Here is a 72,089-nt window from a genome sequence, read left to right on the forward strand (position 1 = left end):
ATCTTACTATAAAGTGATTCGGGTTTTAAAATATTTTAGTATGCTATTGCAACTTTTTCATGCATTTAAATAATATACTGAACTTCGTAGATTTAGAAATATAAATGACAGAGTTACTCATTTATGTTCAACATTACAAAAAGTAAAGAGGTCCCAAAGTTAACACCCATCTCACCATTAAAAGATGAGATGGAAAAGAGTGGAATCATCAATAGTAATTGTTCTCAAACTGTTTAAGGGACAAGGAAGGAGCCCTTGTGCTGTACATTCATTCACAGAAACACTAAAGAAAGAAGCATGTATACATCTTCAAAGAAATAGCACTTCTGCAACATGGAACTGTAGAACCACTCAGCCACGAAGAAAGGCAAAGCTACAACTCATCAAGAAAAAGGGCTTGGCTATTCTGTACTGCACAATATATATCAAAAGCAACAAGCCATTCACGGAACTGTAGTCTTTCACTAAAAATAAGCTTTTATGAGAAGTAAATTTTTTCAAGGGAGATTTTTGAAATTAGATGATCAATACTACTTAATGTCTCAGAAACCTCATGTAACCAGTAAAATGAGCAAGATTGTCAGTCATGCCTGTTCATACACACTACATGCTGGCAGTACTGGAATCAAAGTAAACAGGCTGTCAAAGTGTCCAGTTTACTGACAATAATTTACATCAATTTAGGTCAATTTCAGATATGAATGGGGAAATAAGACAGCCCTTAACAGAAACTGTTCACTTCTGTTCAGCTTTCAGAGCAGGAAAGCTTTCATTGTTATGAAAGGGATACAAAGCAACTTCAAATTAACATTGGCTGTTGAAGAATATCTTGCACATTTAGCTCTTTGAAAGCGTGATATACAAACTAATGTAACAAAACTACTCATGTCCTGAGATTAAAATCTCTGATTGGTAGATCTGAAATTAAAATATGGGGAATTTGACTTCATCTGACATGAGTATCTGCTCTTACAGTAACCATATGTGTATCATTAGAGATTGAAGATTAAGCAATCAGCAATAAATTCTGCTCATGGAACTGGCTCTTGACTTCTACATATCAGTACCAGGTAGTAATCCTGTCAAATGCCACCTTTTTCTTTATAAAAAAAATCTACATATGGTAACATTTAAACTAATGGACATACTTTTGATACTAAGACAAAATTGTAAGCACAATAAAAATTAAGATATTTAATACATTTGCTTCAATATTAAATTGTTCAGCTCCTAAATGGATTCATGTGCATACACCAGCTCTTACACAGAAATAGCAATGATTATCAAATAGATTTTTCAACCTTCTATAAACAGTGCATAATTCTGTTGCCCTGATAAACCTATAAACACTGGTTGATGCATCCAAGAACACCTCTTAAAGACAGATGTGTACATGTTTACAGCTATTATCAGAACCTCCTCTGCAAATCACTTTTTTATTTTTTAAAGTGAAGTTAGTGCCAGTAAAAGGTGCCGAACTGATAGTTTTAGAAATGGATGCGACATCCACAAAGATGACACAGGCAGTTAAAGATGTCCTATACCTCTGCAAAATAACTAAATTTCACCTGTGCAGACAATTGATATTATGGTTAAAATTGTATCTATGCAGCTTCCAAGCTCTGCAGAAAACAACCAGAGTTTCTGTTGGTCACAACTGATAGTCATCCAGAAAGAACTGGACAGAGCTCATTTCATACTCACCGCTGAACCAGCAATAGCCTTAATTTAAGGAGGCAGAATCTACATTTGCTGCTTAAAATAGCAAAAGTTGTCATATCCTATTAGTGATCTGAACGGTTCAGTTCCCAATACACTTTAGTCAAAAATCCCTATGGCCAACAGACTGAAATTCAGATAACTACAGTTCTGTCTTGTGAGAAATGGACTAAAAAGGCACCCAAGTTCAAGCTCGCTCTAGCAAAGTACATGAGTTGTGCTTGTATTAGAAATGTGAACACCACCAAGCCTCTACACCTGCTACGGACTACATGACGGACTGTTAACATCCAAAAAAGACAAGGTTTATACAACCACCGGGAAATGCATTTGACCATTTACAGCAAAATATATCATGTATTTTGTACAATAATGACAACCGTCATATATGGCCTTATCTACCTACAAATGAATTCCGCTTGCAGGTACACATTTTGTTAAGAGTCATAAAAATATATATTATCTCTTTCCTTTAACATTTAGGTATATAAATATTTTACTGAAGAACATGCATCATTTAGATAAACAATTGCAAGAATGTCCTCTAAAAACACAGGGTTCTTTGACATTTAGCAGTATAAAATGATTACATATAAAGGTAGCTATTAAAGACAAGACATAAACCATTACAGCAGTGAACACTCCATTGTGTGCTAATCCAAAGTTAAGCACCTTTTGTAACAGGTTATATAATATATACATACACACACTAATGAATGCATCATAAATGGAGAAAAATGGAATCATTCCATCTGCATATTCTTCTGTCCTGTTTGGATTCCAAACTTACTGTTCATTTCTCTGTTCGTTTTCCATTCAGCTCTTGGTCAATTCTGCTTAAAGAGAGCAGTAAAATTGTTAATTTAACTCATTTTAAGCCCAAATGATTATTTTTAACAGGAAGAGCTGAAAGCTTTCACACAAAATTTTTAGTAAATATTAAGATCTTTACTGAATGCAGTCATAACAGTGCTTTAAAAAGATATCTTATTTTTCTACCTCCCCCTTGAAATGAATTAAGTATGATAAGAAGCCATTTAAGCAAGCATAGCATTTGAAAAGTGCCAGTGAAATCTGACTGCACAACAAGAAAAGCAGGTTCTGGGTTGTCGTTAACAAATGAATGCAAGCAGGAATAAGTTTAAGTAACATGACAGCTAATACTGTCATGCACTACTACTTTGATGAGTTCATATACTGCAGCATAAGCACAGAAGTACCTTTACTCTTACAGTAATTAAGCCAAGAACAGAACTAGTTGAATCAACAGAAGTTCTAAATTGCTCCTATACTGCAGTATCTTTTCTCATAATTTCCAGGACTCCTACAAATGATCTGGAAAATATCATCATCACACTACTCTTTTTTAAACCATCACCTTTGGAACTGACAAACAAAGTCTTACTTTGCAAAAACTACTGGATTTTTAAGTAGTCCTGCATGAGATGTGTCTTGTAGGTGCCCAATTGCGTGCCCTACATCTTCAGTTTCTCAAACAATAACCAGTCAGTTCCTTCAAAGTAGTAAAACCAACAACTGCTCTCTCTAAGCCACGAACCTCCAAGAAGTGGACGCACAATGCTACACTGGTTGTACACTCTGAACCTAGTACATATTCTGTATTCATAGTTCATATTCAACATATTTTGGAACAGTATCATCTACAAATCAGTCTTAGTCAAGTACATGTGTACTTGCATGGCACACACTGCAAACGGTCCCTATCCTCACTACGGTATTACAGGAAAGCAATTTTTGACATAAAGGATCATTCACAGAAACGTGTTAAAGAAAATATGGTAAGCCAAAACAAACAAGGGCTACACATAAATATACTGCTAACAGTATACAATCATAAAATATAAAATATTCTCGCTTCTGTGGTGACTGATATACATAGGCAAAGAATTTCCACTATCATCCTTGACAAACTGAATAACTGAACTTCTTATCCCTTGTTCTGATAAATAAGGCCTACAATGGTAGTCAAATCCTATCCAAGTCTCACCACCAGGTAGTGCGTATGAGCTTTCAAAAAAAATATTTTATCTTCCTATTTAAAATTGTTAAAGTAAAAGAAACATAAATGGTGGTATTATTGACAAGGACACTAAAGACTTGGCTGCACTCTTTTTACATTAGTATTGGAATGTCCCACTCCTTTAGCTTCTTTCTTTTACCCCATCTCTCGGTCTTCCTCTCTGCCTGTTACCTCATTTGCAGACAATAAGACTCCATCAGTCATTATGCACACATAGCAGGACTTGCCAAAAAAATAAAATTAGTATCAAAACATTTCAGTACAATTGTTAGTGTGAAAACACACATATAATCAAAAGAAATCATTTACTTCTGTAATGGTTTGAATGGTTATAGCAGGGCCCTGAAGTTTAGCAAAATGAAAACCCAGTGTCTATTAGCAAGGAATTCAGGCACTGCAAATACAAACAGCACTAAAAATATTAACTCATTTAGGCTGTATCTGTGCAAATTAATAGAAGTCAGCAAATACCAAACAAAAGCAAAATAGAGGATTCAAGTTTAGGACTTTCCCCAACATGGCCTTTACTGTTGACTGCACCTAAACCCAACTCTTCATTCAGACATCATTTCTTTTTATGAAACAATGAAGCTTAATCAATTCACATCCAAGCATGACTTTCCCCTTGTGGAGATATAGTTGTAAATCTGCACTTCCCTTCAAAATGAGCAATTCCTGGGATACTAGGTACTATTTACTAGTATCTAGCTAAACAGCCAGGGTGTTATACTGCATTTACAGTTAGTATAGCTACTTCCATGCATAAAACTTACTAGTGCATGTTTATATTTACAAATGCTTATTCCTTTAAGCAAGCCAATCAACTGGGAGTTAGTTGCAGTGCAAATGTTCTTATCTAGATGCAGCCCTCATCAAAACATGAATATACCTTTTCTGTTTCTTTCTAATTTTTTCTTCTTCATACCTTGGTGAGGAAAAGTTTGATTTCAGTAAGTGAAGGATACGAAGGCCAAACTCAACAGAAATGGTAAACTGCTATTACTGTCAATATATTTTGTAAAAAGATACCAAGTTTGAAACTGATATAGTTCATATATTGTACTCCCAACCTCTACATAAGCCTTAAAAAGAAGCATTAAGATATAGTTACTGAGTCATAAGATATGCATCCAATGCAACCTCTTGTACAATATCTATCATTGAAATTTGAAGTCAGTATTCATAACAACAATAAAGCCCTAAGTCTACCAAAGTAGTTCAGGGATTAACTCCATTAAGTCAACCAGCTCAGTCTTTCCAGCAGAAGTAAAATTCATCAAAACAGACAGGAGTCTTTCCAGACTTGGAATAAAAGTCTGGATTTTGGTAACACCTCCTTCAAAACTCTTCTTTTAAAAGGGAAAAATCAAGACAAAACTACAACTTTGACATGTCTTCTTCCACACAGAAAAGCACATCCTTCCCTATTAAAAAAGCTCATTTTTCTAGCCAATACCAGTTGTAACACTGCAGTAGATACTGCCGAAATTGCTACCCTCAAAGATGCACACTTCTCCCTAGAATGGCACTATGCCATCCTTCCCACTTTGCCACCACACTTGTAGAATATGGTTCACAACATACGGTTTACAGGTTCTCTATTTTATAGCTCTTAATAGGAGGTTCAAGCCCCACCCCCTTAAATTGTTAATATTTCCAAATAGTTTTTAAGTTTATGATCACTATTCCATTACAGGATGCATCCGCACATACTGTTAAAAAAAGCCATCACTATGTGTGAGGGCATATAAACAATTGTACTGACAGTAAAGTTACACTATATGGCAAAGGCCTGGGGTAAAATGGCAGTGAGGAAAGGGGAGAAAAAACAAGCACATGATGCTGCCTTTCTCTCCTCCATAGCACTTTTAGACTACTACAGTTAAGAATTCTTCCATTGCAAATAGGTCAGCATTTCATTTAAAGGAATAAGTACTAATTCACTGCTTAGCTTGCTGTGCATTTTGGCATAAAATGGAAGATATCTGTAATCTAGTACCAACATGCCCAGAATCTCTCACAAGCCACTTGAGCATACAATTGGAAGAAAACTGCAGGGACGGCCTCATCCCCATGGTTCATATGCCATAATTTGGTACCTACTTGAGTCAGTTTATATGAATGTTACTATATATTCTGACCATATATGCTGCTGCATACAAAAATGTATAACAGCAACATGGTCACACAGATGTTTATCCTGCAGATGGCAATGTTATAAATTAACAGAGACTTTATTAAATACAGAGCTTTATGTTGAAAACCACATACATATACATCGTGCTACTAAAACATGATCAATTTAGAACATATTTGAATAATAAAACGTACTGTTTTATGCACTCTGGGATGCCAACATATTCCATGGGGACGAGTTCAGCAAGTTCTGCCAACGTAAAGACATATTTAATTTTTTGGCTGAATTTTGAGCTGTGGAGAAAAAACACACAGGGTACAGTTACAACTTGCAAAATGTTCAGTAATATTAAAATAGTTTTTGAAGTTTAAATATTTTCCAGGGTATTACCTAATAAAAGGTTTAGTGATGGCCAGAAGTGTTCTGATAAACCAAGAAGGATGTACTATTATTAATGATTTCAGATTTTTCCTTAATCTGAAGGAGTCAAACACACACAGAACAAAACAGAAACAGGAGAAAGTTAGAGAATTTTAAGAGAATATTTCTTTGAACCTTTTGACACAGTTGTAGTCAAGTATAATACCTTTAGTACTTACATAACATGTTAATGCATGAAGKTTTAACAATATTCTCCATGGTAACAGTATTCAGCAACCTAACAATCTACTATTTTTATTTAAAAATCAGGTACATCAGTGGCACTGTTTCTACTCTGCCTCAATTTAAGAGATCCTCAATATACCAAACAATTCATTTAGGTAAATCTTAGCTAGCAGGTAGCACCACATTACATAGCAGTTTTCCTACAATACATATTATTAGATTAATACTTTTAAGAAAATACTGTAACAGAACTACTTACCTTCTGTCAATTTGCTGGTAACATTTCCTGAGCCAGCCTAAACTTGGCATTTTTCTCCGTGTTGTTGCACCATTCAAGTAAACTATCATATAGTTCTCTGCTACTAATAGCTCTAAAGTGCCAATTACATACCTGCAAAGGTAAGCACAGAGAAAACCTTCAAATAAAGATCTAGAAATAATAAGTGTAATTCCTACTGCTGCTGAAATATGTTTTTAAAAAATTGTCACAGGTGGACATCTAGGGCTTATTGTTTTGCTTTGTTTTCCCTGGAAGTAAATGTACCTGCTTTGTTACTTCTTACCTTTCCCTCATCTCAAGTGTAAAGGACTTCATTTAAAAGAAGAGAGAGGCGTAACCTCCCTAATAATAAAATACTGTATCTCACAATGGGAAATTAAGATGGTATCTGGAGGCAGGTGACAACTTACTTAAATAGATTGTCCATTAGATATCTGTAGTTAGGCTGGCTGCTTTCTGGCATAAAGCAAACCGCAAACACAACAATGGCATTTAGCCCATCACCGTAATAACCTAAAACAAAGTACAGAGTACCAATAAATTACAAGAATGATAGTAAGTTGACTGTATTCACACAAAGACAGGTCAACCCTGCTTGATAAGCTTTTCATTGTACTTAAAAGCTTTACAAGATTCTGCGGTTAAATTCATACAGTTACAAGAATATTTAAGTTCATTCATCTACTCTTAAGGACACAACTGAGATTACACTAAATCAACTGCTTCACTTACACGTAAGATTTCAGTATATTTAAGTGTTCTAGCTGATGGGCTTTTCTTCTAACATAAACTTCACATACACTGCTGAGAAGAGTAAATAAACCAACTCACTCAAATCTGCAGGCACTGCTTTCAACACTCAAAACTGTCCCAGTAGCACAGACAGTCGTATCTTATTACATATATTCAGCTTAAGAAACATTCAGAATATTTGGGCAACCCTGTCATGTTTTAAAATTGCATTTTTTTCATTATGTTTTATATTTTTTAAAGCCATATCAGTACCATCATCAAAACACATGTGCATTTTGAAACTTCAGTTTAACAAGAACAAGTCAACTGTTTGCCTTAATGATGCAACATATGAATCATCTATCAAAGTCCTTTGGCTTCACGTTCTTCTTAGCCCACACCAACCCCACTCAGAACAGTAGCATGTCACTAATTACAACTTCTTACCACCGTGACTGATAACTTTTTTATACGGTTCAATCGCCTTCATGTCCACCCTATGGTCCTGTTCTCCAATCCTAAACATACGCCAGCGTCGACCATCATCTTTCTCCTCCGCCGCAGTGTATTCCGTAAGTGATCCTTTTCTAATTACATCAGTAGTTTTTGGCTTTGGAAGATCATCTACCAAATTTGAAATATGTTCAAGATCCATTATGAATACTATGCATAATGACACCCAACTACAACAYAGGTTAACCACTTTGTTATCTCATCTATTTTAATATTCTTTTTCCACTCAAACATATTAGCTGACTTCAGTCTTTTAGCCATTACAAAAACACACTATCATGGATGCCAAATACTTTTATAAAAATATTCTGTTTTATATTAGCCATTACAGAATACAGCACCATGGATGCCAAATACTTTTATAAAAATATTCTGTGTTAGCATTAATCTGCATCATTTTTATACATAAAGGAAGCCATTTAATTGCAGGCTTTCAGAACACCAACATTTCGCCAAAATAAACGAAGTGGTTAACTTCAGTGATTATTACAAAGGTTGCTTGATCACAGATTGACACAAAAGCATAATTTAATATCAACACTATCTTGCAAGCAAACATGCAGACATCTATTTGAAATTACATCTAATTAATGTGTGTGTGCAATCATTATATATGAAATTTATGCTGATAGCAATCTGTGAAAGAATTTGCGCCAATTAAATTATGATTCTTGACTTTGTTGCATAGACCTTACCCAAAGCGAGAAAAACCTACTGCAAGTTAGTTGTCTGTTCCCAAGACAAAGCTGTTAATTGAAACTATCCTTCCAGGAAAATGAAGACAGCAGCATTAAAGGAAGAAAAGACAGAAACCCTTTTCAGCCACTTTTAAAACAAGACACATATCTGGAACATTTCCTTAGCATCATTGCAGTGTTAGCCCTAAACACCAATTCATTCTTCTTCCTTAAAGTGATAAAAACAGACAAACACAGTGTCTGCTATTAAAATTTGTCCTGCAACATCTCCTTAGCTATTAAAAAAACATTTTTGTTTCAAAAAGCCTTTTTCTCCAGTAACAGGGTATCTTGGAATGAAAATCAGGATCTGTTTCACATGCAACAATGTAAAAGAAAACTTATTTGCTTGGAAATTGATTCCCTTATTTCCAGCATAAGGAAAATAGAGCTTGCAGGTTCACTTATTGTAGATGCATTCTTAAGGCATGAATCTCACTCAAACATTCTAAGACATCAGTTGTAAGGGCTTAAAATACAATTAAGCTCCACATTTGAAACTCAAGTGGACTTCGAGGTAACAAAGGTCTCTGTACAAATTAAAATTTGGTAGCATCTCAGGTTTTCATCTCTAAAGATCAAAAGAGATGAAGGTCTTATCTATATCCATTTTTAGGATAGTTTTTGTGGCACTTGCAGTACAGGTACTGCTATATTAGCGTTCTRTTATTCACTTCAGAACTGATGCAAAACAGGGATTCTGCTGCTGCTTCCAATCAAGGTAGAACTTGCAAACTTTAAGGTTACCAACCTTTGCCCTATCAATGTATCACATCTTTTTTTAAATAACATTCAATATTCCACAGAGTTTTAAAATTTACAGATTGTGAAAAGATAAACTACAGTGTAAACACTCTGTAAATAGTGTCTCCATTTAAAAATGGATCTGTAATTCTCAATTTGTTTCTTAGAAAAAAATACTGTAGTGGAGGGTTTTTCATAACTTTTAAGTTGTACAGATGTTCCTGACATTCACTTAGGTTTATTTGGCATTATGTTTGTCTGTTTACTAGTCAGTCATGGTTATACTTGCTTTTTACAAATTCATTGTGCCTATTTGCAATGCCTAATCTAATATTTCCTTTTATATTTTTACAATTATAATGCTAGGTCTTAACTACTCCCTACCTGAAAAAATGCACTTAAGGATAGAAATGTTCAATGGAATTAGACAAAACGCAACAAAACACTTACCTTCCCATTCAAATTCATTACTGTTCTCTGAGGGAGTGTCCAAGTCATCCAAATCAATCTCTCCACTCTCATCCAAATCATCAGACAACACAGATTCCTCACTGCGGTCCAAAGTTAAGCTAATATCAGGTGCCACTAGTTTCTTCCTCACTTTGTTCCCATTTGCTTCTGCATTTAAAAAGCAGGCTATTTACTTCTAAAGTTTAAGCAAGTTTAGACAAGCAAATTTACAAGAAAGAGCAGATTTTTTGTAAAAAAAAGTACATAAGAAATTACCCATCACTTGAACAATGCATCTTGAGAACAGTAATAAAAACAAATATAGGGTGACGAGAACAGCACTTGAGTTTTAAGTTCTCAAGTCCTTATTGCATCCGCGCTATGATCTCAGTTGTAGACCACCATATTCCTTACAAGAAAAATGCCAGGTGCTACCACCACCTGATAATCCATGCTAGCTATGTCCACATGCACCACAAGCCTTTCCAGATGTTATGCTAAGTAAGTGTTAGAGACAGTGCAGGAGACTAAGGATTTAGCCTTTGTTTTGGTTACATATTGTTAACATCAAAACCACCTTGGGAACGGGGAGTATAAGCCACAACAAAGGCTGATGGACAACAAAAAGGATAAAAAGCCAAAGAAACTAGGCCAACACACAGCATGTTTTGAGACACATTGCAAATACTTGCGTGTTTTAGACAGCAGTTGAAAGCAGGGAAGAAAATAAAATGACTGATCCAGCACTGGAAATGTCAAAGCTAAAGCAGACAGACAAGATGAAATAAATAAACAARGAGCGGCAGAAAAGGCACCAGAATTTCCTCTCTGACCTTCAAGAGGTAGAAGAGTCTTAAAAGGATTCTTAGAATCATGAAACTTGGTGTGAGCCTAAGTTAGGCCTTCACTGTCACTCAAAATCAAATGAATCAGTATTTTTCAAAAAGGTCAGTAAAGGAGAGTACAAGTTTTTAATCTAGTATTAACTGCATAGCACAGTTTAGAGGGAAGATAATTATTCTCAAGATATTTTAATTCCAAAAAACATGTTTTAAGTAACAGGTTTATGATACTCATTACACACAACTGTTACTTAGACTGCTGTTCCCTCAAGCTTTGCAAGAGTTTTAAGGCAGTTACATAASCAAGTAGAGGTCTGTTTGACTAGGGTGAAGTGTTCTTACCAGTTTCACCTTCTCTTCCAGCCTCAGCCAAAACATCTGAGTCAACAGGATCATCCTCTGGCAGGGGCCTGGTGCAAGTAAGTAAAAAATATTAGATCCAAAGGGTCTCTTTTGTAACCAGGTAACTGCTACAAAATCCACTGTTGCATAGTATTTAACTAAATATACTTTTAGTCTAAGCTCAGGCTGTCAGCAAACTGAGCATTGAAGTAGGAGGCAAAGTCAGCACTCAGGTGACCATCTGTTGATATGGTGAAAACTAGAACACTGGTTGCTGTTCTACTGTCTGTCACCCTTCAGAAAATTTGCCATATTCTTGCCTTGAAAAAGACTGATATTAAAGTGACAGAACTACTGTGATGTATTATAAAATACCTCACAAGTCAGCTGCTTTATTGCCTTTTGAGGCACAAACATTCTCACCTGTTGAAAATGTCACCTAACCAAGTATTTGCAGTTACAAAAGGTTACCATAGTAGAAAAAARCAAAAACAATCTTTATTTACAGTTTCCACCTTGGTAACATTCAAKACTAACAGCAGCATTTCTACATTACCGGGATTACACCTGAAGAGATCTCTCTCCAGCCCACTGAGAACCACACCACAAAAATCTTTGAGACTACGTTACTGGAAATCACTTCAAAATTAGTATTAAGCATTGATTCATGCAAACAGARAAACCTTTTTTTTCCCCTGTATATTATAGAGTTGAATTAATTATTTTAACCTTGGAAAATCTTCATCTTGCCATTCTTCCTTAAACTCCACACCTTCCATTCTTCTTGAGTTACTAACAGGGACTCCTGCCCAGCCTGAAGCTCTTGTCTCCAAGACAGCAGGTTATAAAGGAGCTGCAGAAACAGACAACAGAAGACAAGAGTTTAACACAGGTGGGATTCCAGTATGTGTAGTGTGTCCTTTCACTTACCTCTGCGAGGAGATGTTATGCAGGTGGGGGAAGCATCTCTGCCCCATCCCATCCCCTCTTTCCCCTCCCCAGAAAACAAAACAACAAAACCCCAGAACACACAGACAGAACAGCTCTCTGCTGTACAGTGATTTAGGTCAGAAGGCATCTCTGGAGCTCATTCAGTCCAATGACTTGCTCAGGCAGGGCCTATTTCTAAGTTAAAATCAAGACCTTAAGCAACCTGATCTATTATTTGTGCTACAGTAATTCCCTCTAAAGAGACTATACGAAGCCTGAGAATTCAAGATTCTATGAGAGATAGTGAAAAGAAACAAACAAAAAATTAATCAGAAGAAAAACAAAACCAGAAACCAGATGGTCAGGTCTAAAATACAGCCCAGCTCCTAAAAGAGCAATTTAAAGGTAACTCCCTGTTACAGAACTGGTTTGTTCAGAGAACTCACCCCAGGACATGCAACTCAAGCCGCAGTTTTCCAGGCTCACCCATCACCAGCAACACGGAAGCCCCAMTACTGGGGCAAAACAAACCATTCTGGTGGCACGCAAGTTAACGTCTCATCCAGCACAAAGTTTTGACAGCACTGGCTCTAAAATTAACGGGAACAAATAAGCTTATTAATAAAGGAACTAATCAAATGGACAGTTACCAACATAGAAAACTACACAGTATTTTCAATTGCAAAGAAGCAACACAGACTACTAGTAGATACAAAGCCTGAATACAATCACATCACTAGTCAAGTCAGAGACAGCTTATATTTCAAATACGTAAAGACAAAGTCACCTTTACTGTTCTGTAGGACCCTCTCCTTCACAGCAACTCCTAGAAAACTCATAGAGCTTTTTTTTTTTTCTTTCCTGATCTGATTTAAATCAGACTCATTAAAAGAAGTCCTGCAGCTTCTAAGGCAACACCACACACAAGCTGGTTAATAGACACCTTTAAAGACTGATTTTTTGTAAAATTGCCATACAAGACAAGGTGTCAGCAGAGCACACTTACACTCTTTGCTGTCATCTCCCTCCTTCTCCCAACAGGAAACTAAAATAATGTTTCTAGAAAACCACCACTCTACACAGCTGGAAGGTCTCACTTTCCATGTGGAGCTGCTCAGCCGCATGTGGCTCAGTTATGGGCAGGATGGGCACCGAGCCACACACACGGGTTCTCCGAGARGCTGCCCTCCACTAACTGTCCTGCCAGCTCACCCTCTTTGCCCCTTTTTAAAAAATATGCTGCTTAGAATAATTTCCTCGTGGCTTGAATCGTGCTGTTTCTCAGGAAACACATCCTCTGTCATCAAGTTGCTGACACTTTAAAGCACAGCCTCCAGCATACTAACATGCTGGGGTTTATTGCAAACTATGAACTTTTCATGTTTGCTTTAAGGTAAGATCCTATTTTTACCAACAGTAACAGGTGAATTTGCATAGAGCTATTTCTGAATTTTTGTTTGGGTCACTTTGATGAAACGTGAGAAGCCTCCTGAAAATATCAGATACAATCACATTCACACAATAATGCAGTCACAAACAATATGGAATAGAGCATCTGACAAAGTSCACCAAATCCAACAAACAGACCTTAAACCTGGAAGAAAGCCCAGGCTGACTGTGGCATCTCAAGGGACAAATCACTCCTGGAGACCCTGGGCAACAGACACAGAGCCAAGCGCTGCTGCTCTGCGGGGGCCACAGGACATGGCCTCGAGTGCATCCGCTTCCCACCACGGCTTAGCTCCAGCGGCAGAGCCCGAGGCAGGAGGTGCTCCAAGGCCTGGGCAAGGAGCTCAGCACCGCTCTGCCGAGGAGAGCGCCGGCCATCAGCCAAGGACCTCCAACTGCAGCCCASGAACACCCCCTACCTCCATGTACTTCACTGCATCGAGATAAACTCAGTGTTCAAAGGCACAGAGCTTACAAGTTCTTTTCACAAGTTAACAGCACTTCAAAATACTCATACAAAACATTTCCCATGTCACTTGCAGAATTGTCAGCAGCAGCATCTCAGAAAGGCACATTAAAAACAGTTATTTGGTCAARACTGCATTGCACAATTGCAAACAATTTACAACAAGAGTACTAAATCTTATGTAAAAGAGGCATGAATTTTAGATGATTTCTACTCACTGCCCTACTAAACATTGATATCAAGTATTAGTTTTGGATTTTTTTGACTCGGGTAAAGTCTCACATGTAAAAGCACTATCCCTTACCAACTAGAAAAATGATAAGGAAGGATATTCTTCAATTTCAGGAAAGTCAGAAACCTGGTAAACTTTCAAGTTTGCTACTGAATCATCTTGCCCTATTAATAAAAGGGCTTACAGAGCAGGAAAATGGATCTTAGCACTTCTGCTTGCACAAACTAAGGACAACTTCAGAGCAGTTCCTAAGGCTTCCGCAGAGCGCTGACTTCCTGTGTTTTCACCAAGCCCAACTCCCTCATTAACTCAGCAGTAACAGAAAGATCTGGAAGACTAAACTTAAAGTATGTTACACGCTGCAATAGCAAGTCTTTATTARCTACACAGAAAAAAAACAAAGTACTTCTACCTGGTCCTACTGCGCCTCAGGACCAGCTCCGAAGAGCCCGGCTTTCTCTGACCAGCTCACTTCCTCCTTTTTACTCTCCCTTGCCCCTCTCTCCTCATTTTATGAGTGGAAATGGTATTTGAAGAATCAGAGCTGCAAAGGTCAGACACTTCCACATGTTGGGGAACACCTGGACGCAGTTCTAGAGATCAGCATTAACAGGGACATCCTGCGCTTCCGTCCTGTGTCTCCAGAGACAAGTCACAACACTAGGAATGGGCGGAAAACGGGCCTAGTGCGGAACACACCACTAAAATCCACTGCTCTCCTGCTAGAGCTGAGGGAAGTGCACCCCTTCCCTGCACAACCGTGYGTGGGGTACTCGTCTGAAAAGGCCACCACCTGCACCGAAGTGAAACCCCGTCGCTCTGGTCCCTTTTCCAGGCGCAAGCCGGAGCCAGCGGCCTCCCTGCTCTCCCGTGAACACTGCTGGGAAAGGGGCAGAGCAGGAGCCACCACCGCGCCCTGCGGAGCTCCCGGCGCCGGCCGCGCCGACGAACAGGCGACCACAGGGCCGCCCCTGCCGCGACCCCCTCGAGGCGAGCGGCTCTCCGAGGCCGCCGGGGAGCGGGCGGCGCGAGACGAGCCCGAGGCCGGGAGGGCGCAGCGGGGAGCGGGCGCAGCGGGGAGCGGCCTCAGCCGGGCAGCGGCCTCAGCCAGGCCGCGCCGCCAACCCGGCCGCGCAGGGAGCCGCCCGCCCGCCCGCCGCGCCGGGAGGTGCCGGGAGGTACCTGGAGTCTCCCGGGGACTCCCGGGGGCACCGGCGGCTCCCGAGGGGCCGCGGCCGCCGCGCCAAGGCCCGCGACGCAGCGCTCCGCCCTCACCCGGAAGTGGATAGGTCGCCGAGTCACGTGAGGCYGCGCCGCGCACGCGCGGAATATAACGGCTCCTGCCCCGCCCATCCGGGCAGCTGGCGCCTGCGCAGTGACGTGGCCCGCGCGTGCCCGAGGCGACCGTTGGCGCCCCCGTGAGGCGGCGGCGGCGCCATGTTGGRGGCGACAGCGGCGCGGGCGCGGCGGGCGGTGCGGGGCAGTGCGGGGCGGGCGGAGGCGGCAGGCGGGAAGGGCTGGTCCCRTTTTACATCCTGGGGAGGTGACGCGGGCGGGGCTGCCTGCTGGGGGCTGCACCGAGTGCTGCGAGCCAGCCAGAAACGGGGTTCGCATAGCACGGTGCCTTCGCCGGCCGTGCTCAAGTGAAATCACAAGCCGGGGTGAATACTAGCTGACTGTACAGCCGTGCTCTTGCTGGAAAATAAACACACTTTCCTTCTCTCTAGGGTGGACAAGAAACTTGGAGGAAGTGTAACAAATGTGGAGGAAAAAAGAAAAGAACTAAAAAATGATTTGAGTGCAAGAAATCCCCGAATGAAGATAAAATACAAGCATAACTGGGAAGAGAGCAATTATCGAGGTAATCAGAACAGTAAAAATACATTTATCAGTATCRTATGAACCAAACAGACTGAGGTCTGTGGGCATCACTGTCAAGTTAGTTCTTCAGAGAGTTGTTAGAAACAAAATAAAAGCTAGCTGTTGGTAGGAGAAATATAGTAACAGTGAGGGTAAACACCAACAGGGAGGCAATAATACATCTCCCATCTTTGCCACCATTTTCTTGTTTGTTTGTTTCTGGAAGTCAGAATGCCACAGAAGTGACCAAAGAGCATTATTATGTGTAATTTCAGTCTGCTCCCACTTGCACACCAAACTTAGCATGGGCAGCATGCCTACTTYGGGGGGTCCCTGGGTCTGCTTGTTAGTTGTGTGACCAATGTGCAATGGACTCATCCTGAAGACTGTGTGATCAGAACCATCAGTCTCACGAATCAGCTGTGCCTGGAACAGTTGCAATTACTCAGACTGCACTGGGTCCAATTGAGCTCCACAGGTCAACAGTCTCTGTGTTTCCTGGGGAGGGGAGTCTTTACACTACCTGAAATAAAAGTTCTCTTGCATGGGTTGTTAAGTTAGCATGGAGTAAAACTAACTCCGGGCTCCAGATCATTTTGTGGGGATCAGGAGTGTGCAATTTCCCATCTCTTACACGAGGTGGCACAGTGTAGCTGGACATCTATTGATGTTCCTACATAACGTAGAAAACAAGCAAGCAAGGGGTCGGAGCTCACTACTGGAGGATGTTGAATAATTCTATTTTTAAACATTAGACAATTGCAAATATAAGCACCTTCCTACATGAAAGCTTCACCAAAGAAAACAGGCTTGTAAGAATGCTCTGTAATATGAACTTTGTCCTGTACATCACAAAAACACCAACTGTCAAACAACTGAATTCTAGCACACATGAAAAATTAGCAAAATAATAATTAAAAAACAAAACAAAACAAGATACTAAGAAGGTCTCAGATAGTTTATGCAACAATTCAGAAATGTTGGAGTTTTAAAAAAATTGTTTGAAAATCCATGTCTGCCTGAGGACTGGACATTGGGACTGCAGAGGTATGTAATTCCCTCCATGTCGTGTTCCCTAAACAGAAAGCAAGTGTACTCGGTAAGTCTCATCTTTCTGATGATAAGGTCCTTGGGCTGTATTTTACCTCAGCTTTTGTATTTTACCTACATAATTTGTCTGCCGTCTTAAACATTTTTGTGATTCAGAATGACAAGAGTTGCACAGGATAAAGTGGTAAGTTTCATATAGGGGACTGCGAAGATGATGTTTTGAATCACGSTATTCCTGTAGGGTACATGATCATCCCTTTAAAGCCATGTGAAAGTTAAAGCAGTTTTCAGGTTGATGTTACTAGCTAAAGGTGATAGTTGCGTCTCGTTGTACTGCGAGTGGAGCGTGACCCCCTCGCCACAGCCCTCCTTGGCGCAGTTTCCTTTATCCCAGCCCTGCCTGTTCCTCAGCTAGAACCCACCCAGCTGTAGCGGGTTCATTCCTCTTCAGGCTTAAACTTCACATGTCTCCAAGCGCCGGACGGCATCTCTGTCATTTTTGCCTTGTGTGTCTGGGCACATGCCTTTTAGCTGATGGGAGGTCAAGGCAGAAAGCAAGTTGCAAGGAGGGTGTTGTGTGTGGATTCAGCTAAGGAAGTATGAGAGTATAAAGAACATATCCCTTAAAAAACCACCAAAGCTCCTTACCTTTGCCATCCCAAGGATATAGATATTACTGCATTCAAAAGAGCATGAATTTGTTGGGTACCAACAGCAATACCAGTATGAGAAAGAGCAAGTGCCAAGTTGCTAGCCTTGTGTCTACATTTGTGGGAGAGAATAATGGTTATCTTGTTTACAGAAGTTGTCGGTACTCTTCATTAGTGTTTAAATAAGCTTTCTGGAAGTGAAAGGTACTAAGACCATTACTCTTAATATCATCTTTGCAAATGACTGCATTTTCAAGAAAAATAGTTATTAATCCCAATTCTCACTTAAGCTGAAAATTCAAGTGCTGAAAACTGAGTGCTCATAGATGCTATGGGAATAATGTGGGAAATAAATGCAGTAGAAATCTCTTGCTTTTGCCTTTTCCAGATAAAAATCATTAGATAATTCTAGYGCACCAGTATACTTTCAGGCAAGCATTTGACATGTTACCATTAACTTGCATTTTTAAATTTGTACTAAACTTGTTCCTATCACCAAAAAAAAAAGATGCAGATAACTTCTGAGTTTATTTTCTGCATATTTTTGGTATGGTATCATGCGTTGTAAAGATATCCAGTCTTTGCCATCTGCAGTTGTAGTTTAATGTTTATCACAGTGCTGTGTTTGTAATATAATTCTTATGATTTTGTGGTCAAAATCCAGTATAAAAAGTGGATGACCAGCACTAGGGAAACATCTATATATAATCAAAAATCTGCAACAGCCCTCTCATAAAACTGAGTTCTCTGTTTGCTTTCCTGTGTGCTTAGATGGTCAGGCTGTTACTCATATTCGCATGCTGTATGAAATCAGTGATACTTGGTTCAGATCACTTTTTACAGTTGCTGAAAAAAACATGAAGTACCCTGTTACATGGACAGAAGATGTCTTTGCTGGTTGAGCTTGAGGGGAAAACTGGGTACAATTATATATTCTTTTAATTATTCATGACTTGGGTCTGAAGTGAATGTGTATACGTTTTTCACTTATTCACTTTATAAAATTCAAAACTAAGCCCAGAAGCAGTTTTATTCTTGGCAGCATGACAAGTTTCCTTTCCTCAACAAACCAGTCAAAGGAATTGTTCCTCAGAGAGTTTGTCATCTCCACGTATCCCAGAGAGTGGAGATGGTAGCAGGCATTCATTACACCACCATCACACACAGGCGTGCGTGCTCCCTCCTTCTCGTCCTCCCTGGCTGTGACAAAACATGCACCTCTCAGAGGACTGAATTTATATCTAGCATGTAGTTTCATTTATGTAGTTGATTTGCAGCTCATTAATCTAGAAAACAGCCTGTTTGGGTAAGAACATGTGCATCCATATTTTGATTATTCCCCTCCCACATCCACTGCAACATGTAATTTTAAAAGAGGGAATTGGCTGTCTTTTGGGGAGCAACTAGAGTGAAAGCAGCTCAGGAGCTAACGCTGATGTAAACATACATTAGGAAATTGTTTTGATCTGGCCTATCAGGCTGCTGGCAATTCTCTGTGCTTCCTTGGGAGACATGCAAATTTATTGGACACAACTTGACATGATTAAGGCAATGCATACATGGGAGGTGATTGCCCTTCGGCAAGACAATGATGTCAAGAAGCAATGATTCTTTGCATTCTTGACAGTGCAGGTAGGATCATGAAATTAGGGTCCTCCTGTAGATTCAGTACAATTTAGGTGTTCTTTGTTTTTTTTAAACACTTGTTTTCTCCATCTTTTATGGTTGAATTATTGTTGTTTGTCATGCAGGGACATTTACAGGACTCAGTCAGTTTGTATTCTTCAGAATCTAAACCTAAATAATATCTGTTGATACTATGATAGCTTGTTGAGTCTAGAGACAGAAAAAAAGACAAAATAATGCCACAGGGAAGCATCAGTTTCTCCTATTCAATCACAACAGAGGGAGGCCTTCCCTTTGAAATTTAATTATCAGAGACAGCAACCTTCCATGTTGACAGAAATGTGCTTAAAAATCATCCACCTGCCTGAATGGAGTCAGATTCATTTTGTGCCAGGGTTAATGAGGAATTACTGATCGCTGCCTGGGAATTTGGGGGTGAGAACTGTTGAACTTAAGGTGAAAGACTCCATATCCCATTACTACTCCCTTGAGTCAGCCTAGCAAATAGCTAACTGTAATATCTTAATTAACCATGTGTTAACATGAACCTCATTCGCCTTTGCAAGCCTAACACATGGCTAATTACGTGGTGTTGGCACGCAACACRCACAAGGGAACCAGGCAGTACTGCTGTAGTGGGGCAGTTAGAATTCCCACTGTACAGGCTGAAGGCTCTAAGATGATGTTGTTCAAAAGGCAGCCTTAATTTAACACAAGCGTAAGGCGATAAGGAGAAAGAACAGTGTACCTGTTGTCTGATGGAGAACGTTGCGCTTCAACCTCCCAGACAGAACAGTCACAATACTTGAAGGAGGCCAACTTTGTGTCGTCTTTTCCTGTTCTGCGCAGGTAAATGGTGAGAGGAGGAGGAAAGGCACAAAGCATGGGGCTGTGGAGGCTGTGACCCTTCGCGTGCCTTTGATGGRCAGCTCGTATCCAGCATGCACTTTCTGCTGCTTTGCAGGCTTCTGCGGCCAGCGTCAGTGCGGCCTTGCTGTGCTGGGCATGTGAGAGGGAAAGGAGGCCTGTTGGGAGCCTGTTGTGTTCCCGCTGTGCRCAGCTGGCATATGGTTCTTCAGGGACTTGTACCATCTGGTACAGATGAGAGTCTATCATACTACGTGGTCATTTTATCTGAAATAGGGATCTGGAAGAACATCACAAAGCTATGAGGAGGAGTTCGCTGGTACAGTTTTCATTTCTGCATCGCAAACTACATGTGGAGAGGTTGATCCCTTCCTAAATCCTATCCTTGAGTTTGACTAATGTACTACAGACAGAGCTTGATTTTCTAGATTCTCTTCATAGGGTCAGGCTTGAAAACAGTGTTTAATTTCTTCTTCATTTTTTAAATTTAATCCTCATAATTAGCTTGATATGTCTTCTACTGCTGCCTGTAACATTCTTCAAATTCACTTYTGATTCTCAGTTACTTTGTGTCTTAAAAGCAAACTCTCTGCAGTAATTCCCATCTACATGTCTGTAGTAGTTTTTATTTGGTTGTTTTGGCGCATTGCACTGCCTAGTGAGTTTCCAGAACGTTGCTGGACAACAAAATAAGTACCATGTACTTATTTTGTCCATATGCTGCCATTTTTAGTTTAGACAGCCAGACTTTATAGAGCTGTGTTGCGGGCTGGTAGCACTTCTCCCATTATCCAAATCCTGCCAAACTGCAATCTTTTGTATCTGTTTTGATGGTTTTCTTAAGCTTTCTCTGTTTTTTAAAGCTTTGTTTGTCAACCCACAGCCCTTCATCTCTAAGTCATTATCCAATAATAATTCACAGTTTCTATCCTAGCCATTAATTCTAATTTTCAAACAGTAGTTTTTGAAGATTAGCTAAATTAAATCATTTTAGCAATTAGTGTCAAGTTAATATATAATGGAAAGTAGGTAATGGCAGAGGTAGAAGCACTTAGATTTTGACAGATATCCTCACTGGGTTTAATGCTTTTTATAATACCTCTTTAAGTGAGCAAAAAGCTCACCTTCTGACTTTCCCCCTCACACTTGGGCCTCTAGCTGCACAGACAGAGTATCTTTTGATTATAAGGAAACCTCAATCTCTTTTTACATTTCTCTGTCCTGAAAGATAGTGTTGTTAAGGGTGGATACATTAAAAATATTTTACTATTATCAAACCTCATCTCTGCCCCTTGATAGCTGTTATAGCTGACAAATCCCTATAGGTCCTAACATAAAAAAATTACTATAAAAAGATTTTGTAAGCTTGGTAATTTTGTACAGATAGATTAAAAAGAAGCCAAATGATCCCAAGGCCATGGCAGACTATAATGCAGTGCCGGTTGTTCAGATTAAAATAAGGGAGCAAAGATAATTTATCCATTTCTGCTTTTGGCCATAAAATAAATCTGTGTCCTAAGTGCTTTAATTTGTGCTGCCCAAATCTGGGTGGATCTTTGACCCATGTGGTTAAACCACACACACAGAGATTTAAAAACTATGGCATGGTAAATGTTTTGGAACTGGTCATATCCTGCTGTTCTATTAAAACCCCCACAGAAAATTAGAAGACCTAGTGAGCTGAAAAAAAACCCGAAAACAGACCAACAGAACAGAACAAAAACTAATCCCAGACTTGGAAAACTAATTGCTATGATCATAAACATGCAGGATCCTAGGATTAAAGATAAGGATAGGCATGGTAAGGTGTAGAGGCCTCAGTCTTTACATTTTATATTACAGGTAAGGACTTACATGAGGCCTTACATTGAGGGGCAGCAAGATCTTCATTGGGCAAGCAGAGTTGTGTCCTTCTGCACATAACGCATATATCTTGGCTATTGCTGCACTGTCTGTTGCACCTTTGTGGCAGAAGATGCCACCCTATTGCACAGGCTGCAGGACAAATAGTCACCTAGTTCTCTTCTGCTCTAGTTTACGCTTACCAGCACAAGTTGAAAGCTGGGGCAATTTAAATTAATTAATTACTAGCTTAATGGGTAAAGCCTTTTCAAACAAGTAGACAAAGAAGTAAGCTTGACAATCACTTCTACTGCCTCAGCTAAATCAGTAATAATGAATCACAGCCTTTGGATCTTTTAAAAGATTCAATCTTTTTACAGTTAAGGCTGAAATGCATAAAATCTGTGCAAATGCAGTTCTACTCTCTTCATGACCTTGACCAGGCAGGATCACAGCCTGCAACACTGCTCCTTATTACCCCATTCATTCAGGAGCCTGCAAGTTCTGAGCAAGGACTAGGTTTTTTTTTTTTTTTTTTTTACAGTGAGGCCTTGGCTTTATGTAGAAATACTTAAATGTTTACTATAATAGAAATCAACACCACCAACTTGTTATTTTAGGAATTAATTTAAATTCAGTAAAAATGACACTTTTGCAGCTATAGACCACGTATGAGCCTAACAAACCCGAAATACTACCACGTCTTTGAAACACCTGCCAAGAATATACTCTATATTTAATCCTGTCATTTATTTAATATTGAGCTAAATGTCTGAGTACTTCAATGATTAATGGGATCTCTGAGCATGAGGATGTTTCCCTCTTACACTGTTGCCTTGTTGTTTGTTCCTGTTGATAGAAAACACCTAAATCATCTTAGAGACTCAAATGCCAGTTGTGGATATCAAACTTGTTCTGGTAGTAGCATTGAAAAGCACTGTCAAGAATGAGAGCATTGGAGTGTCCCAGTCCCTATTAGAGAATTAAAAAGCAGAAGTCCATTMGTTGTATCTCAGTCTTTAATTTATCCGCCCCAAATGCAAAAGAAAGAGAATTCCAGCAATGAGCCTTCTACAGTGAAGCACTCTAGACTACTGCCTTCAATTTGCAGTGCATTTCCCAACTGGCAAACTAGATATTACTGAATATGACTCATCAAGATTAAAAAAGAAAGATAATTTAGTCAGAGCTGTTGTCAAGTCACTGTTTAATCTTATTTTTTGTATTTGCTGTGATAAGCATTAAAATTTGCACACTCCTTGATAAATCATTGTTTAGCAGTGCCTAGAAGGTCCAGTAAGTGGTTTMAAATTGCCATAGTATAATAAATGGTTATTTGATAATGAATGAAATTGTTTGAAAATACTGTTAAAATGTCAAGTTTTAACACACAGAACATTACTCAAAAGGAGTGCAAACAGGGAAACTATAGTGACACCATAAATATACTGCCACAGATGCATTTATTTGTACAGGGCAAATAGTAACTGCAATATACAAACCAGTATAAATTGATATATGAAGTTAATTTCAATCTGTAAAGTAATTGCATTGGTTTAACTTATTTAACTCTCCTTACAATAATATTTATAGCAGTGCAAGAAAGTAAAGAAATAAATGATGATAAATAGATAAAATACATAGGAAATGGGAATTGTTTTCCAGTTTAATTACACTGTCACATAAAATTATCACAGAAATACACTATGCCAACAGGAAGAATACATTAAAATCCCATTATGCTGTACAGAATTGGATAGCTCTTATTGCTGTTTATTCCATAAATAGATTTTTATCTTTTCAACTATTGTGAAAAGTTGAACTATGTAAAAAAAACCACATAGTGCAAAATAACAATATAAAATGTGGTGATTGACAGTTAACTTGTAGCGTGAAGATGAAAAGCAAAAATGTGATAGCCTTCTTTGCAAGAATAAACTTGATCTCACTGTAACGTTTCAAGAGGAAAGAAATGTCCACTCAGAGTTCACCTTCTTATTTTTTCTCAGATGCATTTCTGGCTGCAGAAGTTTGCATATCTATAGCTTCCATACAACATGCCCACTTCCTGGGCTATGGAGCACTATCATAATTACACTACAAGCAGAACAAACAGGCAGGCAAATATTTTTTTCCTTAACCAATTGTGGTTCATTATTTTCAGAATGAACAGCATTAATGCTTATATTTTATCTTTCTGCCATCTGGATGAAAACAAAATGGCAGCCTCACTAAAGGCAGGAAGATGCCCATTGATCTCTCAGTAGGACTTGATTCTTTTTCTTTCATATCCATTTTATTTCATACAGTTGAAGCTCGTTGTGCTTGAAAATAGGTATCTCTGCTCAGAATACAGATAAAAACAGTGTAATGTCACAGTATGTTTTAATAATACGGCAACATTATTTTGACCTCTGATTTGATGATAAACCTTGCTTCCCCCCCCCCAGTGTGACTAAGTGGAAGATGAGTCTTTAATTCACTTGAAAGAACTGACCTTCAGTATGTCAATAAAAATCTGGAAAACATGACTTTTGGTGCCCCCAAAACTCAGAGGCAAACATTAATTATAGATGTACTTTAAGTATTATTTTTAACACCATTTTAACACCATTTTAAACTCCATCTTTGGAGTCTGACTGACAAGATTTGATCACTGAGAAGGAAGAGTACTCTGAGTAAAAGGGAAATATGGAATAGCCATAAAGAGAATAGTGGATGAAAACCTCACCCAAAAAGATAAGGCAGCTTCCTGAGTTAGATGTGAATTAGGTCATCAAAAATATTCCTAGTGATTGTCATTCTTGGGTAAGTTAAATGAATAGACTTGCTCTAAACTTTATTTCATCTCTTTAAAATTATGTGTATGATGTAAGAACGATTTTTTTTAAGCTGTCTACAGCTGTAAGATGGGCAGTGAACTATCATTAGACTTTGGAAAGTATTGTTTATTATACAACAAAAAGGTCTGTTCTTAAAAAACAGTTCTTAAAAAAATTTGGAATGCACCCAAATTTTAACAGAATAGTAAAATTTAACTTCTAACAATGAAAATTTGGATTTTTTTGGATAGTAAAAATGATCTATAGGCTCTATATTGCCACTTGATCATTTCAAAAGGACAGAAATTGACAATATCAACCAAATGTTTAAGCCAATCAGAGGCAAGGCCCTTAGTTCCTGTTACTGTTTTCTGATCTTAACCCATACTATTTTAGCTGACACATGAATCCTTTTTCTTTTTTTTTTTTTTTAAAGCTACTGATTTTAAGAGTCCCAAACGTAAACGTACAACAGACATACTTGGTGAATTTTTTTAGACAGTGGTAGCATCTACACTACACTGAAAGCTACTGCCATCCTTACCAGTCCCAGAAATCCATCTCCAAGTATTTTCAGAAGGGGAGACCCAAACACAGTAGCCACAGTACCTTCCATTAAAGGTCCTGAAAATGACCTACTGGAACTGTTGGAGTTCAGACACTGTCATTATGAAGCTATATAAACAAGACATGTAAAATAAATACATATCCCAATCAACATTTCTTCTATTTTTTTGTCTTTTATAAAATCTTGTACTAATTTGTGCTTTCTGAGTTTTGTTTTGAGCAAATATAAAATTAAAATTCACTAAAATAAAAAAAAATATATTTTCAATCAGAACCAAGAACTTACAACAGCATTAAGTTGGAGGCTTGCATTGTTCCCAATTTTGTAAATATTTCATGCAACAATAAAGGCAGTATCAGTAAAAAGAAGCTAAGTAACACTAAGTTGTGATAGGATAGCCCAGAACTGCATGATATTACAAAGAGATTTCTTAATTCTATTAGTTGAGGTCACTTATTGCCTTCAAAACTCTGTTTTTCTGTGAAATTGGGAGGAAATTCAGAGTCTTTGCACCAGTCCTTTCAGAATTAGGGTGCATCAGTTCTTTTACATACCTTTTCAGGATAAAGTACTGTCCAAGCTAATAACTATCCAGACAATAACATTTTCTACAACTCAGAAAAATGAAAGGATAATGCATTGTGAACTCCTGGTTTGGTTTAACCTCTGCTTCACCACTATAACAAACAAGTAACAGTGTTCTGTAACTACAGCTTCTTGCTCTCCATTTTGTTCTCAGTGAAGTCAGTAGAAATGTTGACAAGAGCAGCAGAATCAGGTCCTTTGTCCAGAGGCAAATCTCAGAAATTCTGTAGTTTCCAGGAGAAAACTAAATTGAGGTTTCATGTGAAATTTGAGCAGGGACAGTTTTGTGCCTTTTCAGCTGAACAAGTTTATTGGCAGAACAGATAAAATGCTTATTCTTGCAAGCACTTTATAAAGTCAGACTTTCTCTACGCCCATATGGCAAGGTACTAACACTTGTTTCTGTTGTATTTTACACATTCATACCTCCAAGAAGAACACGGGAACTGACTCTCTTGCCTCTAAACATACTCAAACCCAAAGAATTAAAAACAGAATCCAGCTATCTTGCTACTTTTTGACTTTCACAKGAAATCAAAATATATAAATGCATAGTTGAGAACTCCTTGAAAGAAAGAACACTATGACTTTATTTTGAAATAGAAAATTCTTTAAGGACAAGTCAGTATAGGTAAAGTATCTTGTTATCTGCATCAGAAGCCAGAAATAGATCTAAATATGTAAAATTAAGGTATTGTTTGTTCCTAAAACAATTCCTTTGCACTCTCATTGAAGCAGGATACGGAATTCTGGAGTGGTTTTCCTAGCACATACCAGCAGCTGCACTCACATCTCCTGGGCTCTCTGTCCTGAACCTGAAGTACTTTTACCAAACCTAGGAGAAAGCAAAAGTGCAGAGCCAGTCAGAGTTGTGCCAGTTACTGAGCTTTGTCCTGCCCCCGCCGCCCCTTGCTCACTAGTCTATGTGAGAACTCATTCTTTAAATACAGCCCCAGAGACAACAGAGCATGGTATTTCAGCGAGTAATCCAGTGTGAAGTTGGAGGGCTAATCCTGTGCCTCAGTCTTACTAGCTGAAAACCTTGTTGGGTCAAGACCAGTTCAGTCGTGGAAGTTTACCTCTGATTTTGCTATAAAGGCTATATAGGTTTTACCGATCGTGCTATGACTGAGTACACCCAGTGTTCGTTTTCAGTGCACTCTGAGGCTTTCCTTTGCCACAGGCTGGCAGGGCATATTGTGCCTGTAATATCATCCTCTGGTTTGTCAGCTGTGCATTGATTAAGACACAGATGAGCCATATGCTCGTGAACTAAGCTATGCAGTGGCTTTTGGGGGAGGTTCAGCTGCAAGGAATTTTACAAATGCCAGCTCAGATTTTCCTTTGAACTGCATTAGCCATAAATATGGATTATTTCTGTAGGTCTTGCATATGGAGAATTCAATCTGCTTTAAAGGTTGAGCAGCAAAATATAAACATAATTATTTGTCAGACAGATGAGTCACTTTGGTCATGTGACCTAATCRAAGTGCAGAGTAAGTTAAATATTCCCATTCATGTCTGCACACAACTTCTACCATTATGTGTATACACACACACTTCTACGTAACATACACACAAAAAAGCTTGCAAATTTTGTACAGCTTCATTAGATCATTTTGCTTGAATAGTGAACAAGCAAATCACTTTTTAAATGGAAGGATAATTCATTCAGTTTCACGGCTAAAATCAAGTGTGAAGTTATTGTTTCCTGCTATCTGAGAATAAGTGTTACCTAAAAACATAAATTTCTTAATTTTATCAGGCCAGTTACCATTCATTGCTTAAAAAGGAACTAGCAATTAATTAGTGTATGTAAATCAGCTGAGACAGAAGAATATAAATTCCTGTTCTGCACAGAATAATAGTTATTTTCTAATAATACATATCACTGGCCCATCTGATTTGAAAAAGTCACGTTCTCCACTGATGAAAATCTCAATACTTACAATATTTGTTGTGCATTTTATGATTACTCTTAATGCCCTTACAAACACATGTAATAAAATGCTAACAAACCATCATCCATTACTTAATTATATTTATCTAGACAGATAATGTTTGGGAGGGGGTCTGTGATAAAAAAAACTGTTTCCCATTTAGCAAACAAAGACTAAATTTACAGCTTAATTATTCCTTGTAGTGCTGTAGAGAGATTTTCCTGTTAATCAGGTCCAGTGTGTGTTTTTTTTTTTTTTTTGTACTGAGGCTTAAAACATGTGTTGACTCCCAATTAAATCAACTTCCCCTCCAGTAGGAGAGTTACTAATGGGATTTAAATGTTTGTGAGACTTCACTGGGACACACACAGGGAGCTTTTCCGACAGTGATGAAACACCTTCTATAAGGAAAGACAAATATCTCAGAAAATGATGCTAGAGCTTTAGAAACTTTGCCTATGGAAAATAACAGAATAATTCATCTTAATTAATAAAAATACCTCTACGTTTCATCAATCAAGTGAAAGAAAAATACAGGTCAGTTCCAGAAACCCTTATTCATGAGAGCATCTCATTGATTCCAGATCACCTGTCTGCACAGTGATGCTTCAATGATTTAAGACTGCACTATTAGTTCTTTTTATTCTGAAAGCTTGAAATTATGTTTTCCTCAGAAATCTGTGACAGCAGCCACAGAACTGAATTTGAGGGCACTGGAAATGAAACGTAAAATCAGAAATTTCATTTTTACACAGTGTTCTAGTCCTTTAGCTTGCAAAAATAAGTGCTTACTGAAAAGCATCATCACACACTCTTCATACTGCATTCTTCAGCAGTAACTGACCACGAATATTCCATGCGGTGAATGCATCATCTGTAAAATCAGTCCCATTATATTTGTACAGTAGCTCACAGCAATACGTACTGGTTAGCCGGTCTGCCTTGGCTCTAACCAGCTCTGATTTGAGCTTTAAGGGATGACTGAATTCTGAATATGCATTAATGAACTGTCACTTACTTGCTCTTCATATGAAAATAAGCAGGTAGAAAACAGCTTGCTAAGCACCGGTAAGGAACATCAGAAGAAGATGTTTTGACTTAAGAGTATCTAAAATACATTCATATAAGCTATGACCCAACTAGAAAAAGCTTAATTCAAAAACCTGTACATAGGTATTGCTGAGATCTCATTTATTAGCCTCAGTGAAATGCTGGATTTATCATCTTTGCCACAGGCTCAAACCTGTGTTACCAGATCACTTACGTAAAACTAGAAATTTACTACTTGCCATGCATTTTCTGGAAAGCAGTATACTTCTTAGGTGGCTTATTATAAAGCACTGAACAATTATCTCTTCTTGTAGTTCCTGATGACATCTTTGCGTTTGAATAGACTGTATTGCAAGGAAAACAGATGGAAAGGTTTTTCTTTGCTTCTTTAAAATAACATGCAAACTACAAAGCAAAAGATTGTTTCAGTCATTTTCTATACCTTGTGTTATATAAAAGAATAACAACAAAGAAGTAATAGTCAACACTTTATAGTTGCACCAAAGTAATGACAGAAAGGGGTGTGATTTGTTTTTAATACTTTTACCACGTCAGAAAATCTCTTAGTATATAATGCCAAGAGTATCCATGGCAGATAAACCATATACCTTACTCTAAAAGGTGCACTATATGAGAACTATTTGCTTTATAGGAATAAGCYGAATCAGTATAAAAAAATTCATATGGATCCACGTCCACATTAAGAAAACTTTTTTTTCTACTTTTCATTAAATCAGTATAATGCAAGAGCACTAGTTTTTTCAAAAAGTCCCATTTAATTCAGAATTGTTTTACTGATCAGTAGAAAAGCTGAAAAATGARCAAAACAAAAACAGGAATAAGAGCTGAAAAGTGAGTTTTGTGGGAAACTGTATATACATAACACACAAGTAGTAATAAAAGATTTTAAAAAGCATATATTAACCATAGGAATGCCTTGAATCAATTTAAAGATGTTAAGCTGCAGTACAAGTTACACTACTGCAAAACACAGAAGCAATTAAAGCCTCTTAAAAGCCTTGCTAAAGACAACCAACTTCCACAAGACAAAAAATATCAAAGTCATTACTGATCGTGTGTTCCCTTCAGACCAAAGTCTTTCCAGACACTGATCAAATATTAAACATAAGAACAGTCAAACTGACTGAGAGTAAAATCTCTACGCTTGAAATAGCTACTTCAGAAGCCTTTCACTTTATACTTTTACACCTGACGAGAAGGGGAAGAGAAGGAAAACACACCAGTTTCTGACAAGCTATTCAGAAATAGTGCCCTCATAGTAACATTCCTCCTTATCTGACAGTAACTTAGCGTATCAAATGAAGAAATTAAGAACCTTGAATATAGTAATTTGAAAAGCCGATTCTTTGTTCCCCAAGTTAAGTTGATGTGCAAACGTTACCGACCTTATTTAAATTGTAAGAATAATTATGGTTCAGGAAAGCTCCTAATCACATGAAGTCAGTAGCTTGAAATACCTAAGTGCTTTCCTGAAATAGGCCTTAATAGGTGAAAGTTAATGTATGATGATGATATGGAAAGCATCTGAATAATTTCACACCTATTTATAGTCCAGAGTGCCATAGACTCTCACATAAAGGAGTTCATTTAACTTTAGATTTCCCACTAACAGGTGGCGTTGTTTCCTATGATATGGCAGTTGTATCAAAAAGCTTATCAGATGTTATTCATTCTGTGCAAAGTCTTAAAGGCAAAGTCTCAGATACTGCTTTAAAAGTGATATACAAAGCCAGAGGAGGACAGCATCTTCTGAACAGAAATTGGCTATTAGAAAATGAAATTAAAAATTCTTTTGTACTAAATACAAACTAATTAATGCTATGTAAGCTAAAAACACTTCTCTGACATGTCACAGGCTCATAAAAATTCTTCTAGCAGATTTAAAAGGTAAAATCTGCTATGTTTATATTGATGATACAATCATTTTCTCTTAGGACTTGGATCAGCATTTAGTGAATAATAACAGCTGTACTATGAAAATTACAGTCTTTGAGCCCAACTCTAAACCTTACAAATGAAGATGCTATAAAATATAGTCTGTAGCATATTTTATCAAAAAACAAATGGGTTTTAGACCAGACAGTTTTTTGTTTTTTTTTGTTTTCATGCTTCTTATGCTTTGAAATATGAAGCAAATCCAGCCRTCTTGGTTTTACAAATCAGTATCATCTATATACCCTAATTATCTACCCTTGAAGAGCATGTTAAAAATGTAATGGGTAGAAAAATAATCTAATAGAAAGACAAGCATAGCAAAGTTCTAAAATTTCTTAAAACCCGCCCAATTAATAATCTGTTTAAAAAAGGTATGCTTTTTAAACACTTACTTGTATAAATGCTACTCAATAGCAGTTTTACAGACCTTGAAGAATTGTTTCAATATCTCGATATACATGAGAAAACATTTGTTCCTCATACTGATCTCATAACATTACAGAATACAGTAACACTACAAGAAAATTCAATTAAAAAAAAAGTGGTCATGCATTTACAGACTTCAACCAATGCTTCATAAAAATATTTTAGTCGCTGTTAAATCAAAAACCCCAGCAAATTAAGCCACATTACAGGGAATTTCCTCCAATAAAAATAGCAGTAAAAACACATAGTTTCCTATACAATTAGATTGGGATTTCCAAAACTGCTCAGTATTAGCCCTGACTTTTCTCCTAATTAAATCAATAACTGACTCAAGGGAGAAAACGATGCTACGCTAGGAGCACCTAGCTACACTAGCGTTGGAGTGGCTGTCATGTTAGGAGCTAAATTCATGTTAGGAAATGGGAATTTGTTGAAACCATTGTGTTACGTGCAGGCCAGCCAGAGCTCTCAGAAAGCAGCTTCAAACCCTGAGCCCTGAAGCGCTCTTTCTAATAATGCTGGTGGTCCAGCAGGAAGAGAGGGTACCAGGTGAGACTGTTCATGAATGAAGCAGGGTTACCAGTGAGCCCACAAAAAGTAAAAGCAAAGTACAGATGCGCTCCAGCAGTTCAGTTTGTTTTCATTGTTGGTTTCAATGAAGAACACCGTCCAGGAGTCCCATACCTGCAACCTCCCCGATACCATCCCCAGTCACCTGATACTCCTTCTTCTGGCCCAGGGTCAAGATTGGTATCCATGCCTCTATTCAGACTCAGATGCTCACAAGAATCCAAGCTACTATGAAGTTTTTTTGTTAAAAAAGTCTGCTTTTTTTCTGTTTTTTTTTTTCTGTTAAAAAAGTCTAGGAGTCTGCTCCTAGAGCGTACATCTATTTAGTTTAGGATACAACTATCTATGTATGCTTATATTCTAGCCTGACTTGAGTCCTGTGCTTCAAGACTGTCCTCTTATAACTAATTTGCTGAGCTTGCTAAAGCTGGACTGCCTGTTTGCATGGTACAAGATCCTTCAGGAGTCTGAGCGAGTGCCTTTCACCTTGAAGACTCAGTTCCTCAAGACACACCTTTAAGTCCTTGGCACTCAAAAATGAAATTTTGCAATTTTTAGGGAATTGTACTGGCTGTACTGGAAGAGAGAGCAGCCTGCAGGTAGAAAAAGGCAAGGAAAAAGGACATTCCTTTCCTCTTTTCTACTAAGGTATCTGATTAACATGAGAGTCGGGGGGAGGGAGGGAAGCTAMAACATTTATCGTTTAAAACACATAAACAGAAAGGTGGCCAGTCGCCACCATCACTGAAAACAGGAAATAGATCATGTTCTTTACTCACCACTGTTACTACTGAAGTCTGTCTGAGAGAAGGGCAGGCTGAAGTTCTCCTAGACCTGGGGGAGCTGTGGTATCAATCTATAGGTTACAGTATTTTTGTAAAGAAACAAAACAAGCTTAGGATTGCAAGTATGACATGCAATAAATGGATTAAAAACAATTTCCACCTGCAGTCCAGGTGGAAAAAATATCACTGGTTGATCTTCTATTCTTAGTCTTCATCCAGGCAAAATCTCCCTAATTTCACTACATATTTGACTATTAATACAAAAAAACCCAACTTTAGAATTAAGCCACTGCTTAAATCCTGCTAAATCAAAGTGAATCTGCCTTGGTCTAGTCCAGGAAGATCTGGATTAAAGACTGCTATACCAAGTGGCACCTTGGTGCTCTAGTTTATGCCTACCCTTATAGACACATTTTTGCTAATTTAAAAATGAACAATACCTTAGATTTAGCACATTCTCCTTYGATTGTATTGGTGTTACAAAAAAAATGCAAGTAGACATGTAGCTACATGTGTATAGGCTATATTTCTATACTTACTCTGGGCAATGGTGAGGCTGGCTACTACTGTGACCTGCATAATGGGGCCATCTGCTTTTTCTAGTTACATGTATGTCATTAAAAACAGCTGAATGATGCCACTTAACTCTCAAATGTTGTTGAAAGACTTAGTGGCATTTGATTACTTTTCTCAATCTAAAGCCATGGAAGGTGTGATCCAGTATTTGCAAATAAATCAGAATTCCTTAGCAACAAGCTTATGTGGAGATTTAAAATATTATTGTGAAAAATAACAGTAAAGTAATACTTTCTAAATCTATAGTAAGACATTTACTCCCAGTGCTGTAAATCTAGAGGCTTTTGGTGTGGTCTTGCCTCAATCCTTAAACTGTGAAATAGAGTTCACAATCACTCACATGATATACAGATGTCATTTGGTATTTCACATGTTGGGGAGAATATATGATTCCAAGTTATTGTCACCTTTCAGTCTCACTCATGTTCCTATAGGTGAACAAAATGTAGCTCTTGAGCCCAGCCTTTTTTTTTTTTTTTTTTTTTTTTTTAAATGCTGGAATTTGAATTTGCCATGGCTTGGTACTAAACACTAGATCGAATTCTCTTGAGGTAGTGATAAATTTAAAAGGAAGGCAGAGGGGGGGAAAAAACAGCATTTGTGTGATCTGCACAACACCTAACAGAGAAAAAATGCCCCATCACTGTCAATAGAATGAATATTCTATCAAAACTACATCACGTTCTCCTCTATTGAGATTAACTTTACCTGCTGAACATCATGAAATTTATTTCAGTGGCCTATGACCACTATATTTCAGCATTCGACCCCTATCTATATAAAACAATAAGCATGAGCTTAAAGCTCTCTTAGAGGCTGTCTAAGAGATGTATATTTACTGACATATAACCTGACTAAAGCCAAACATCATTACCCCTGTGACTGATTGGAGGGCAGTCATAACTTAACAGTTTTATTTCCCTTCTACAGCTGAGCTCCTTGACCATGTTAGCTGAGCTGACACGGCATTTCAAGTCTTGTTACCAGCTCAATGGCTCTCTCATAAAAAAAAAATTAAATAAATGGAAGAAAAAGAAAAGCATCTCTTAGCCTCTTCATCTTTATCGTTACTGATGGGCTATCAATAATTTCAACTTGGTTGAGTAGTTGGTTGAAGGTTAAATAAATTCTGCTTAGCTATTTACATGATCATACCTCAATGCAAGAATTTCAGTTTGAAGCGGATTTTTTTTTTTTGACAACTCCTTGGGAAGTACTTATTGACTATTGCTCGCAAGCAACTATCCTTTGAGCAACAAGAACAAAACTAAATGTCCATGAGGCAAAACAACTGTTCTTTGATATTTGTGAAAGGAAATGTAAAAGGATAGGAAAGGTTCATCCTTCCCTTAAAAACAAACATATATACATACAAATATACATACACACACACACACCCCAATTTAGAAGGAAATAACAGCAAGAGAGTTTTGTCAGTAGCCATTTAGAAGGATTTTGATCAACTCCTTTTAATAGACTGTTAAAATTAAGAACAGACATCCACTGACTTATGAATAACTCATCATTTTAAAAAGCATACAAAACAGGTCATACTATCTTACCTAAAATATATTATTTTGTGCACTATCCTAAATGCAGAGGACTAATTACAGTGTACATAATCACCTAGATGCCTCACCCAGGACGTGTACTAACATTTGGTTAATAATGTATTATATGGACCCGGCCTTCCTCATTCTTACATCAGCTTTATATTTACTTCACTGTTTATTTCTTGGGATTATTTCTATTTTATCTCAGTACATGAAACTCAAAACTCTTTTGCGATGGAATACTCCTCTCTGCATGCTGAARTGAGATGAAAGGATGTCTAGACTATTGGTAAAAAGAGCACGTGTAAGACATGTCTTAAGAGGTGTCTTTTCTTTCTTGTCCTGCACAGAGGTCTTCTACCTAGAAAAACGCTGCAATTTTTGCATATGTCAGGATCAGTGGTGCACCCTGAAAAATCCAATACTCTCCATGTAAAGAAAACTGTTAAACCAAAAGATTTATTGGAAAAAAAAGTTATCAAATTTATTTCTTTAACAATATCTCAACTCTCAGTTCAATACTAGCTGATCAGTTCTTCATTCACATAACTGGGGACAATTCCTATTCCAATTCTGTACATCTGTTAAGCTGACAACACAACCATATTCCTAAGGGCAACAAATCTGGGGACCAGAATTTAGCACTGGTAGGGTTCATTCAACTGAAAGATAAATTAAGGTAGAGTTTTACTGTCTTGGTTTATTCAAGATATTAGAAGATATAGAAGGAAATGGAAAGCAGATTTCATTTAAGAGAAAAGTAAGGTCATTATACAAACAGCAGCACATCTCATCCAGAAGGTGTCACATAAATATCATACTATCAAACAAGAAAAGTAAATTATCATACATACTCTATAATTGAAAAGTGTATTATACATTAGTGAAGTCACCCATTTATTTAATCATAATCAGTTCCAATAAAATCTCATTTAGGAAAGTTGAGTGTAGTTCAGGGTGGATGGTTATGAGGATATCAGTCATGTAAGCAGTTTTGAAAGCCACTGAAAGCAGTTTTATATGCTAAAACCAAATGAAATACAATTATTTCATACCTTATACGAGGGAAATTTGCACTAAAATGAGCTAAAACTGTATGATTCAGAATGGAAAAAAAGGCAAACGTATACTGAAGAGCTGTTTTACGTAACATTTTTAGTAAATTTTTACTCCAACAAGATTTTACACTTAAAAAGAGGAAAATTCACTGACATAAAATACTTGAGGATTCTCATAAGATAGAATTTGGATCCAAACTTCCTATGTTTGGTTCATAAATCCAAACTTATAGGAGAAATTCTGAAAGACCAAAAGTACACAATTCTATCTTGAAGAAAACGTGGAAAAATGCAAATATTTCCTCTCATTACTGCCCTTCTACTTTAGTATTTTCAGCAAATCATGCTGAAATGAAATACAAATGAATGTACAAATGAAATACAAATATTTTTGAATGAAATATTTTTGAATTTGAAAAACAAATATTTTTGAATGAAACATAAAAATACATGAAAAAGATTAATTTTGCCTTTCACACATTGTATCATTTCAGGAAAAGAAAAAAAAAAGAAAAAATAGCAACATCTGCTATCTAAAACAAAAACACCAGTGAAATAATCAGACCTTAAGATAATAGAGACATAAAACGCATATTGTGATTACAACTAAGGAAACAATTCTTGAGAAATACTTACTTGTTACCACTAGCCTCTCTTGAAATCACYATTAATTACTTCTTTTAGTCTTGCATGTATTTTGCTCAGCTGCTCACCTATTCATTTGTGTGAACTTGTTTTAACCTATGGATGATTTATTATCCATGGCAGGCAGACAATCACTCTTCACACAGTGGGTGTCTGAGCTATGCATGATTTTCTCTGCTTTCTGCATGTCCAAAATCTGTTTCCAGTATGGCTTCTGCCTATTCTGTTGTAAATACATAGGTACATCCATACCGATGGGAATATTTGCATGCAAATATATTCAAATCACTTAGCTTCAGCAATATCATGGAGAACAACTTATCCATCTAAATATTTCTGTATTTTGGTATGTATCTTTCTTCTCAAAATCCAGCAGATACTAATCAAAGTGGCTTTTTCAGAAACACAAGGGAAAAAGTTTAACTATGTTGATTCTCCTGTCCTTGCACCGTGCATCTGGCCCTGATGTGCTTTGGCTTGCCAGCATAGTTGCACATCCATATAAACATACAATTTATCCTGTTTTAATAGTGGATGATTTTAATCATGTATACTGTCCGTTTAGGACACGTGGGAGAAAACTGTCGCGATCCACAGAAATACTCTAAATACCTTATTGCTATTTACACATTTCCTAATATTATTTGAAAGTAGGAAAAAGTTAAATTACAAGCACATAGGCAACCATTAAGAGGAAATACCAAAGAGTTTTCAACCACATGCAGATGGAAACCAGCCAGCAAGCTTATATTTGCAAATATATACAATATACTTCATGCCAGAAGTGACTCTTGGCTAGATATACTCCCATCTCACTTGCTTCTGAGCCTTTCTGATCTCACACCCTAGCAAGTGAAATATCATCTCCTTATCTTGGGAAATAAATCCTGCAGGATACATGCAGAGCAGCCACCAACGCAGACCCCAAACGACAACCAGTTGACAACGCAGTCAAGCACTGACCAGAGACACATCGTCAGGAATTGGGGAGGGGCACAGAGAGGCAGCAGGGAGACCCCCTTACATGAGCACACGTGCTCTGACATCCCTTCAAAAAGTGCCTCTCCTGGTGGAGGGAGTCTTATTAAACATGCATAAAACATATGAAACTGCTTTAGCCAAGCAGTTTCTCCATTTTACTTCCATTTAGTGCCTTAAACACTCTCTACTAGATATAGCCAGCTCTAATGCTCCATATGCAATTCTGTAAGCAGCCACTGTGTGATTATTTTCATTTCTAAGGAGTCTCGTAAAATAATGAATTATCTTTCTCAAAATTAACTGGTCTTACACCACAGCCTTGAGAAAAGCTACACATTGGCTTGACAGTTCACATGCCTCTCTATATTTGAATTGATACAAGCTGCTTTATCTCTCTCATGATACACTTGCTGTTGTGCTTGCTATTTTCATTTTAAAACTAYAGGAAGACAGACTTTATTTGGAGGACTAGCATACTTAACATTTACTAATAATGCATATAAGAATCTCTGAGGAAATATGAATTACAGGATGCAACTTTTCAAGCAAACATGGCCTGGATTAGGTCAGCGAAATAAGATGTAGTCAAAACACATACACCAAGAAAACGAGTTTGCAAGAGGAAGAGCTTGTTTCAGTACAAACACAACCATGAAATTTTAATTTCAAAACACATCATATAAATAGGTCTAACTGATTTCCTTAAAAGAAGGTAGAAAAATGCCAAATACCAGAAAGAGCTACAGTCACAACAGAGAATTTAAGASAAGATAAAATACAAAAAGTACAAAGTACATTCACTGCTGCATTATGTCTAAGGAGATCACAATGTAGCAAGGTGCAAGTGGAATTCTACACCTTGTATTCTGCACTTCGAATTTAGTCTGGTTTTCTCATTGAAGAAGAAGAGATTTTCTTCATCACCTCAGCTTGTAAAATAGCATTCCTAATATGCTGATGTGCAAAGCAACTCTGGTAGCAATATTCTAAAGATCTAGCGCTTAATACTTTGATCTTTACCCTAGTAGATTCAGCCTGACAAAGAGTATGAAAGACCTCACTTGGTACCTGTAAATATTGTTCAACGTGAACACTCTAATAGCCTCACACTCTAAAGAGCATGTCATTTGCAAACCTAGTAGCATGTCAACTTCTCTTTCATTAAGAAAAATAATTCTGCAGTAGAAAAAGCTTTCTGCAAAGTTACACAGAGAGCTAAAACCTGCTTGGAGTTCCACTTCTCCAAATCATACCACCTCGCTTAAACTAGCAATGAACAACTTCCAGATACGCTGGGCTTTAGCCAGCTTTTTAAATGAGCATATGTGATTTAGTTCATATTTTCAGGCTTCTTTATTAAATACCTCCCAGTTCCATCTCGCCTAATATTTGATCCAGCAAGTTTAATGACCATTCCTTCATTAAACATTACAAGCTTTTTAAGACCTTGGCAGTGYTGCATTTCATTCAATAACCTAGCGCTGCTACAAAGTCAACACTGAGTGCCAAGTTAATCCCTCGTGTCCACTAATTACGTCCAACGCTGCAGCTCCTTGGGTGAGCCTGAATCACTGGGGAAGTGCAGATTTCCAGACCAATGGATTCAGCGCTCCAGCCATATCTCATGTCTTGACACTAGATGTCAGCGAAGGGTAATTGTTGTCTCAATTTAGAGGCCAGCCCAGGTAGCTACTAGCAACCTCTGTTAATGTTTTATAGCAAAGGTGAAGTATAGCTCAATACAAGCAGCAGACATATATTACAATAAAAAAGGATATAGTTGTCTAGTGTTTTTAAAGTCACTCATAAAAGATGAATAATGATGCAGTTTAAAGCTAAAAGACAGCTGCCAAGCTGAATGGCCATGATGGATGTCTAAACAGACAGTGTGGAGAAAACCTGTTCCCTAGAGACCACCATCCAAAAAATTAATTACTGCGATTCAGCATCTTTAAATATGCCACTTAATATACTGCCACCATAATTAAATTTCCAGCCCTGTGACCTTGAGACCATTTCCTGAGATAATAAATGAGATCAGGGTTTAATCGATGCAGACGCAAGTAGAAACTGTCCAAGGAAGCACAAAAGCATCACGATACAGTCAAGGTCAGAAAAGAAAAATCATGTGAAGCTGCGAATCAACACTAATTACTTTCCGATGATAAAAGATGTTTATTCTAATTTGCTTTATTTGCAAACAATACTTCTCCATGTGGTGAGCTCCAACAGCAGCTTCTTAAAGCCTAGCCACTGACCAWGTCAGCAGAGGGCATATTTGCTTCTTTCTGGACAGAGTATTTTGTAGCAAATGAAGCCATTTTTAATAGCACACTGAAATCCCATAGCCAAGCTCATCACATAGCAAGCAAAAGAAAAGACAAACAAGAAATGACTGCTTCAGGTGCAGTCCTTCCACCCTAATGCAAGAAAGCAAAATGAAAGAGATTTGTGAGTGAAGATGTAAAGGTCTGAGGGCTGTTCTACTCCCTTCTGAAATCTGAGTGACCCAAAGGGAATRGCTGGAGTTGCACTGTTGGACTTTAGTAACTAGTGAGACATTCAATTTAGAAACAAAAACTACAAAATGAACGAGCTCTGGACTAATTAAAGCAGTTTCTACAGTTTGCTAGCCAGGATTCATCCTGGCACAATCTAACATCTTCTAAAGTCATGGTGATGTAAAAGACCAATCTGAAATGAAGAGGGGGACTAGAGAAGTAGCATTTTTGTTTTGTAGCTGTACTTAAGTTATGTGTAGTTGGAACACAAACTTTCTCTTTATTAGTGCAGTAGCAATTATTTATCCAAAGAAAGCTGCCAGTTTGCATTTCATTGTGATGTCGTATTTTAAACCATTGCTGGTATTTATAACCACTGACATGTTCTGCCCACCTACATCGCCCACCTTGCATCCTTTCCTCCAACACTGTGTGGTGATCTTGGAGCCACTGCTGCATTTAAATAGCAGATCCCTGAATAAAATCTCATTTGCAGATCACAGTGAAGAATGATCTAACATAGGATTTTTCTTTCTTTCTTTTTTTTTTTTTTTAAACAGTAGTAAACATTATTGGGGTTCTCATGCACTTAAAATGAAATGCAGTTAAAGTGCCTCTGAATTTAATAACACTGTCCTTAATTCTGTACTGCTAGAGAAACTTGAAACATTTGGTAGTGATGTGGAAAGTAGGAGCGGAAAAATCCATTCTGCTTGATCTGAACCTGTTCCTCCTGTCATTCCATACTTCCCCATAGAACTTATAAAGAATGAAAATAGACAGAAACTAATGTCTTTACTCTTTCCTGACAGGCTCCTGTTTCTAACCAGTCCATTGTTCTACCACCCTTCTCAATAAGAAGTCATTACATGACAGAGGTCACTGCATGACAATGCCACAGATTGCCAGGACTAGTGGTTCCCATCTCTTCTTATTGAAAGATCAATTCAGATGCATCAAGACAACCTGAAGGCTGCTACTGGTAGGTACAATGGGTAGTTTCAAAGCAGACGGGGCAACATTTCAATTACAAATTTTTATTTTACGTTTTCAGCCTAATTTGGTCTCTTTGTGATAAACAAGATGTTTTACATATGCCCAGTAGGAATAATTGATAGTTCATGCTTCTGTGTGTTATACTTGTTAAAATATTTGCATTTAAAAGCAAAGTTGGGCTTCTAGCTCTAGGCTACATAAATGTCTTTCCTTAGGAACATCAACTAGAAAAAGCAGTTTGAATTATAATTGTCTTCCAAATCTCAAATTAAGAGAGACAGAACGCTGTTAGCCCTTCACTTAAATCACTTATCTATGTGAAAATGAACTGTGATTTAGGAAAGTTGAGTAAAGATCTGCTCTGGCAGATGGGCTGCAGTCACATGACTCCTTCCACTCAGTCAGTAAGATCAGAGGCAGGAATAAAGATTACTTGTGCCCTGAAGGGTTGAAAGATCAGACTCCAGGTAATTACAGCATTACAACACAACATGTATTTTATGGAGARATCAATTATGTAGTTAAAAGCTTTACAGCTTGATTCAGAAAAGCAAATTACTTAAACTTTATGAAAAGTAGTAATACATCATAAAAGAGGAGCTCCTGTGTTCAAAACACTTAACTGAATTCTTCACACAAGCATTTCTTACCTTAAAAAAGACACACTGTAGAGGACAGTTCCTGTATTGGACTTAGAGAACTTTACAACAGGYGCTGCAGAGATATACAATACAGAGGTGCACGTCTAATGTTCTCAGGTGAGCCAGCTGTAAGAAAAAATATTACATTTAAGGGCAAAGATTTTCAAAAGTGACTAGTTACTTTACCATGTTTCTCTCCTGTGAATCTGCATATAGAGACATCATCAAGATTTCTCATTTTCAGGAGTCTTAGGAGACCGAAGCAATCAGATTTACCAAATTCAGCCTCTCTTAAAATACACTGAGCTTTGCACCACAAAATTAGAGCATAAAATTATTAGTTGCTCTTGAATACTGAACTTAGTTGGTCTTTTTTTTTAAATAAATTTCATTTTTATATCTTGGAAGCAATAAATGAATATGGAAGGTTATAAAATAAGCATAAACCTTAACTTACTATTTGCATACCTGAAAAATGTGATTATAAAGGCTATGCACATATGTATGTATGTAATGTCCTGTGTCCCACGGGAGCAGTGTGTGTGTTAGGTGTGTGTGCACGTGTGGRGATATGGACAGCAGGCTGTGTGAAATAGCCTGGCATGTTTTTCTTCAGTCAAGCAAAAGCATGTGGATTTATATGTCAGGTACTGTCCGTCCACCAGATGGACTTGCCTGCAGAACWGCCATCCCAATTAAAAGTGAAGCTTTAATCAGCCTCAAAATACCTGTTCTCAGCAAACATAGGCACCAAAGTATTTCACTGGAATAACAAGACTTCTTAGTCTGCCTAGTTATGCTGAAGGTAAGAGACCTAAGAATGCTCTTCTGAAAATACTMTCAGCAAGATGTTGCTTATTGGGTGGCAGTCTCCTTCAGTTACTCCTTTGCTGACTGATCTGCTAAAAAGCTGTCTACTTTGTCATGGGAGAAAAAYAAATCAACAAAAAATCCCACCCTTTTCTTGTTGCAGTSTGCCAATGACAATTTCTTATAACATCCTGGAATATCTATAAAAATTACACATATATACTATATATAAAAAAATCTTTTGAAATACAAAATATATAGTATACACATACATTCTGACACACGTAYAGAAAATGCTGAGACAGGGAGTCCTTTCAGTATAAGGCAGTGCAATCTCAAGGCTCGGAGCCTTGAGACACKCTGTCACTTCCTAACACTGTGTCCGCTCTTATACTTTATCCATCTAGCTTATTTTTGCTGTAATTGAGGTGGGGCAGACACTGCCCTTCACAGCGGCTATGAAATGTTCAGCAAGTTCATTCAGAATCTCCAGGCACAGCTGTACTAAACACGAACAAAATGTTTACCCAGTTGGATTTGCAGTATTTYACCTTTATCACCTTAAAGTAAACATACGGCTCTATTTGTATCTAGTATATCTATGTAACCTTCAGAATGTCACAGCAAAGAAATTTAAAAATCAACATAGAGTTAATAGGGTAATAGAAGTGAAGAGGAGCATGTGCAAACAAAGCAAGAAGCTCTGAAAAATGGCAGAGAATGAGGAGAGTTCAGTTTATGTTTATGACACTTTAGTCACCTCTGTTATTTTAATGACCTTCATAGATTTTGCTACTCCTAGAATATCTGAATTCAGATTTCATGGACATGGAAATATTTTTTTTTCTGCAGTGGAAAACAAAACAGCAGTGAATATATAAAGCTTGTCACCTACTGACTCACCACAGTAATTGCTGATATAGTGGTTCAGTGGTAGCGCAGAGCATGTGCAGAAGAAATAAAAGGATGGCTCATGTTTGCACACCAAACAGTGAATCATAATATGATATCAATATTAATCTATCCTTTAGAAAATCCTAAGATTTAAAGAATAAGATACTGCACAACAGTATTATCCATTCTCTTCCAAATTAGCCACAAACCATCTGGTTTCTCTCCAATTACTTGATTTTTTTTCTATACCTCTAAATGTTACTGACCTAAAAAAGATTTGATCAAAGGCTGTTGAAATTCTAACCCCTCCAGCAGCTATTAAATTGGTCCACTCTGTGTCCTGTGCTGACAAATCATTATACTCCAGAGCCTTACAATACATGGTAGTATCTCAATTAGAGATAAAGATGAAGCAAYAGTGCTCGAAGTTCATCCATCCATCTAAATATGACTTTATTCTTAAATAAAACACAAAATCCATATAGAGTGATTCATAACCACAGTCATCACTGATTTCACTGGTAACAGACTGCGATTTATGCAATAAGTTAATCAAGTTGTATCAAATCCACATTTTAAAGTTAGGTAAGATGTCTAGGCTAAGCTAAATGGCATAAAATCCAGCATTCTCCTCCGTCTTGCAGATTTTTTTCTTCAAACTTGCACTGAAGTTGTACTTTCACCATAGAGTTTTTCTTGACACTGGTTAATCAGAGGACTGTCTTGGAGATAAAATATACTGTGGCTCAAGGCATCCAGAAAAGAATGTTGAATTTGACTAAAAGTAGATCTGCTAAATTTATTAATTCCTTCAATTTTATCAATTAGCAGTTCTAGTATGGAGACGTAAGTCCAGCTGCAGCCCTTCCGTTACTGAGRATAATGCTATTCACAAAGACATCGTAAGAACAAAATTTACTACCTTTGCCACTAAAATAGATATGTCATACACCAGCACATCCAAGTAAAGGTTTCAGTAAGCTTAGAAGAAACTACCAATGTGAAGAGAGGGGAGTCTTCTTGCTACAAATAGCATATGACAAAAGAGATGGGATGGAAGGCATCTCTGGATCACTGGATCCAGCCTCTCCTGTTCAGGTAGGGTCAGCTGGGACAGGGTGCCTCGAACCACATCCGTTTGGGTTTTGAACATCTCCAAGGAAAGAAACTCTCCAACAGGACAACCCATTTCAATGTTTAACCATCCCGATGCTGAAGCACCATCTTATGCTTAATTAGAACTTCCAGTGTTTCAGTTTCTGCCTATTGCTTCTCATCCGGACAGTGGAGAGCATCAACAACAGTCTGGCCCAGTCCCTCTGCTATCTTCCTGTCAGAGGTTTAAACACATTGATAGATAATATGCCCTGACTTGCCATTCCCCTGCAGAGATTACCCTGATCGCCATCTCTGTGGCCCTTGGCTGGACCCTCTCCAGTAAAGGTGCCTTTCTTGTACTGGGAAGCCCAGACCTGGACACAGAACTTCAGATGTAGCTTCACCAGGGCTGACCAGAGGGCAAGTGTCACCTCCCTCAACCTGCTAGCAACGCTCTTCCCAAAACAGCCATGGATACTGTTGGCCTTTGGGTCATTCTTGTTCAGCATTGGATGTTGTGGCTCACGTATAGATATTCTCCTCTGTAGAACTCTCAGTCTGTACATCTCACCATGTTGAAAGTAAACACTGTTGTCAGCAGAAGTTCTGATGGGAGCACCATTTATACTGTTTCCATAAAGCCACTTTTCTAAATTCTCCAAAAACGTCAATCCAGTGCATCAGAAGTGGGAGCCACTAAATGGCAGAAGTTACTTTGGCCTCTGTTAAAAGAAAAAGGCAAGTCCGTAACTCCTCAGAACAGTACTTGAATGTTTAAGCTGTAACCTGAAGGGGGGATTTTTAACTTCAGTTAAGGAGTACCTCAGCAGTTAGAGAAACATTAATCTCATTGTTTTGGAATAAAGTACAAATCAAGATTTACTGTATTTTGTATATTTTGAAGATTACGCAAATCTAGTTATTCTAGTGGTAGCAGAATTACTAGAGTTAGAATACTAGTTATTCTAATAGTAACATAATAATTTGGTGCTATCAATGTGGGAGCAGTGGATGTTTGGATTGCAGATGTCAAGTTTTATCATAAACACACTCCTCTAGAAAGACGACTCTCATTGACCTCAAAGGCCTTTGGAACGAGCCCTGGTTCTGACTACAACCTTCATTTGAATTACATCACTGGCTGTGAGGGAACAGTATGCTACCTACTGTGAAATGAATATTCCTGGAGTATCAATCTTTCTGTAAATTCAGTATCTTAATATCATCCATGACTTAAGTCACCTTTTGTACTGCTTTCTGTTTGATTATAATTTTACCTATTAATCATGTTAATCCAATAGAATCTGCCTTAATCAAATGCAAGTCAATTACCCAGTTCGCCAAATTATATTTTTAATGAAAGACATTTTTTAAGATTGAATACTAATTAGGGACATGTGCAGGGAAGTGTGGCTAGCTTCAGAGCATAGGAAGACTTGTCTCTCCACCAAGAAGCTAGTTCTAATATCCACCTCCAGTCAGGTAGTCTGGAGAACACGCGGCAAACAGCTGGCACCCAGGCACAGTGCCACTTAAAGCACATTGCTACCCTGCTGCCCAACCCCAGAGGAGCAGGAGACCAGGTGAACTCTGGAGGATGAGTCACCGCTGGCCACACTAACATTTGAACATAGAGGAAGGCTACGCTGGCCAATGCTTGTGACCCAGAGCATGGCAGTATCAAGTGTACCAACCTCAGAGKTGCTTGGGTACTCGAGGACCTGCAAAGACCCACAAGACCTTACTCAGAAAGTCTAATAAAAAAAAATGTTCTTTTAATCCCCCTGCAGCTAAAATGCAGAACAATCACCTCTATTTCATGACCTCAGTTTTGGACCCCATTTGACCAACTTCCATTGACTCCTGAAGGATTTACCTCATCCTGTTGTACYTAATCCTATGGAGGCTTAGGCAGAAATTGTTCAAACTCTCTGCTTTACCACATGCTCACATATGAAAATGAAGTGATTGATCTGACAAAGAATGCTAACTGATCCATGTCATATCTATAGCTGCTAGCTATATATGATAGAGCTTTCTATCTTTAATACCTGTAAAGATCATCCCTCCGTGCTTCTCTGTTCCCACCTCTTCATGCCTGGGTGTCCTTCTGCCTCCTTCTGCCTCTCCTGTTTTTTGCTTGCTTCCCTGGCAGCTCCAGGGAGTCATTGCCAGGGTAGCCAGCTAATCTGCATGTAGCCTCATGTAGCAGCCCCTTCAGTGTTCCAGAGTCCAGTCAGCCAGCCCACTTTCGTTGGTTATCTACAGGGTATAAAATCTTTCTTCTAAAAAAGGACACCTTTGTTTTAAGTCATGTATGTATCACATTGAAGGCATAGCAGTACCATTACACAAAGTTCTGCAGGGAAGGAGTGACTGATACTAAGACATATACAAAGGCATCTGGCACGCACAAACAAACATTTCACAGCAGTAAGATCACACATTTGGCAGTTAATTAAAACAAAGATCAAGAAAGAAAATGTTCCCCAGAACATTGTTATTTACACTTAATTGAAAAGTACATGTGACATAAAACTAACCTGATTTTTTCCCCTGAGGATGGTGCATCCTATTTAACATGCACGTAGTTCATTCAGGCTTTCAAAAGATCTGCAAAAGGTGTGCATTTGTYGCCACACTGAAGGAACTAGAAGGAAAAAAGATAAACAGACTTCATTTTTCCGTTTCTCACTTTTTTTTTTTTGGTAATCCTCCTCAGGTGAATGCACGTAATTATCTTTACTAGACTTAAAATTAGCCACTAGACAAGACTAAAACTTTTAGTCTTTACCAAAAAAAAAAAAAGCTTGATTATAGACGAACCTGAATAGAAAAGATAATCTTAATTATTGTTCCAGTCCTGTAAGACTCATTTTCCCTTCTTACATGGAAATGGTAACTTCAACCTGGTCTTGTGTTAAAATATTCTGATTTCCAGCACCATATGATATGATTATGTTATTGTGTAATGGAGAATGTCACTTAACTTGGATCTTTCAACACAGGAAACTTTTAAAGGACATTTTACAAGTCACAGAATAATAGTATTTTCTGGCTAGGATGGATTTAAAATCCCTCAACTTAGATATTCATGCTACAGAGCTGATCAGAAAGAAGTCTTACCGGAGAACAGGGCTGATCACATCCCTTTAGTCATACAGATGATTTGATAGACAACACAGCCCTTTGAATTTATATAGCAAAGCAAACACTGAGAATGTGAAAGACATGCATCAATACAAMACAATGCTGATTGAGATATAACACAAAGTATATTTTGCTGGAAGGATACTGCAAACACAAAGAGCAGTATTTCATCAAAGAAATTAACYGTTATAAATTAATCTGCAGCATTATTACTGATAAATCCCTTCCTAAAGGCATTGTCTTAAATTATGTTAGTAAACTCCAATTTGGGCTAAATTCAGCAAGCTAAACACATTCATTGGCTTTGGATTTTCTGCAACAACACTTTTCTACACATTCATCTTTTCAATAATCGTTGTGTCATTTTAATTACCATAATTAGAATTAAAATATCGTGAGTTAGAAAAATGTGAGTTTTAAAAATGCTTTAATGTTCTACTAAATTATTTCATATTAAAAAACCTAATAGTTTTAATTTACTGTTAATTTTACTTGAGCCACATTTCAGATGTTTAGCAAGAGAAGCATTTGGGGCTTTTGAGAGAAATTGTACCCGACAAGTAAAGTTTACTCAATATGCTGACTGATGGCATGTAACATAATAAACAACCTCCTAACTGCCACATAATGTCCTTGTTTTCCACTGTAACTGGATTGCCAATACAATATTGATAAAGTGTCAGTAGGCTGGAGCCAAGCTGACCTCATATCACCATTTTTCTTTCTGTAAAGTCAACTTGACAGGCTTGAAAAAGCCACTGCATGGCTTGCACCGGCTGGCAGGGAGCGTCTTTCAAATCCACTCAGCTCGAAAGGGAGGTCACAACATGCACTACTCTATGGAAGAGAACAACACAACACTAGCTCAGTTGATAGTGCAGTTTTCTAAACACTTATACTATTAAAAACTAAGATTCATCCTGTATTTTTGACTTGAATTTTGCAGGAGAACCTTCAGGTTGTTTTAATCCTCCCTAAGACATGGGAAGATTCTTCCCAATATGTCACGTTGGAAAGAATTTATTTGAAAGGTTACCTGTAACCTGTCTGGCACCGARTGCCCCAGCCAGCTCTGCCATCTCTTCCTCCTCTGCCAGAGTGCTGGGCTCACTGCTGGGAGAAGAGCCGAGAGAGATTTCAGCCTCCTCTCCGCTCAGGTGCTGCATTTCAGCTCAGAGCCTTCTCCTTGGCTCCTGCCTGCACTAGGTGGCAGACGTGGCAGTGCTGGGCCTGGCCCTACACTGACAGAGCTTCCAGGCTTGGCCTTGCCCCAGTCTCCTCGCTACAGACCTGTCTGCATGTCTAGGGTGGCAGCCCCTGGTTACTGCTGCTGCGCTTGCTCTGCTTGTTCTGCTGGGCACGCTGGGAGCTCATCCCTTGTGGGCAAGGACRAGGCCTCTGCCTGCCCTGCTGTCCCTTCCTTGTGTGGAGCAGCCTGCTACCACACTTCTTCCTGCTCAGTTGTGCTGGAACGTCCCTATCAGAGCATGAACTGAGCACAACTTTAGGATTTTATGGCAAGCTTACTGGAGGTCTTCTAAAGGCCACCAATGTCACAACAGTGTAGTAGCCATGCATGGTTCTGGTGCCAGGAAGACTGGGAAAGACAGATATTTTACTGGTATGTACAAAAGCTCTTGTGGATTTCGACTTGAGCTGCATAAGATGCTGGTTACCAAACAACTCAACCTGCCACTATTTGACACCTGCTAGGGATAGTGGGGAAAAAAAAAAAAAAATCACAAAACTCTGATCTTAGCAAATGTTTCTTCTTCTTCATTTTGTACTCTCAAAGCTTCAAAGACTCAAAAAAGATTCCTAGGGCCCACAGGAGAGAGCCAAATCCAGGTTAACACAAAGGAGGATAAACCAAACCTATCTTTAATAACTGTAACCAGCTCCAGTTTTCAGTAGAATCTAAATATTCTGAAGGTCTTTGCTGAGGTCTCGTGGACTGACCCTCTGAACAGCTGCGGCTAAAAAGAAATGAAGTATAAAATGCTATATATACACACCTACACTGTGTCCCTGAAGTGTGCTATATTCTGGAGAAAGATGCTCTGCATGGCACAGCCTCACATGACTTCTCTTCAGAGGAAGCCTCATCTGTAAATATTCTTCAGCTTGGCATCACAACAATTTTCTGGTTATTTTTTAAGCATACATTAAATTGCAGTGGTTTTAGTTCTTTATCAGGATTACTGGCTGTTCAACCAGAATAATAACGCGTTTTGAAGCAGTAACCACTGATTTCMTTGAAGATCAGTATGCATGTATATTTTTACATCACCAAAGGTACAGAACATATTTATATAGAAAATACTACAAATACTATATTTCTATACAACAGAATATATAGAATACTGTATTTCTATACAATTTGTATAGAAAATACTACACTGTATAATTAACACAAACATATTCCTCGGCCTAGCTATCAAATACAGTAAGAAAACAATGTACTTTGGTTTTAATTAGCAACGGTAGTGCTAGTAGAATTAGGCACAAAATGTTGTAGGATTATCACCCACCAAACCTACCCTGAATTCCAATTTTCTTAATCGGATTTTCATTTTATGACCAACATTCTACCCTCAGAGCTCTTAATTATATTGTTTTWCCAGAAAGCCTTTTTCTCGCTCAGCTCCCGTGATTGAGGAGTGTTGGGAGTCTGTCTGTGCAACTTATTAGCAGGTTTAGGTTAAAGCAATAGGAATGATCAACTTTGTTGCAAACTGCTGTGAAACTTCTAGTCAGTTAGCCTCCTCTGACTTGCCCACAGGTGCTGGTGCTAACTTCCTTCTAGCCCATTCATCTCTCTGGAATTTTCCCACCTTCTGCCCTTTCTGGCATGCCTTTGATTTGGGGATGTACAACAAGCCGGTACATCAGGAGCTGTGTGCATTGGTACACACAACACTAGTCTACTTGCAAGATTTGAAGTCTCCTCAAATGATTACTACTCCCATTTGCAGAGCTCACTTCATTTTTCCTGCAACACTTTCAAACAGAAAGAGCTCTCTAAATTTGAATGAACGGTCTTAAAGTCAATCCTAGGCCACTTGCCCTGCGTCTGCATGAACATCCCAAGAAACCGCAGCATGACAAACCCTCACAGGTGCTTGTTCCCCAGGTTGGTTGCTCCTGTTACAAATGACATCTGGATGAATTTCTCTGGGCACAAAAGCGTATTTCCATCCTCTTTAACCCTGGCTGAACATAATTCAGCTGCATGATTCTCCTGAGCCTGTGGTGACCTATCAGAAATGTTTTGCATTTCCAATGGGCCCAGTCGGGGYAGCCAAGCGCATGACTAATTCTGAGCATGTGAGTATATGAGTGTGTGAGCAGTTTAATTCACATCAGTCAGACTTCCTACATACTCAAGATTAATTATACATTTAAGGCAGATTTGCCAGTAGTTATCATGAATTGCAACAGCAGTGATTTGGTTCTTCCAGAGTTAAAATAGGTGCATGTCTCATTCTTTATATCTTAAAAAAAAAAGACCAAATGTCTCAAATAAAATAGTCTAATAGTCTCAAACAACAGCTACCATAAACCCGAGTGTCTCAGGACTCACTTGTGCTATGCTGTCAAAGCCTCATGTGAATTCTGGAGACCTACTTATGTGCTGTTCAGACTGGCAATGCTGGTGTTACTTAGGAGGCTCTAATGTGTTTTGGAGACACCTGGTCTCTAAAGCAAGCACGTTTTAAACATTTCGGAACTACAGTAGAGGTGTACTTACTGCTTAGGTGCCTTCTACTTAGAGCAGCAGTATGAACTGATTTCACAGGCGCATCCGGTATTTTGTATCCAAGAACAACTTACCAAGCAAGAGCTGCCTCAGTTCACAGAAGGAGTCACGGCTGGAGCAGCTGAATAGCTTGTTTGTGGGATCTCCCAACCCGTGGGAGATCTGTGATCTCTGGAGACAGATACAAATCAGGGATGAGACCTGACGAAGCTGTATTTATTCTCACCTCCTCCTCCTCCACAGACTAGGGAATGGGAGCAAGAGATACTGCAAAAGAAATCCTCTTTTACTTCGACAAGGAGAAGAGCCATCGCCTGGCTATGCTGGCATATCACAGCAGCTGGTTTTAGCTCTAGATTGGGGATATTTTAGGGAAAAGCTTTAGCAGCCCATTAGCAACTGACTGACTTTTGCTACTCCATTTCTTTTTTTTGCTTCTCATGCATTATTGTGACGATGTAACATTAAGTTTACAACAGTATCTGAATGACTAACTACAGCTATAATAGAAATCAACAAATTAAGGACAACTGTATATCTTATAATGTCTTCTGTACTAAATCTGGTTCAGGACTGTTGGCTAAAGGAATAATCCTTTAATATCTGCAATAATTATGCAATTTCTATGTAAAACTAACAAGTGTGTGTGGAAGAGCTAGATGAAGGGACAGGAAAGAAAATACTGAGCTAATAATCTTAAAAAATGATTTAGACTTAAATGAATCAAGTCAATTCCCATCATGACTGACTATAATCTAATACGATAATTGCCAGTTAAAATACAACTCCAAGAGGACTCAGTGCTACAAGCCAAMATCAGCAATGCCCAACTCCAGCCCCCATCCCAACTGATGTTAACAGAGCTACTGCCACACATACAGCTTWGCACTTAATGGTCCTAAATCATGGCCAAACAAATATGGAAACCAAATTATTCCCATATATTATTCCCAACTATTTTCAATACTGTACATTAGAGTCTAGCATTTTTATAATAATCTCATTATTAAGGGCACCATGCATTCTGAAATGTAGCAAGGAAAAATACAGATGTTTATTTGTAATGGCCCTTATTAAATAGTGCTAATAAACATCGACTCTTCATGTGAAGCTTCTCTTTTCCTGTTAAAAGTGATAACTTTTTTTGGCTAAACATTGCTCAATCAATCTCACAATGTTTATACTGTCATTCAAAGATGATCAAAACTAGCTCAAAGAAGGCRGCTGCATCTACTACTTCTAGGTAACTTCCCCTTCCTTTCTTTGACAGCAACAGAAAAAAACATACCTGCAAATTCAGAACATTTCAGATCTTCACTTCAAATAACCTAACACAGTYTTTGTGCAAGTTTTACGTAACCATCAGCTAAATTATAGTTACTGATTGCTGCCATTAAAGAGCCAAYTTTTGGCACCCACCCACTATGCCCAAGCCCCGTAAAATGGCTTCAGTTGGCAAAGGTTCATAAGGAAAGCAAGATCCTTCTGCAGTGTCTTATCCAAACTTAACAAACAGAAACTTTTCAAAACAGCAATGAAAATAATGGGCTCAGCACGCACAGTCCCTGAAGGGGAAGACAGATGTATTTAAATTATGATACCTTACAGCTTCTGGCTATTGTCTAAATATGAAATTGGTACCAAACTGAAGATAAAAGGGTAACGATAAGTGTTGTCATAATTGAAGCATCTGATATGTGGTGATGATCTAACAAGTCCCCGTCTTCAGAATCACAATTGCGAAAAGAAATTGCTATTAATAGTTACTATTTTCACTTGCCTAATTTACATTCATTTTGCCATGTTATTTAAATACTTTTAAAGTAGTTGTTTTATATTTTCAAATTTCAACAACAATCACTTATTTCCAGTGAAYATATGAAAACACAAAAATACATGATTATATGAACATCTGTAAGTATCTATAAATACCCATCTAAATATCTATAACTGTGTATTTCTACAAGATGTAACAAATGAGAAATATATAGTTTATCTATACACATAATGAGGGCAAAATAAATACCAGGGTAGTCATTTTATATTATCCTTTTGATCTACAGGCTACCAGTGGAAGATATAATCTTTTATTTATATTATGTGAGGTAAAATTTTGAAACAGGATTTTCTGTGTCTATCTTCCTGCTCACTCCATAATTAAGCCTGTAGGGCTGCATGGTTTATTTTTTAATGCTGTACTTGTCAATTTCTGTTATCACTAATTTAAAGTTCACAGCTCCATATTTCAGAAAAACACGAGGGCAAAACAATTTATATAAAACCCGCTTCCAGTTGAAGGGGCAGCCAGGCTTTTCTGTGTGTACTCTTGAAGATTTTGTTTCAAATAACAGCACTAATTTACCGAGCCAGAAAGAGAATGCAAACCTCTAGTGACACGTTCTTTCCCTCACACCCCCATCTCTTGCCCCTCCATTTCTTCTCTTCCTCCCCCTTTCTTTTTTTAATATACAGCTCAGATAAATTTTTACCTGCATTAGTATGTCATCCTTTCTAATTCAGCCTAAACTAACACAACCTGTCCTACCCAGACTAACTGTGACACTGACTAGGAAGAATAAGTATCCTGTATTTTACACAAAACATTGCAAGGTCACATCAGTGTCTTTCATTGCTTCCCACCTTCCCTAGCCTGAACAATAGGCAGCAATAATCCTGTGATATCCCCAACTAATTTATCCAACAAGACGACAGGTAGCACTGTGCACCGCACTGCTGCCTGGATAGGTGCAGTAAATAAGCAGCTTAATGGTAGCCTTTCAGGCAGGAGGGCAACATATCACAGCGTGGCATTTTTATAATCTTCCTGGCATGCCTACAGCCAAGAGCACATAGCTGAGCGTATGTTCCCTCTTCTGTCGGGCTTCCAATGCATGTAATCGTTAGATTGTGACACATTGTGCCTTTCAGCAAGTTTAACTGTTTTATATCCCCTCTGATCTACAGCTTTGTACATCTGTTAAGTTGCCTCTTAAACTTCAGTCAGCACATGTGTGCATCTCATCTTTCTGAAGTTCATTGCGTGGCTTCGGTGTTGCATGGTGTTTCTTTGTATCTGTGCAGTTTGTTGGCAAGGAATACCTTTCGTATTAGTGTTCTTGCTGAGCTAGAGCAAAAGACCAGAGTTAAATCTACATGGGATATCTTCATCTAGCAAAGAATTGATAGGGACCCTAGCAACTTATGCCAATAGCTTGAATGATAAATTGGTGAATAGGTACCTCCCTTCATACTTTTTGAGCAGAGGCAACATCTTCTCCCCATCCAAAAGACATTGTGCTCTAGAGGCACGAAGGAGCCAGCTACCGAACTTCTCCCACGGCATCCCCGAGGAAGGCAGATGAAACAGCCCAAGTACAGGTAGATGCACCGATTTGCTGACATGCTGAAAAATCTCTCAACCTCCCACTGATATTGCCCAAATTTTAGATGCTTGGCACAAGTCAGCTGCTCTCTCAGCATTTTGTTCTCTGGCGTAAAGCAGCCCTGCACCAGCCAGAAGTCTCCCAAACTGCTGTCCTGAACATGACTCAAGGAGGGTTGGCTGGTGGACTGAGCGCCCAGCACAGGGACCCTGTGACTGAGGGAGCTACTGGACCTGGAAATAAAAGTGGATTCCTGGAAATAACTCCACAGACAGCCAATGCATTACTTGGGAATTTCCCAAAGCCTAGCAAAAAGATTCTTCCAGGCTTTATCACATGAGATGAGTTTAAGTGACCTTGCCTATACAGTCAAATAAGTTAAATAAGAGTAATCCAGACAATAACGTATCTGCTCTACTGCAGAATAGTTTGAGATTCTACTCAGATGAGGGTTCAGTTTCAATATACCTGTTCTGGCAAGAAATCTGTTGATAGCACATAACTATTCAGTTAAGAAAAAGAAAAACAAAAAAAAAAATCCAGAAAGTTACAGAATATGATTTTTTTTTTTTTTTAAGAGTTCCTCTTCGCCTATAAAAAAAAAAAATCCACTTCAAGCCCAAAGGCCTGAAAACAGAGAGAGAGAAACCCTTGAATTACACAAGATCAAACAATCTCATTTGAAGCATGACTCTGAGCTCATGTTTCTAAGTACGACTCTAACCAACAACTCATGTTCTTGAGGTGGCTTTGGGTGCTGCCGGGCAGAGCACTAGACAAAGAGAGGCTGCTGCTGCCCATCTCCCTTACCACGGTCCTTCCTGCACTGTGGCACACGGGCAAATATGAGTGTGTCATTTGTCTGTGTTGCAGGACTGCTGCCACGTGCTGCAACAGCCTTTCTCATGCGGACATACAGCTGCCAGGTTTGTCTCTTTAAACTCAGAGTTGTAATACTTCCTTGGCAGATGAGTTTCCTCTCTTTTTTCACCTATAGCACTTTTCCCACTCTCCCCCAAATTATACCCTGTGTTTATATGTGATGAATTTTCCAGAACAGTAGGAACAGACTTCTTAGTGCAGCATCATTACCCCCTTGTTGGCAGTGAAGTAGCAAAAGGCTCGTCCGAGCTGGCAACCATCAAGCTTTACAGTCTAACAAGTTCCACTACTATAATGAAAATTCAAAGACCTGGAAACAATATACAGACCTTCCCTGACTAATTTTATTATGCAGACACACTTAATAGCTCCTGTTACAATCACATTTATAGCAGGAAAACAGTATTGGATTGTGACTATCACACTAAATCGACATGGATTATCAGTCATTAAAAAGGAACAAAATTAGCAGCAAGCAGTAATATTTTACACTTATCAAATCTACAGCTGGTCAAGGTTCATTACAATACTGTGCAATAAAGTCAGGAAGCATTGGCTCATTCTACAGAACATTTAAATCTCTATTGTATTTGTGTAGGATATAATTTCTGATAGCAATAAAGCCTAATAAAAGTTACACCCCGATGAATAAAGTGTTAATAAATTGACCCAAGACATTTAAATGGCTAATTATATTTGAGATAAAGGAGGATTCACTTGTTTCTGTGGATTGTTTGAAGCTGTACTCTAACCAGCTAACTAACCAGCTACAAAATGATTTTATATAAATATATCTCTGTGGTATAAAATATTAATATTTCTAGTTCCTTTTTCAGTGGATTAATAATTAACCAGAATTTCCTAACATATTTCCTATTCATCAAAAGAATCATACCTCTCTAAAACGTCCAAGCTTTGCACAACTTAACTTTATCTATTCCCCAGATTTTATTTTATTTTATTTAAAAATATTTACACCAACTATGTTTAGCTTTTCCATAGGCCCTTTCAATTATAAAGTTACTTTACTCTAGTATAAAAACCTAAGTAAAAAGACAGACCAGACAAGAACACTTGCCAGTTCACGGCAATAATTATCAGGAGAATTATTTCCAYGGGCCTCCCAAGATCTGTGCCSAAGTCTATCAAGCTCTCATGCTCTRGTCTGACCAGAGTGCTACACTCACCAGTATGTGCTTCCTTTGGCTTGTTATCTAYACCAAATACTGTTGAAATTCAGGAGGCTCTCCCTACTCTGCACCCATCACACCCACAGCTGCTCCCAGACCTCTYGATCCCACCTTGGAAGGGTTTGGACCCCCACAGAACCTCCACAGTGACACCTGCTTTCACTGGCATCCAGAGGCACATGGATCTGGGAGCCAAGCACAGCACTGAGTCCCATCATCCACAGGGACCACATTCAAACGCCTGACATTTAACACAGAATAAATCCCTATTTGCCTCCCTAAAAAATACTTACTAAAGCTAATAAGAACTAAGAACCTGTCTCACTGCGCAGCTGCAGACAGGCACTTGACAGCACAGTTGTCCGGCAGCGTCCCTTCTTCCAAGTGCTAGACACAGGTCTGGTTGCTGGACAGATTGCATGGAGTTGTTATAGAGAACAACTCTGTGGGATAGTACAATGGCATAGAGAAGGGCAAAGAATCATTCTCTTTTGTAAAAAGTGAGAAATACTGAAATTAAAACTTCTTAAATGTTAAAACTTTTTGTCCAAGTTGAGTGGAATTTTATACTGGTGAATTAAACAAAAGCATCTCAAACCAGAAAATACGGTTTCCACATGGCAAATTGAAATTTTCCAGTCATTGCTCAGTAATCTACTTGTCACTAATGTGTATTTGGTCTTTTTGCTGTGGTTGAGGGACAGGCGTGCAGGTACGAGAATGCCCTATGAGACAAGCAGTACCAGTTTTGAGAAGCTTATTTTTTTCTTGACTGGAGATTTGAATTTTAATACTGATCTTTGATCACCGAACAAAGGAGAAAAGGGCATGCAACCCTCCTAAAAGCTGTTTAATCTGTAGGATCACCAAAGGGAGTTGCCTGACCAAAACTTTTCACAGATTTTTTTTTTTTTGTGTGGTAAAAATCTCTGCTTGCCTAGATAATCTCAGGATGACTAAATGAATRCTGGAATTAGGGTCATACAGGAGACACTAAGCAGCCTCAGTTCAAAACTTTGGTCTCTTAGTAGTTATTTAACTTAAACTCATTTAAGATGCTTGGGAAAAAAATATATTCTTTGGAAAGCTACACCAAACGTTGTCATCATCTCTAGAMACTTCAAGGTCAAAGCCTTGCTGATGGCAACTGTTTTATTCTCACTTGCTTTCACAGAATTTGGACCTGATTTGTCAAAGCAGTTGTTCACATCACAGCTGTTTCCGAAGTGCTCCTGAAACCCCCCTCCAGTGTCCCTGCCATCCTAGGAACTGCGGCAGCTGCACCAAGCAGGGGGGTCCCTTCATCCCCTTCCCTTCTCCCTGCTGCTCAAGCTGAGCCTAACAGTGCTCAGTCCAGAAGATGGAGAAGATGCCCATCCTGCTGGGTTCCAGTCCCTCTCCCCCTTCTCCTTTCTTTTCCCTGTCCTCTAAGATTGAACCAGCTGACCCTGAAAGGCAGCACAAGGCACCTTGGAACGCAGTGAAGACAGATATAATTTATATCTTCTGAAATTTCATGCTAAAGCATTTTTATCTCATGTGGCATCATTGCTACTGGATATTAAATGAAAACATTGGAGTTAAATCTTAAAAAAACATGTGAAGTGGCTTCCTTATTGAGCTGATAAAACTCTCTAGACGCATTGCAGTGGTAAGAAACCTTCACTGTTCTGTTGTATCAATGTTCCACACACGGAACTGACAGAACACCACCTGCATACTGCACCTTCTAATGCATGGAACCTCAGCCTATATCCCATGGAGGAATCACCAGTATATTAAGGAGAAGTGACATTAGATAAACTTGCTAAGACACTAATAGGGCTCTTACCTAGGGAAAAAGAGGTGTTTTTTTTTGTTTTTTTTTTAATTCATTGAAAAGCTGTCAACAATCCTAAATTATTAACCTTGTCAGATCCTGTTACTGGAAGCATAAATCTTTTATTAGTGATCAGGATGAAAAATAGCTGCTAATATTTACCATAACAAAAAAAAATCTGTGTATTTTTAAAAGGTAAACACATAAATCACTGGTGGCCAAAAGTTTCATTTGCTGCACTGCACTAACACAGGCATGTAGAAGTATAAAAACTTCAGAAAAAGTACGAGGCACTTACTACCTACGCCAACTTACCAGGTAATAATTGCAATATATTGAGTTCCTAACTCATACATTTTTTGTGCAAATGAAACATTAAAAGCGGGCACAGTAAAGGCAAATACTCTGTATCTGTTGTTACTGCTACTCACATGGTATCAGCTTGCCTACATTGTAGACTTAAAGTCAGATTCTGTTCTAGATCACAAAATTTTACCCTGCTAAGGAAATCATACTATGTGAAACACCCAAATGAATGGATATTGCTGTTGTTAAATGAAATCTGAAGTGTCAATAGCTGCAAAACCAGTATTTACTTTTCCCCCCTTTGATGTTTTTTCAAAATTCTGTACTAAAATCCCGAAAGCCTAAGGGTGTTTGTTCTTATTCAAAATAGCTTCAGTCTCATCAACACACCACCTTAGTTTTTAGCATGCTCCATTTCTTTCCTAAAAGATATCTGCATTGTGCTTGTTTTTAAATGAATTACTAGCAAGTGTCAGCTGGGGAATGCAGCTATGAAGTACAGACCAGCAAGCAAGCTCCCCTGGGAACATCCTAGTCTGCTGGGAACCGAAGTCAGCTGCCAGCTGAGCATGGCAGCTCCTTGCAGAGACCATGTCCTCTTCTTCCTCGGTGCCAAACACTAATGGCAGGCATAATGGCAGACCCCCTGGAAGGGTCTGGACCTCAACTTTACCACTTAAGATCCTTAAGAATAAGAATGTAGGGAGGTACAGGTAATACGACTAACGAGAGTTTTAGACTTTGAATCGCATATAACTGCAAAATATCTTTTATAGTGACACTGGAAGAATCTTTGCAGTCTCCCAGAGGGGCACGCACACATGAAGACTGCACTATGTACACTACCATCAAGCACGTGTCCAGCTCCTGTGGGAAGCCTGGAGAGCAGGACATCTTTCTTCTGCACTTTCTAGTAAGTATCACCAAGTTCTCCAGCACTTTCAGCCTGTTTGCGTTAACTGCACTGCAGAGGAGTTCTACTGCCCTAGTCAGTCAAGAAAGGTATGTTAAAAATGGGGTATTTTTTTCAGTCATATTGACCTAACTTAAAATAATGCAATTCTGTGACTACAGACAGTTAAAATACAAGGTTTGCTTTTACAGCTCTTGAGCAAACACCTCACTGAAAATCACTGCAACTGTTCACAGATCTTGCCAAAAAAAAAAAAAAAAAAAAAAAAAGCTGCACAATCTGACCCTTCAATTCACCACTGGTGTGCATCCCATCGGGTGACAAAGGCAGACTGGGGAAAAAAAAGAAAACATTAAGTATGATGAAGTATGAGTCACAAACCCTAAGGGAGAATCCTAGGAGAGGTGGAAAAATCATCTCTGAAAAGACAGATCAGTTTATTCCTTGAAAGGCAAAAGACAGTAAAGTTTATTCGAATAGGCCTTTGACCTTTTGGGCTGACATATTATCAGTTTTCCTTTTTTTTTTTTTTCTTAAGTATCAAAATATTTTCATTAGAGACTGATTTTGGAGAACTGCAACTCCAAGAACTATGGGTTCTCCAGAATACAAAACATCCTTGCTCACCAAAGTTACTCCCTGGCAAAGTCAAGGAGTTTCACATGCCCACTTTACCCTTACCTTTTTTATTACAACTTTATAGTTTAATTGTAGCTGTTTTTTTTCTCAGCTAAGTATACTTTGTATCCATACTTAAAAGATAAATTAATGATGAATATTTATTGCCTGAATTAATTATGTAGGGTTTTCTTAAACAACCATAAGAAAAAAAGGAAAGAAGAAATGAAAAAATCCACACATCTTCAAAAGTAGACCAGCTGCACTACATGAAATGCAGAGGGAGGCATAATTAGGAATGAGGAAACTGCTCAGAATCAAAGAGAAGCCAACTCCAACCTCTTTTGAACTTAACCTGCTCACAAGCATCTCACTAATCTTCACGTGCCACAGTCTTCCTTGTGTTGCCACCTTGGCAAGAAGCACGATACTTCATGTCTCAGAGGAAAGCATTTTTATTCTAGGTTTGCATCTGTAACTGGACCTGTGTAGCTTTTGTTTCCTGATAGTCCATGCCTATGGATTTGCACTCATGACCATACAGAGGGAAATACATGCCCATGTCTACCTGGCTAGCTGTTAGCTTAAGGCATATAATGCAATACCTCAGATTTTCCATAAAAGCTGAAAGGAAAATAGAAACAACTCTCAAAAACAAAGAAATACTCTATTGCTTTCTGTTACGTGGGATGTTGGTCCCCAGCAGAACAGTCAGCATGCAGGTGGACCACTTATCAAACTGCACTGCAGGTATGCACAGTACCCCTAAGCAAAAAACCTCAAGTGCATCCAGATCAAACTAGCAATTTCACTTTGCAAAACAATGTATTTCCATAGTTTTACAGAAGACTCACAAAACAACACTGTGCAAGTAACAGGTATGTATTTCAGCACTGCACAGCTGTATTATAAGCATCAAATATTTTTTCGAAAGAGAAAAAGGCACTGGATAACACGTATGTACAAACATGATGTAGTTTGTTGCATAATGGCAAAGTCACAAGACATGTAGAACTACATACAGGCCTTTGAACTACACAATGTTATGGGAACCATCAACAAGAATAATCTGAGGTCCACTGGGACCGAAGACACATACCTTATTTCTAACCTGCTTCAGCTGTGGTGGATCATAAATTGCAGTTAAGAAATAAAAGATAAAAACAAATAATTAAAAAAAATCAACAAGCAGATCAGTGAAAAACCAAGAGTAGAGTTTCAGGAGCAAAAAAAAAACAAAAACAAAAACAATACACACATAACACCTATAATGGGCAAATTTAGGGAAAAAAATCCTTCAGGTTACAATGGACTTTGACATAAAAATGTGTAGGAAGCAAAAGTAAAATTTGGTTTTCAGAGGTCTGCCATAGATACATACTGCAGTCTGTAATGAGAACATACTCGACTCTAGTGACAGTTTTGAGATATTATGCCTTCCAGCAGATCACTGCTGTAAAACACAAAAAAGTTTGGTAATGATTAAAATATCTCCGGAATATTTGGAATAGCAGCATTCCAGCTGAGAACGGGTTATAATTCATGGCAGAGTTGGCTGTTTCTAACAGAGCCCTCCAGAAAGGAAGTAAGAGCTGCTGTTTGCTGCACAACATATGGATGTTTGCCCTGATGCAGTCTGGCCTCTGGGCATAACCATAACAAAACTGGAAAAATTTCTAAGAGCACCCAGAAGAAGAAACCTTATTAACATTCTTCACCATTCTTCTTTCCAAATATTGAAACAATGAGTCTGAAACCTGCACAGTATTTCTGTCAGCAAATCTCCAAGTAAAGTAATTGTTCAAATACTTCCTTTCCTAATTAATCTAAACCACAATGTAGAGGCAACTGTTGGTCTCTATCTCTGCAGCATCCTTACTCGCACTTTTGCATAGGCCTCTGAGAAGGAATCCAACTGTGCAGAGAGACAGAGTTGACTGAATTTTCAAGGACAGACCATTCTCCCAGATTAAACAATATTCACTCTCTGTCAAAAGCTCAGCCTCAAAACTGCCAAAGCATGAGGAGAATGARATGCTGCTTAGACCTTTCCGTGCACGACAGGATGAAACACAAGACTTTTCTGCCTAAAGGAATCCAGATAATGAAATAATCTTTAATCTTTGTCCCTTCAAGGCACTCTCAACACCTGTTATCCTTGATACTGTAACGGGCAAAAAAAAAGTGTGAATTCATTTYAAGGCTGGTAATTATTTCAGCTAATTGTTCATTTGGATATGGGGTGATTACCCTGGCCACAACACTGAAGGAAGAAGCAGACGAGTTGCTGTTCCCCCTCTTCTCCACCCTTACAGAAAGATGGGCTCCCATACTGTTTAAAATCTGTACTGCAGAGAAATAGGGGAACGCTACTGACTTCATTTAGCTTTATTAAGTGCAGCCGAAGTTCAGGGTTGAAAAATACTGGCTAGGATAAATATTTAACATATTCCATCTCCCAACCACCTTTTTCTCAAGTGAGAATCACCTTTACCTCTAACCTTATCAACCAGTAATTAATTTGTTAGATTTTGACTTTTCTCCTTAAATCTCTGACAGTTGCAAATCACAAAAATTTATCTGCAATGAACATACAGCAAGTGAAACAACACACAACAAAACCAAGGTTTCTTTTCGTGCAGCTCTGCTAAGGTGCAGGAATGCAGGGGCTGCAGTTTTATGAGCCCAGCAGCAGCAAGACAGTGACCCCACTCACAGCTTCAAACCTTTCCGACAAAACCCCCTTTCCCAGCTCTTYTGGGAATACTGGCTAAAAATTGTTTTCTCCAACTATCAGACTCTCTGATGTCATTAGCAAAATCACAGACACAGCCAACAAAGCCCCAGTGGAACAGGATCCTCTTGCCTCCCACCACTGCTGGGGAAYAAGAAATGCTTTTTTGCAGTGTTCAGAGAAGCTGAGGAGCCTCCTACCTTGGAGATACTTAAACGTCAGCTGGACAAGGCCCCCAGCAACCTTGAAACCAATCCTGTTTTAAGCAGGGGGTTGGACCATACAGCTCCAATCTACATTACGCTATTATTTGCATCTCTGTTAAACAATAGGTATAACCAGGTAGATCAGAGGCCACCAGCATCAGGAGCTGGCAGGCCGCTCGCCTTGGCCAGAACGCAATGGCTGGGTCGGCTGGCACGAGCACCCGTCAGGGTGACACCTGCCACCCTCTGCCACCCACACGCAGCAGAGAAGCGGCGCGGCCGGGGCAGGCCCCGCTCAGCTTGCACGCCCGCCGCGCGCCCGCAGCAGCACAGGTCCTTCARCACGGTTTCTTCTCCACAGTAGGCCGAGCTTTTTAAAATTTATAGGGCTCATAAGGAGAAATAAAGGAATAGGATATTCCCCACTTCTGAGAGGAGACTCCTTTAAGATTTTTTTCAAAATAACAACCAAAATATTTCCAACTGAGAAATAAAACCTTGGAAATTAGGCAAACACAAAATTTTAAATGTAATTTGTCTTCATTTTTCTAAGTGTTAAATTACATAAAAACACAGTATCAAAAAACAATCATTTTAATGCACAATATAGCACATTGCTTTGATTCTCTTTTTAATAATCACCACTCAGAGACTGCTTCAGGTTCTTAAATAATTGGAAAGACAACTCTAGCCCCTCAGAATCCAGTGGTCATTAGCAGCTAAAGATCCTAAAGAGCTGCAGTGCTCCAAGCAGCAGCCTGGTTTTATATTCTTAAAGAGGCAATTAATATCTCTTCATTGTTTTGTTCACATCAGTCCTAGGATTTTCCATGCTTTGGCAGAGGGCATTATTTATGGACTAGTTTGCTACCAAGCAGGGCTCTTTTCTGGCTGATTGATGTTTTCTGACATGTCTCATAGGGAAGAGAGTCACAGACAGACAGAGCAGCACATAGTCTGTAGACGGTAAATCTGGTCTCCCCCAAACCAGAGTCCTTTGAGGATCACCAATCAGTAACACATTCCCTGGTTATTGGCATCAATACCACATTCCCTCCAGCACTTCATTTTACCTGGAAGATAACTGTGTGATGGTGAGATTCTTTATGCTGTATTTAGTCAGTTAATACAGCACATACCAATGTAGTAAAATAAGGGAGCTGTTCCCAACTAAAACACAAGGGCAGTTCCAGAGCAGGAAGACCTTGCCTGGGAAACAGTCTTAGGTACTGGGGATCACTACTAGGGCCACCTACTGCAAAGACCCAAGCAGGGACCAGCAGAATCTACAGTCCAAATGACACACACACTGCTGGACGAGAAAAGCTGAAAAACATTAAATGAAAGAACAGTTAGAAGAAAATAGCATAGTTTAGGTGCCATCTCATACGTGGTGAGGAGAAACAGGTTACTAACAGCATTCGTGGGAAGGAGCCCATCTGTATGGTTTGCTGTGGATGGTCTCCATCACAGAATGCCTGCTGCCACCACCACTGTTCATTCTGCTATGTAACTGGCAGCTTCATTGGAAAGTTTAGAATTAGGGAGGACAGGGAATCCATTAGCCTCTTAGACCCAGAGTGTGCCCTGTAAGACCCTATCCTGCAACACAGACCTGCACAGGGCATGGTTACTTATCCTGAAAGTTGCTAAAACTTAAGAACTGAGAAGATGCTCAAAGAAATGCTCAACAGCTCCCATGAAGACTACTTCCTAACCATGCCATTCCACAGCTAAGCAGCAACTCACTGCCCTCTTCTGCTCAGAAAGTAAAAAACATGGAATACTAAATAAGTGAAAGAAAAGATTTCAGGCTCCTTTTAAAATGCACCTTTTATTGACACTAGTTTTTACCCACACTAGTTCTGCAAACACAATAAGTGGAAATTGGATGCATTTTCAAATGAGCACCAAAGAGGTTTTTGACCAATATTTTGACTTTTAAAAGGCTCTCAAAATTTTGCTCATAATCAGAACATATTTCATTATTACTGTATTACAGTTAAACTGGTAGATAAGCCAGGAAGTAATTCATAATGTCTCATTAACACTGCTAACAGCAGTAGGGCTTCAGGTCCAGTGATTCGCCAAGTAATAAAATTCCAAGAGACTTTTTTTTCCTATAATCCATCATCGATTCACACATTCTGTGCATCAGTGTACTTGCTGCCACTTCTCATGGCAGATTATGGAAGTTCTATCCTATCCTACTAGAGTTAACATTGGGGACAAAAAGGCTTTGGATAAAACAGCACATTCACCTGCCCAAACTTAGCGGTATTTAATGTCTCTGGCCCAAGGACTCACTGTCATGTATGCTTACAGAAAAGAGCCGAATCTCATCTCCTTTTCCTCATGGGAATCCTCCTATATAGAGTGCAGTTTAGGAAGCCACTTCCTGATCCTCCTCCTTTCCCCTCTCCAAAAAGTTATACCTGGCAGCCAGTGTTTTCATATATAGTGGTTTCAATAATACTGCCCTGTATGAATACGAAATGCAAAGCTAGACCAGAAAACAGTGCCAAAGCCTACGACTCCCAAACACCACGTTACTTACCTCAGACAAGCCTTTCCTTTGGAAGCTGAGCCCAGGAACCCACCAATGCAGACTGCTGTAAACCCTGGACAGCCAGAGCCATTTCAAGCAATCAATCTCCTTGCTCATTAAGCAAAATCATAATCAATCACATGCTCATACCACACAAATGATCAAGGGAGATAACACTTTCCTGTTTACAGTAGTTCTTACAGGTATGTTGTGATGGGGTTAGTATTTCAAAACCGACTGCAGTAACTAGCATAGGAAGAGGAGATATTTTCAGATCTAACACAAGTCTGAAACTGTCAAGCTTTCTTAAACTTTTATGTTGTTAAACTCTTCTTGCTTCTCTTACTTCAATTGGGTCCTTCCATTCCCAGATACATTTGTCTTCTTCAGCATCTTCCACCTCCTTTGTCTTTATCCAAMCACCATGTAAACACAAAGCTGTTGATTGACAGTGAGATTATAAATGACTTTGCCACATTTCATGGCATTACATGAACATGCAGACAGCTCTGCAAGATCATACCTATGTAAACAGTAACTGTGAGAAGGCTGCCTGTGCCCAGTTTGACTGTATTAAAACAAATATGTTATTTAATTCATTAATCAATTAAAAACAAATGATGTTATTTAATTCATTAATATTTTAAAGCCCATGCTTGCTGTTAGTGACTGGCAAACTCAGTCTAGAAGCAAATATTCAAACAGATTTTTCCAAGTCTTACACTTGGGCAACCTACAATACTGAAAACCTCACACACCACAACTTGTTAACATAATACAGTGGCATTATACATTGAAAATACTTTGACAGCTTTAATGTCTCCTTTTCCAGTATAATGACTTGCTACATAAAAATGAATGTTTTTCTCCAGCATGATCCCTCAGCTCCTCACTGAAGATTTCATCTCATTTTACAACACATGATGAAGCATTTTGCCTGTTATAATGTGACAGTGGCACTACTGAGCACAACAATTTGAGTCTGAATGTGCCACTGCAAGACAGAAAAAAATCTGAAGAGGCAATTCCACCTAGAACTATACAGCAGATGCATAAGAAAGAGGAAGAAGAATGATTAAAGATGCATTAGCACAGTCTGAAAAACAATGCTCTCAACAAAAGAACCCTAAGTACATCTTGTAAGAGGGGAGCTGCGGAGATTAGTTGAATGAGAGCAGCAGAAGAATTTCAGCAATTCCAACAGAGTAGCTTTGAAATACTTGAAATGCAAATGTCTCTGTTAAGACAAAAGTCAATTTTAAAACAATCCATCTATAAAATAAATCTCTTCTGAAGAGGTTTTGCAAGCCTGGAGAAAAACCCTTTGTCTAATTAACTAGCTCAAGTATTAAATTGAACATGTGGAACAAGCAAAAATGTATTAATTATAACTATATTTTTATTTCAAGTAAATTAATATACAAGATATTCAAAGTGCTCCCTGTACACAATTCTCTYTTCCATAACATCATTGTCTTCAAGCGTGAAGTTCAGTCCTGAAACTTGTGCTGAAATCCTTCATTTTTTCATGTCACTTGCCCTGCAGTCTATATGCCTGGTCCCAACTCCAGCTCAGAATAAAAGCCACATAAAGCAAAGCCAGCAATCTCTATCTATACATTTGATAGAGACATTCAGACCACTGAGGAAGTAGTGCCCTTCTGACTGCTGCAACGAGCTCTCTATTTCCTCATATTCTCAAAACAAAACTAAGATTTTCTGAAAGTTCAAATTGTGGAGGTACCTGCTTTACTAACATACTCTGCTGAGTTTCTATAAAGAAAAATCTGAAGATAAAATTTTCATAAAAAGCAAACATTTAAAATCCAATGTGAGGTTTTGGAAATTGCCCAGATGGAGGTGTCACTAAAGCATCATTTGCCTTTACGAGGTGTGAGAACTCTAGAACAGTACCAAACACCCAAATACACAAAAACAAAGTTCTCAATCCAAAGCAGAGCAGAGCAGCGTGTCCTCTCTGTTCCTCAGAGCAGAAAGTGGCCTTGTGAGGCRCTACGGGTGCTGCAGCTAGCAGCAGGCCCAGGCAACCCTGCCCAGCTGGGGAGCAGCGCGGCGCAGCCGCCCAGCCCGGTGCTCCAGCCAGGGCTGCATCAGCCGCGACTCTTGGCCGCGCAACTGGCTGCGAGGAGAGCAGCAGGCGCGCAAGGCGCCGGCATCCAAGGAGGCCACCTGAACGCATTGGGGGCATCCCTGAGGGAACTCTTCATTAAATATAACACTAACTCGTTACAAAAAATAATTACCAGAGCAACCACAGCACAACATGCACTTGCAACTAGGAGCAGAAAAAGAATTATCATCCTGGGGAAGGAGCAAAGAAACAAATCAACCCAAAACTTCTTCTACAGACATTTAGCAAACTCGATCACAATTATGTTTTCCTGCTTTTTCTTCTGTTTACAGCAAAATAACCTCTTTCTTATATTAAGTCTATTGTTTTGAAGAAGCAGTGAACTTTTCAGCTTTGTAAGCCGAAAGAAACATCCCCATTTCACAGGACTTTGTACCAAAGACCTTTGGTGCTTTCACTTAAAATGGCACTTTACCTGCTCCACATCCAAAGAGTCAACTTCTGACCTCCCTAAGCTGCTAGCCCAAGACTTGAGAAACCTGGGTGTGGTTTTATATTTGTTTTCTTCCTGGCATCCAAGCTCCCCTGTATCTCCTATTCTGAGCCAGGTACTCAAAAGACATGTGGATGTCTGAGACCCAACATTCTGGAGGAACCCAGTCACAAACAGCGCAACTCAATTTCTCACCCAGGAAATAGAAACAGCCCTGCCCTTATCTAACTGCTTCACTGCCAACACATACTGTGACAAGCTCAGATACTGGAGTACTGGTAACCACCACCCTGATAAACGTGGATGCAGGCTGAGAGTTGAAGAGAGTTATGCAGAGGAAAAAAAAAAAAAAAAAATCTTAGAATAGATTAAAGGATTAAAAAAGTAGGATTGAAAAAGTAAGAAAGTGAAATGCTAGGGGCTGGGAGACTTGGATTTTAAAGGACTTCTGTAAGGAACTGCTTCCCAACAGTAATCGCTTGAAATCTTTCTTYGCTCCCCTCGCTAGAAGTTTTCCGTTCCGAGCTCTGCAGTGACTCCGTCTGCCCCAGGGTCTTGCTGTGCTGCAGCTCCGCAGCCCCGAGCCTTGTGAAGGGCACGGGGCCCTTTCTCTCAGAGCCGGTTCCTCTGAGCACACTCCACAATTAACACTGCATTTCCCTGCAGTGCCGCATGCACACGCTCCAGCTGACTATTACAGCGAGATCTCTCATCAGACTGCTTTTCAGTCATTAGCTTTTCAACTCACATCCACAGCTTTACRTTTAATAAATGTAGTAATATCTGCACTTATCTTTGATAAATCTGAATGAAATCCTGGGCTTATTTTACAAGTCTGACTTTCATTGTTTTGGTTAAATAAGCTTAGGATAAAAAGAAAGAAATGCCCGTTCAAAACGCACTCCAAAATCTGGGTAGGGGAAGGCAAAAAATAAAAATAAGCAAGCATTTTGATCCTTCTACCTCACTGAAATAGTTGATGAGATTCCCAAGTTGATGCTATATGTAATGCTCTGAATATATGCAGTGCTTTCCTCTAATGGAAAGGAAGGATTGAAAACTCAGAGGCTCACAGAGCTGCTGGGACATCTTTACAACCTCTTTTCTTATAATTTGTTCAAAATTTTAAGAATAATTTCCCAGCACTTAATATTAACAAATATTAATACTTTGTCTACTTACAAATTAGAGATCATATGAGAGTTTGCCCTTTTTTACAAAAAGGTTTCTTTTAAACCATGCCCGACTCCAAGACTATTTTGAATTCTATTTTTTATTATATCATTGAAATACTGTTAACTAATGCAGTTACGGAAAAGCAGCCATTTCCCTCCAAACTCTGTTTGTTTCTATGCAACCAGTTATTTAACAGAGAAACTTACAGCAATGAGTTAGGGCTCCTTCAGAGCCCCTCCTGCTTTTTGTTTCTTGCCAACTGCTGACAGGAAATGTAAAAGTAATCCTGGTTTTTATCTAAAGCTACCTTGGCTTTAGAAGAATCTTCCAAAAATGATTGATGCTATGAATTAAACCCATAGGTAACCCCTGAAATCTGCTCTGAATAGCAACAAATGTCTAACAATACTTCGAGCTCTTACAGCAAAGAAATCTAATCTCTGAACTCCTAAAGGTCAAGATTTACTGTCTGGTAACATGGCTCAAGTGTAAATGCTCAGTAATGCTACACTAGGCGATTGCTTTGCTCTCTAGACAATGTCAATTTTGCCCAAGTAGCTGCAGATGTGTCTAGCATTAAGTCAGAACGGTGTCAAGGGCCCTCCTTGTACCCTGCTGGCTTCGCAGAGAAGCTGGTCCTAAAGCCCCAGTCTATTAAGACCATGCCCACAAGACAGATATTTAAAACTTAAAGGAGGATGGAGAATCAAGGAAACATTAGAGCACTAATGTTTCACAGTCATGAAACCCCAGAGAAGAAATTCTTTTCTGATACAAACACATGCCCCCAACTTGCATAAATCTTCCTTGCTCTCTCTCAACATCTGAACCTGAGCGCGCCAGCCCAGAGAAAATTTGGCCCTGGATGCTCGCCTCTCCCTGGACTCCCTCCACCTGCAGTCCCTCATCAAGGTCCTGCACCATGTCGTGGTCAAAAGAATGCATTGCTGCTGGACAGGTTGTTTTCAAATACTTTACATGTAACACTATACATTTAGAAGCATTTTCCAAAAACCTAAGTCTTGAAAAAATGTTTTATTCTCTGGCCTTGTCCTTCCAGCACGTCCCTGATACCTCCAGCTCCTAAACAGCATCCGTATCTACACACATCAGCCCCTTGGTTCTGTTCCCTGTGTTTTCTAATGAACAGCCAGGAACTGTGAGCTCACAGATGCTGTGAGTAGGGAAGTACAAACACAACCTTCCTGTTTGAGATACCAGTGGTGCAGAAGGACTGGTGAAGTAGCCTAAGGCCTTCTGCTGGCAAGGAAACTGTGTCAAAGTACCACTGAAAGCCCTAAAATCCTAAAATCAATGTCCTTTTAGCTTTAAACACCCAGTCATAGATAGGAGAAAGAGGAATCAACTTGGAAAGCACAAAATAGATAATCAAACCCAATGTTGGATGAGCATTCCATAGCTTTAGAGATGCATTAGCATATACCTGAGCTGTTCACTTCTGCACACTGATATTCTGCAGAATGAGGAGGGTTTGTCCCCCTCACATTGGGAAAAATGCTCCAAGGATTAAGAACACCTACCTTAAGCAGGGTTAATCAGGAGGTGCTGGTCACAAAATCAAAACAAACCTAGCTGAAGCTGAACAAAATGAAAATGCAAAGAGCTGAAGATTCCAGCCGTTGCCTTTTGCAGACTAGTAAACACCAGAACTCTTTCTGCCTTGCAGAGCTGCTGTTTCGGTGGAGCTCCCAAGAAGCTCTTGTCTCTGTTCATGCAGTGCCAACGCTGCTGGCACTTCTTCCATTTTCTCCAGGGCGTCAGGCTGTTTGCGGCAGCTGACTACCTGTGTCAACTTGTGTGACTATCATACCAAAGAAAGGCTTGAAAACAGCAATTTCAACACAGATTTGTCACATCTCCTTAGGTTCCCTTAGGTCTGCCTGGCTGGCTCCCTTAGGTCTATGTACAACATCACACTTTCTCTCCCTTTCCAAGAACCCTGCATTTAAACCATCCTCTATACAACCTGGCACACAAGATATAGCAACACCTCGAGACTCACAGAACTTCAAATTACATGGCAAGGACTGCAGTGGTTAAGAGAAAAAAAAAAGTCTTTCAATTGCTAGGACTAAAGATTCATATATTGCTTAAAGAGGTAAAATAGAACAGGTTATTAAATCTCACCTTTTTTGAGTGACTCCTTTTTTCAGGCACTTGGCCATGCTAAACTGCAATTCCATTATTCTCACCTGAGAGGAGACTCTCTCTAGCCAAGCCTTCAGACC

At 38.8% G+C, this 72,089-nt stretch overlaps 1 protein-coding gene and 2 long non-coding RNA genes across 5 annotated transcripts; 1 reads left to right on the forward strand and 2 right to left on the reverse strand.

Moving 5' to 3' along the window:
- Positions 1 to 563: 563 nt before the first annotated feature.
- BNIP2 (BCL2 interacting protein 2) lies at positions 564 to 15,440 on the reverse strand. 3 transcript variants are annotated; one of them, XM_026052487.1, is made up of 11 exons: positions 15,403 to 15,440; positions 12,520 to 12,663; positions 11,873 to 11,996; positions 11,144 to 11,211; positions 9,960 to 10,124; positions 7,963 to 8,139; positions 7,194 to 7,296; positions 6,763 to 6,894; positions 6,288 to 6,374; positions 6,092 to 6,190; positions 564 to 2,555 (listed from the first exon to the last, which is right to left on the reverse strand). In XM_026052487.1, the coding sequence occupies exons 3-11, from the start codon at positions 11,920 to 11,922 to the stop codon at positions 2,513 to 2,515; spliced, it is 924 nt and encodes a 307-aa protein (XP_025908272.1). In that variant the 5' UTR covers positions 11,923 to 11,996; positions 12,520 to 12,663; positions 15,403 to 15,440; the 3' UTR covers positions 564 to 2,512. The 3 variants fall into 3 exon arrangements, with proteins under 3 accessions (XP_025908272.1, XP_025908265.1, XP_025908256.1); XM_026052480.1 differs by having other exon boundaries at positions 564 to 2,552; positions 9,960 to 10,127; XM_026052471.1 differs by having other exon boundaries at positions 9,960 to 10,127.
- LOC112958620 lies at positions 11,158 to 11,967 on the forward strand. The gene is made up of 2 exons (XR_003251463.1): positions 11,158 to 11,220; positions 11,652 to 11,967. It is a non-coding gene; the product is annotated as an uncharacterized LOC112958620 (long non-coding RNA).
- Positions 15,441 to 25,971: 10,531 nt separating the features above from the next.
- LOC112958613 lies at positions 25,972 to 47,214 on the reverse strand. The gene is made up of 4 exons (XR_003251460.1): positions 47,114 to 47,214; positions 41,778 to 41,894; positions 26,865 to 26,925; positions 25,972 to 26,314 (listed from the first exon to the last, which is right to left on the reverse strand). It is a non-coding gene; the product is annotated as an uncharacterized LOC112958613 (long non-coding RNA).
- Positions 47,215 to 72,089: the final 24,875 nt, after the last annotated feature.

Source organism: Nothoprocta perdicaria, unplaced genomic scaffold (genome assembly GCF_003342845.1).
Source record: "Nothoprocta perdicaria isolate Ctin4 unplaced genomic scaffold, notPer1 scaffold_113, whole genome shotgun sequence".
Lineage (NCBI taxonomy): Eukaryota > Metazoa > Chordata > Aves > Tinamiformes > Tinamidae > Nothoprocta > Nothoprocta perdicaria.

What these genes read in the sequence shown, in the direction of transcription:
- BNIP2 (XM_026052471.1), bottom strand. Translation starts at nt 11,922, where the DNA reads ATGGAAGGTGTGGAGTTTAAGGAAGAATGGCAAGATGAAGATTTTCCA. An exon ending in TGGAAGAGAAGGTGAAACTG is followed by an intron (nt 10,128 to 11,143) that starts GTAAGAACACTT and finishes TTTTAAATGCAG; the next exon opens with AAGCAAATGGGAACAAAGTG. An exon ending in CTAATGGACAATCTATTTAA is followed by an intron (nt 6,895 to 7,193) that starts GTAAGTTGTCAC and finishes TTACCTTTGCAG; the next exon opens with GTATGTAATTGGCACTTTAG.